This window comes from Nicotiana sylvestris, chromosome 2, assembly GCF_000393655.2.
Source record: "Nicotiana sylvestris chromosome 2, ASM39365v2, whole genome shotgun sequence".
NCBI classification, from domain to species: domain Eukaryota; kingdom Viridiplantae; phylum Streptophyta; class Magnoliopsida; order Solanales; family Solanaceae; genus Nicotiana; species Nicotiana sylvestris.
The window spans coordinates 209,188,581-209,246,286 of NC_091058.1; the positions used below are offsets into that span (position 1 = coordinate 209,188,581).

Sequence of the window (57,706 nt, forward strand, 5' to 3'; positions counted from 1 at the left end):
CATATGATGGCGTCAGCTGGACTTGCTCCGGAATTTTGAGGGTCCTCCTCAAAATTCTGCTCCAGTTTCTGGTTTTGGGGGAAAATGAAAATTTTATTATGATATGATCGAACCCACATGGCTGCCTATGTATCCCCTCTTAAACGGGAATAAGGTCAAGCATAGTTCAATTACATTGGATGGAGGAATGTAAACAATCTAAACATAGTATCTCTTGACTGCATCTGAATTGATTGGTTTTGGCTAGACTTCTCCATCCATTTCTACAAGTATGAGTGCTCCTTTTGTTAACACCCGGTGAACCATGTAGGGACCTTGCCAGTTGGGAGAGAATTTCCTTTTGGCTTTATCATGATGTGGGAAGATCTTCTTCAGCACCAGCTTTCCTGGTGCAAACTGTCTTGGTTTGACCCTTTTGTTGAAAGATCTAGACATTTTTTCTGATAAAGCTGACCGTGACATACTGCGTTCATTCTTTTTCTGTCTATAAGGGCCAATTGCTCATAGTGGCTCCTTATCTATCTACATCGCTGAGTTCAGCTTCCTATATAATTTTTAAAGAAGGAATCTCTACCTCGGCTGGGATAACAACTTCGATACCATAAACCAGTAAATAAGAGTTGCTCCAGTTGACGTGCGGACTGTAGTGCGGTACCCCAATAGGGAAAAGGGTAACTTCTGGTGCCATTGTTTGTGGTTTTCTACCATCTTCCTTAGTATCTTCTTGATGTTCTTGTTGGCGGATTCTACGACTCCGTTCATCTAAGGTCCGTATGTTGTACAGTTTTTATGCTTGATTTTGAAGGTTTCGCACATAGCTTTCACCAGGTCACTATTGAGATTGGCGGCATTATCAGTGATAATGGACTCGGGAACTCCGAATTGGCAAATAATATGATACTTGACAAAGTCTACGATAACTTTATTGGTTACAGCTTTGTAGGATGCAGCCTCTACCCATTTTATGAAGTAGTCAATGGACACTAAAATGAACTTGTGCCCGTTTGAAGCAGTAGGCTCGATTAGACCGATGACATCCATTCCCCAGGCAACAAAAGGCCAAGGTGCACTTGTTGCGTTGAGCTCATTAGGTGGTACCCTTATCATGTCTGCATGTACCTGACATTGGTGGCATTTTTGTACGTACCGGATGCAATCTGTCTCCATGGTCATCCAAATATATCTGCCTCTGAGTATCTTCCTGGCTAGAACAAAACTATTCATATGTGGTCCACAAGTTCTGACATGTATTTCTTCAAGCAATCTAGAAGCTTCATTTGCATCAACGCACCTTAACAACCCTAGATCAGGGGTTCTTCTATATAGGGTCCCTCCACTTTGGAAGATGTGATTGGATAGCCTCCGAAACGTGCATTTCTGAGTGTGGTTTGACTGTTCCGGGTATTCTCCTTTCGCCAAATATTCCTTGATGTCATGGAACCAAGGTTTTTCATCTATCTCCTCCTCAACATGAGCATAGTAAGCCTGTTGATTATGGATTTTCAACAGGACGGGATCAATGAAATTCTTGTCTGGATGTTGTATCATTGATGACAAAGTGGCCAGTGCATCTGCGAACTCATTTTGAATTCTGGGCACATGTTTGAACTCTATCTTTGTGAATCTTTTCATCAATTCCTGTACGTTATGCAAGTATGGTAGTATTTTGGTGTTCTTTGTAGCTCATTCTCCTTGAACCTGATATACCAAAAGATCCGAATCTCCAATCACCAGTAACTTCTATATATTCATATCGATGGCCAGATTGAGACCCATGATGCAAGCCTCATATTCTGCCATGTTGTTGGTGCATGGAAACCTAAGCTTCGCAGATACAAGATAGTGTTGACCTGTTTCTGATACCAAAACCGCTCCAATGCCCACTTTTTTGAAGTTTGCAACTCCATCGAAGACCATCCTCCAACCGTCGTATGCCTCAATAATGTCTTCTCCCACAAATGATACTTCTTCATCAGGAAAATACGTTTTCAACGGTTCATATTCTCCTCCCACAGGATTTTTAGCAAGATGGTCTGCCAATGCTTATCCTTTGACCGCCTTATGAGTTACATAGACGATGTCTAACTCACTTAATAGTATCTGCCACTTGGCTAACTTCCCAGTCGGCATGGGCTTCTGAAATATGTACTTTAGAGGGTCCATCCTGGATATAAGGTATGTGGTATAGGCACAGAAGTAATGCCTCAATTTCTGAGCCGTCCAAGTCAAAGCATAGCAAGTGCGTTCCAACAGAGAGTATCGTGCTTCGTAAGGTGTGAACTTCTTACTCAGGTAGTATATGGCTTGCTCCTTTATCCCTGTCTTGTCATATTGTCCCAAAACATATCCGAAAACTCCATCTAATACAGATAGATAGAGTAGCAAAGGTCTCCCAGGTTTTGGCGGGACTAGGACTGGTGGTGTGGACAGGTGTTTCTTGATTTTGTCGAAAGCTTTCTGACAATCTTCAGTCTAACTTGTTCCAACATCTTTCCTCAACATCTTGAAGAAGGGTTCACATATGATTGTGGACTGTGCTATGAAGTGACTGATATAGTTGAGACATCCTAGGAAGCTCATCACGTCCTTCTTGCTCTTTGGTGGCGATAATTCTTGAATAGCCTTAACTTTGGACGGGTCCAACTCGATTCCCCGATGGCTGACAATAAATCCCAATAACTTTACTACGGGAACCCCGAATGCATATTTTGCGGGGTTCAGTTTTAAGTTGTACCTTCTTAACCTGTCAAAGAAATTTCTCAAGTCTGCTATGTGATCTGCGGCCCTCTTGGATTTGATAATGACATCGTCAACATATACCTCTGGTTGTAATGGCTCTCATGTAAGTAGCCCCAACATTCTTTAGACCAAACAACATCATCTTATAGTAGTATACTCCCCACGGTGTAATGAAAGTTGTTTTCTCTGTGTCCTCTTCATCCATCCAGATCTGGTGATAACCCGCGAAGCAATCTACAAAGGATTGGAGCTCATGCTTAGCGCAATTTTCGATCAATATATGTATGTTTGGCAGTGAAAAGTCATCCTTGGGACTTGCTCTGTTTAAGTCTTGATAGTCAACACATACTCTGACTTTCCCATCTTTCTTCGGAACTGGTACAATATTGGCTAACCAGGTTGGGTACTCAACTACCCTGAGAAATTTGGCCTTGATCTGCTTAGTGACCTCCTCCTTGATTTTCAGGCTCATGTCTGGTTTGAATTTTCTGAGTTTCTGCTTCACTGGCGGACACATTGGATTGGTAGGTAATTTGTGAGCAACTATGGATGTGCTCAAACCGATCATGTCAACATATGACCATGCAAAGATATCCTTATATTCCCTCAAGAAACGGATGTACTCCTCCTTCTCTATCTGTGATAAGTGAATGATTATGCGAGTCTCCTTGACAGTTTTGGCGTCTCCCAAATTTACTGCTTTGATTTCGTCTAGGTTAGACTTAGGCTTATTCTCAAAGTTCTCCAACTCTCGCACAATTTCCTCAGGTATTTCATCTTCTTCCTCTGAGTCACTATCCTTATATTGCGTTGTCTCATTACATGTCACAGTCATCGGTTCATCAGAAAAAGTAATAATAACGTTATAGAAAGAAAAGTGTGAAAAATAATAATTAATAATAAATAGCAATGCATTTGATTAAATTTAGAAAGTATCCAAAACAAGTACGGCTCGATGAATCGAGCAATTATTTTAAAACAAGTGCGTCTTTAAAACAAAATTACTGAAAATATTTGAAATGCCTAGCATGGCTATAGAAGTAAATTAGTCTAAATGCCAAGCTACCCAGGGACTCGACGGGCCCAGGATGGTGTGGCGGTCCAATTCCTAAGAATGGCACCCTTTTCCACAGTCTGAATGGTGAGACCTTCTTCCCCCTCCTCCTCAATTATCGCACTGCAATCCATGTCTTCGTCCTCTAGGAACAAATTCCTCAGCCCATCTAAAGCTTCCTCCTCTGCCGTTCCCCATATTGTATTAGCATGGTAAAAAGTTTAACCCAAATGTGGCACTGGTTGCTCGAGAGGGTAATAAGGTCCACTCCATGGAGGCGACCAATCATCATACTCTTGCCATGTATACTGGTATCCGAGCCCAAAGGTTGTACCATGGTCCATGGCGTTTCAGTTGTATAGTTTTAGCAATGCCTTGGAGATTCTTCCCAAGCCCTTTGTCGGGTTAATACCCAGACCATGCTAGTATGCTTTCTATTTTGTTACTCCACCATTTGTCTTTCTAAACTGCATTGACATGTTCGATGTGGTGATAAGTTTCCCCTCTTAACCTTCTTCTGTTCTCGATAAACGGGATAGTTTGACTAGTGTAAATGGGGTTACTCCTATCTCCGTGGATGATCACCTCCTGATAGTTCCATTCGAACTTCACGGCCTGGTGTAGTGTGGAAGCCACAGGCCCAGCGGTATGTATCCAAGGTCGACTCAACAGAAGATTGTATGTAGCTGATATGTCAAGCACTTGGAATTTAACATCAAACCAGGTTGGCCCCATCTATAGACATAGATTATCTCCCCAATTGTGGCCCTTTGAGACCCATAAAAAACTTTCATTTTCATGCTTCCCGCCCCTATTTCATGGAAACCTTTGTCCAATCTTTTCAGAGTATCCAACGGACAAATGATGAGGCTTGAACCTCCATCGATCAGGACTCTGGCAATGAATTTGTCTTCAAATTATACCATGATATGCAATGCTCGGTTATGATTCAACCCTTTAGGCGGTAATTCATCCTCGTGAAAGGTGATTTTATGGCTTTCCAGCACTTGCCCCACCATGTTGACTATTTCTCCGCAGGTGATATTGTTGGGCACGTAAGCTTCATTTAACACCTTCACCAAAGCATTCTTGTGCGCCTCTGAATTTCGTAATAGAGATAGGATGGATATCTAAGCAGGGGTTTTGTTCAAATGATCATGACGGAGTATTCCCTTGCATGTACTTTCCTCCAAAGATTATCCGGTCCAGTTTCGATGACAGGTTGTTTAGTAGCGGCCTCCTTACTCGTCCCTCCCAAGTGTTCAGGTGTATATACCCTTCCTATTCTAGTTATTCCTTGTGTAGCATTAGATTCTTCCATCTTTGCCTTTCCCTTTCGCCTAGCTTCAGCAACGTAATCCCAAGGTATGGCTTTGGAATTGAAAGGAGGTGTAGTTGATACTGTCACTGTGAAAGGTGTGGCCACTTATACCTCAAATGGAGAAGGTGTAGTTATAGGTGGAGCTACCTCTACCTCAAATGGAACTGATGCGGCTACCTCAACCTCGACTGGCGACTATGTCTGCACCACGATAGGAGTGAGTGTGACGGCGGGTTTAAAATAATAGCCTTCCCGAATAAGCCCGATTGACCCCTCAGGATCCTATTCTTCATCTGTCTCTATCACATGTACCCCATCACCCCTATGATCTGGGAGAGGATTGTTGCGGAAGTTGGGCGCAACTTCTTTTACCTGTATGACCTTGTTGTCAATCAATGTCTGGATTTTATCTTTCAATATTCGGTACTTGTCAATGGTGTGCCCCTTCATACCGGAATATTATGCACATGTTTGTTTGGGTTGACCCATTGAGAGGAGTTCTCCACTGCCACAACAGGAATAAGAGTGACATAACCAACAACCTTCAACCTTTTGTACAGCTGGTCGATGGGTTCAGCAATAGCGGTGTATTATCTGGGTGGTTTGCGATCAAAGTTAGGTCGGGGTTTTTGGTAATTTGGACGAGTTAGAGGTGAATGATAGTAGGCTGGCTGGGTGTTATAAGTATGATAGGCAGTGGCGAGTTGAGAATATCTCGGAGATGAGGGTTGGTATTAGGTGGAGGTGTTTGGTATGTAGGTGGAGGTGTTTGGTATGTGAGTGGAGATTTTGGGCCTTGAGCCACCATTACTGCCCCCATGTCTTTCTTCGTTGATATGCTGCCTGATTGCAATGCTTTGTTCGTGGCCTGTAGTGCCTCAAAATTTATTACCATCCCGTTTTTGATACATTCCTCAATCCTTTCTCCGATTTTGATGATATCAGAGAACTTGTGATTCTCAATGACCATTAGCCTTTCAGAATACTGCGGGTCCTATGCCCTGACAAAGAACTTGTTCATTTGTTCTTCTTCTAGTGTTGTTCTGACCTTGGCTGCTTCTAACCTCCACCGAGTAGCATACTCGCGGAAGGTCTCGGTTGTTTTTTTCTTTAAATTCTAGATGTAGAAAACATTTGGTGCATTCTCTATGGTGAACCTGAACAGGTCCATGAATTCTGATGCCATGCTCACCAAGTTGGCCCACTTCTTAGGGTTCTGGCTTATGTACCAGGACAGGGCATCTCCGGTAAGACTTCTCATGAAGAACTTCATTCAGATTCTTTCATTTTTTCCTACCCCCACAAGCTTGTCATAGTAAGTTCTCAAATAAACCTTGGGATAACTTGTTCCGTCAAATATTTTGAACTTGGGAGGTTTGTAACCCTCCGAAAATTCCATGTACGGTTGTAAGCACAGATCCTCGTAATTCAAACCTTTTACCCCTTGCTTCCTTCGACACCATAAACTCGACTTGTCAATTTCTTGAGTTCCTCGGCCATGTTCTTGATGAGCAGGTCCTTCTTAGCAGATTCTGGTGTATAGGTTGTGGTGTGTTCTGAGGAACGTGATAGGTAGTGGCTTGTGGGTACTGGATTGGTTGATTATGGTATTGTGGTGGAGTTGGTATCGGTAAGGGATTGAGATTTGAGGTGGAGTTGCATATTGATATGGTGCGTAGGGCTGCTTATCGAGCGGATTGGGCGGTTATTTACTCTTAATGGTTTGGTTTATCAGTTATCGGCTTTTAAATGTATTAATCTATTAGCCACCCGATAAGATATTGGGCGGATTGGTATCGGTTTAGCTCTTATTGGGTGGTTATTGGGCGGTTTATCGGCCTAGCATACATATTCACAAATCGAAATTACACTAGACATACATGTCTGTTAAAAAGAAGTAATGATCCCCATTCAATGTTTATCCAGTGATTATCCCACATATTCCAGTGATGGAGATGGCTGCACTTCTAGCAATTTCTTTTATGATTGGGCCCTATTGAGCCATGATATAAGTGCAACACCAGCTCCTCACTTTGTTGGTGCCTCCGTTTACCCTCAATCTACTGATCCTTCTGCTGTAGCGACTCTCAAGTCAGAAGAACCAACATATCTAGGAAAAAAGTTCGTATTCCCAGCTGCTAAACTAAATGAACTCAAACTCAGAGTTTCTCAAAACTCCATGATCCCACATTTAGAATTGCCTCAGGGCACAAGAGAAGTTTACTTTACAGTTTACACAAGAAGTAGCAAACAACACACAAGATTACAAGTTTCTCTGCTCTCCTAAAGTTACTGCAACTTTTAGAATGAAAAAGTTCCTGCTCAACAAGACCAAATTGCTATTTCTTCTCCTGCTCTCCAGCTGCTGCTCAACAAAACCAAAAAGCTGCTGCTCAATAAGACCAAAGCTGCTCTCCAGTCTCTACTTCATATATAAAAATTAACATTTCAATAATTTTTACATGGGCAAAATTAACATCTCCAATTAATGTATTTTAGACAAGAATCTTCTCATATTCTCATTATATATATTTTAAATATAACTAGTAGTAGTAAATATTTTTCATGACAAAGCAATGAAAAATATCTTAAAACGGTTAGTACGCCTGCCATATATACTAGGACTACATTCTATCACATGTATTTACAACAAACAAACTCCAAAACTTTAAAAACATGTTCAAGACAAGGAGTTAAAAAAAAGACTTTTCATCAGCTCACATCTGTTGAGGTAAACTTCAGCAATCTGAATACCACAAAAGTCAAAAGGTGTCGTTAAAAACCTTAGAGGAAAGGTAGAAAGTAATAAGCTCTTCATCAGTAGGATTAACACTGTTAAGAACTGTAATAAGTTCTGATAGTTAATCCTATCAGTAAAGCAGGATTACCATTGTTATGCAACAAGCAGGATTAATATTGTTAGTTCAATTAACAGTAAATACACACTTATATACAACAAATACTTGAAGCCTTGATGGGTTAAATTCGAATTCTTACCAAATATATTAATATTACACGTCAATTACGGAAGGGTCTTTTCCATTGCTGGCTAAATCTGAAGAAAACAAATTAAAATAATGAGTCGTGCGATAAATATAAGCATATCAACAACACTTATATACAACAAAAACAGTATGAGTCACTGCAACAAGAAAAGAAAAGGAATGAGAATAAAGATATCAAGTTGTAATGGACCGCAAAACATTCCATATTGTCAGAAAAACTATAATTAGTACACAGTATGTGATTCATTTGCAATATAAGTATCATCACTTGAATAAACAAACATCAGTCCAAGTGTTGGAATAAAAATTATTGCTTTATCACCAATGGTTGAGTCTAACACCCTTAAAAATCCAGCACTAACACCACCAGAAGCATATCTTTGTAATTTACTTGTGTAATTGTGTTGCTATATTTCATGGTCAGTATTACAAGGTATTCACTTCATCCTAGAGGACTTAAGTTCCGAGATGAAGTAACATATGTTGCATAAAAAGAAAAAAGAACAAGGGATTCATTGGTATATTTGTTGATACAAAACTACAGAATACTCATGTAACACCAAGATCAGCCAATTATTCCTACATTCAAAAAGACATGTCACTCTAATATTTCCAAAAACTTAGCCTAAGAATATATATGATTGGCATGTATGAAACAAGAGTAACTCCTCTATTTCAAGAGTAGTGATCAGAAACTTCTACGCTATCTGAAGAGGCTCTGATTCTAGAGATGATTCACCATCATTAACCAAACAAAATAATTTTTTAAAATTTAATAAATATAAAAAATCATTCAGGAATTGCAATATTAAGTTAATGGTTCGATTCTGCCAGCAACTTCCTCACAGATATCAGAAAAAGGAGCTTGGTTATCCTCATTATGACCGCAATTTTAGAAAATCAATAAAAAAACAACAATAAGGCTGGTTGAAAATATTTAGCTAATCAAATTCGATCGACCATTGAAACTTACCATATGCTGACTGCTGCTCTAGCTATGGCGAGAGGGAGAGGCGAGACGACGAGAGGGAGACCGATGGCTGGTGGAAGTCGACGAAGACTAGTGTGGTGGCTGCTAGTTTAGGCGTTAGGGTTTCTAGGAATTAGGTTTAGCCGTTTGGGAATTGGGACCTTAGGTGTGTAACGTTAGTCTTAGACAAACAGAGTACTCGAAACTAAAGTCAAGGGTTTTTGACTTTTTTATATTTAATATATATAAATAAAAATATATTCTTAACGGCTTAACGGATTATCCGTTAAGAAAATTGAAAAATCCGCCCCCAAATCAATAAGTCGTTAATAAAAAAATCTCAAATTGTTCCCCGTCCATTAAGTTGTTAACCCGTTACCAGTTAGCCATTAAGCTTCGGTTCGGTTCAGTTTTCGATTTCGGAACGGTTTTGAACACCCTTAATGGTGCGGGAGGATTTTGTGGATGCTGGTTTGATGGATTTTGGGGAGGAGCTAGATTTTTGGTATTTTGTTAGTTGATATCAGGGACGTTGAGGGTGAGGGAGAGGTTTGCTAAATTGCGTACCTGTTCAAGTTCCCCATGTAACTCCAGTATCTTTTGTTCCAACCCTAAAACCAAGTCATTTGGTGTCGGAGTACTCCGACTATCTGAAGTTTCCACATTCTCTGCATTTTTCTTTCGAATGCCACTTAAGTCATCCATCTTAGCTTTCTCTCTACTTCTCGTATTACTTGGAGGAAGAGGAGGAGGAGGAGGGTCTCTAGATCTGGTGTGATTTGCTGATGATGCCAGTATGTGTGAACCAACCTTAGGGGATAGGAAAAATAATTAAATAAATAATAAAAGGTAAACAAGTTACTAAGGATTCTGAAAAGTTTGCGGTATTTAAACACATACTGAGGGAATGTAAATTCACATCCTAATTTGGGAGCCTCGTTGTGTCCGAGGTAGGCCTAGCAACAAATATATTTGGAGAAATTTAGTGTCAATAATTGCCTCATTTCATTAATGTAAAAATAGACGACCCAAAACGACACTAGATAAGATAATGTTGCTAATGGCACTTGGCCTTATTACATTTTCTAAAAAAAGCAAGTAAACCTAATCTACTTGGTCCCAGAAGGACCCTCTCCAAACTGGATGCTTTTGTCGATCAGTTCCCCCAGTTCACGCAGGTTCGATAGTAAGAATGCCCTTGCCAAATGCCCTTGCCCCAGTGACTCTCTTTCTCATTCCCCCCTCCAATTCCATTAGACTGTACTCCAGATATTCCAGCCTTTCGATGGATTTAATAGCTCTCTCTTTCCACTCATTGATCATTTCCATGTCGGCCTTATGCTGCTCCATATGCTCAGCTTCAGACTCACAAATTCTTTTGTACAGCTTGTTATACTTCACATGTGCTTCGGAAACTTTGTCTATGACCCTGTTTCCTGTACCAACCCTTGGCTCGAAGATTCCTGCTATGTTATCATCCAACCATGAGATGTAGAAGTATGAGTGACCCGCATGATATCGGTCCAGCTCAATGGTAACCTTTTCCATGATAATTTTCAAGTTCCACATGTGTTGTGCTTCATTTTTTTTATGGGATGGCATCACCCTGAAAATCAGCTATGAAGTGACTCATTTTGGTGACTCGCGGTATGACCTATCTCCTGCCTGCCTATCTCATAACCTTGATGGGAGCATAAGGGTATATTCGCCTTAAGCCAATCAACACCAAGTGGGAAACATCCCTGGATCTGATGATGAACTCGTCGGTGGGGAACCACTCGAACATCCATTGAACCTGGTCCTCAGCTAGCTTGTTAAAAAACTGCACCCATCCTATGGCATCCTTAGGTTGGGCAAACATGTCTGGAATATAGGTCATTATCTTGGGATGATGAAATGCTATGTGATCATTCCATGGCCTTTGCGAAAATTCCTAACGGTATTGACCCTTTTGGAGATGTTCTAGTAGCCAAACTTGCAGCAGCAAATTGCAACCCTCGAAGAATCTGAACCCCTTCTGACAGCGTTCCAAGGCCCGATACATATCTGCAATGATCATGGGGACAATGGTATATGTCTGCCCCTCGATCCCGTCCATCAAAGTTGTGGCCGCCATGGCTAGCCTGGTATGGATTCTGTCCCCTTGGATCTGGAACACCAGCATGCCCAAGAAACACACAATGAACAAGAAGACCCCACGATGAATCCAACCCAAGGAGGTGATTGAGAACTCATCATCAAAAATATGGTAAGAGCTACTGTGACCGTATCGTTCATAGAGTAAGTCGAAAGGGATATAGGAGTTTTTCATGCACTCCAAGTCATCATTTTTCTTCAGCCCCATCATCTTAAAAATCCTCTAGTGGTGCAATTTTCATGCGCTAATAAACTAGGTCTATCCCAAGGCAACCCAGCAAATTCCCCTATTTCTTCCAGAAGAGGGGTCATTTCTTTGTCCCTAAAGTGGAACACAACCCTCTCTTTGTCCCAAAATATGGTGGCAGCCTCGATCAACATTTTGTTTGGCTGAAGATCCAACAAAGAAGGCAAATTTCCTAAGACTTGCTTCACATGATTTTGGTCACTTGAAGGAAGATCCCTCTACCAGTCTAGCAGAAGTGAAGGTATGCTACCGACCATGCCGAACCTGGAGACTTCGTGCCTCATTTTCTGCAAAATAAAGTATAGGTTAGGCCTATTCCCCTTCTAGGTTCGTCTATTTATACAACAATGATTAGCATATTGGCACGTATTCCTCCAAAATTAATGCACACAATCGTGGTTGCGTCCGTTGGGAATATGGAAAACCCGATGGAATTTTGGGTGAGGCTTGCCTTAAAGAGGTTATTATGTGGACAACATATTAACCCGGCTAGGTTTGACCATGATGCATGTACGATTAATTAGAGTAAGGTTGCTATAGAGGTCTAAACTGGGACCCTCAAGCGGACAACTTGAGGGGAAAATGCACGGAACCGTCGAACGCACCGCTGATCGACTAGTTTTACCGCAGATACGTCTTTCCGAATTTAAAAGGGTGATATATATGAAGGGCTCAAACACTCATCAAACGTTGCTATAAGGTTGATTACGCACGAATGGAATATGATGTTGAGCATGATTTATGCAACAATAAATAACATGTTGTCAAGTATTTGCACGTTTAAATAATAAATGCGATATTTAAATAATTGAAAGACAGTTACGAAAAAAAAACAAAGAGACGAGTCAGTTTCAGGAAATAAATGAAATCATAAATACTTGAAAATAAGTAGTTAAATCCAAATAAGGGGGAGGGTGCACAGGATAAAGCATGCTTAAGACTAATTCACAAAAACAAGTTCGTCATGGTAAGATCCTAAAAATCCCCAGCAAAGTCCCAATGCTGTCGCACCCCCTTTTTCATCGCGGAGTCCGGGTTTCGACATTCATTGGGAACAACTCATTTCATTTTGGGAATTGGGTATTTGAAGAGTCTCCACCTAACAGATTTAAGGTGCGTTTGGGCACCTAGAGAAAATAACTCATGAAACCGATTTGCATTACCAGAGACTTGGGTAAGGGCTTGAAATAACCTTGAGGGGAAGGTGTTAGGCACCCCTCGCAGTCCACAATGGTGGGTTCCGGCCGAACTCAATTATGTGAATTAGTCATTTAACATATAGGCAGTCTAAGCACACATATGCAAATACAGGAAATTTAACAGATAGGCAGTCTAAGCACACATATGTAAATAAGGTGAGGGAAGTCCTAGGTTTGTTAGCATATAGGATCACATCTGTACAATACTCGGTAAGCCTTCTTCAACTAGAGGGGTTATGCGTGGCATCAACGCATAGGACATCATATACTTTACTGCCCAATTACCCTCCCCTTGGTCATAGCCTAAAGCGTTTTAGCAACCTTAAGATGTATCCTATGTGTGCACTACACGTCTCAAACAACAGATTTCAGGTATTTCAGAAAGGTCCTAGAATAGGATATCAGTGAGCATGGCAAGCAGAGAATATGCAGCATTGTGTTAAGGTGAAGTGATAGAGACATAATCAGTTTGACTACTGATTTTTAGAACCTATTGAATCTGGGCAGTCACAAATAAGCAAAGTAGTTTTACAGTTTTTATTAGACCTTGATTACCTATAGGCTTGCCTAGGCATGAATCTGTAATACCCTATACACATGTTGTCTAAATGCAATCAGAATTCTGAGAACCATTTTAAAACAGTTTGAGTTTATTGAGTCCTATAGACATGCTGGTCTAGGCGCTGAATAACTGATTTTAGACTTATAGATGCTGGCAGCTAAATGCAGAAACTGGTTTTAGAATCCTATAGGCATGACATCTAAATGCAGCGATTAGTTTTAAAACATGCCGAAGACTGATTTAAACATTGTTTGTGTGCAGAAACTGATCTTTTTCAGGCAAGACTGATTAATTTCAAAACCCCTATAGACATGGTATCTAAGCAAACATCGCAGCAAACTTACAGACATGCTATCTAGAATGCAGGATCGATTTTTGAATCCTATTGGCATGATGTCTAAGTGAACAAACATTGTAACAACTTATAGGCATGGTATCTAGATATACAAGATATCGTAACAACCTATAGACATGGTATCTAGATAAGCAAGATATTGTAACAACCTATAGGCATGATATCTACCCTTTCCCAACAGGATCAGTATAAGCAACCCTCCCTTTTACGAATTTCCCCAATATCTATTTACAAGAAATTATTATTACTGACCAACATAATAATAAATTACAGAATTGAAATTGCTACAACTATAGGGAGCCTGAATATAGGCCCAAAAGATAAACCTGGCAGACCAGGCATTCAAAAATGCCAAAAGTGCTATAACCTCATAGTGCATCCAACAGTATCCTGGTGTGTCAAAGTTCTCAAGGGCCTCAGGGACTCCGGGCAATGCTCACACCCTGAAACCTTCAAAGTAACCCTTTGTGAGCACATTTTGGAAAGCCAACTCCAGTGTGTCAAAGTTCAGAGGAGCCTCAGGGACTCCTAAGTAATGCTTACACTAAAGGGGCAAGACCCTAGGTTTTCTAAGAATAGGAGTAGTGCTTGAAAAGAGTTTTAAGAAAATAGTTTAGAAGTGAACATAGCCATTGCAACATTCTGAGGCAAAGGTTTCAGCAACCAAACAACAAACAAAAACATGGTCACAAAGTTTCAAAGCAAAGATTCCCATTGCCCAGATTTAACTTAGTTTATTAGTTAATACTAGGTGGCATATAGCATGTTGAGAACAAACAACTACACAAAGAAGGGAGCAGGGGTTAGGAACATAGGAATCCTGAATCAGGATAACAAAAACAAAAAGGTGAGAAGCATGTTGATTAACACCAAGCAAATTGGCATATCATAACAACCAGATTCCATAGCACTCAATAGGACCTAATGGTGCTGATTAGAAGCGATAGACAACAAACACATAAGTTTAAAAGGCCAGATTACATAGCACTGGGTAGGGCATAGTAACAGGAGTAATCATGCTGATTTAAAGCAGTAGATAAGAAAGACATAGAACTAATTGCAGGATTAGCTAGGCTGATTAAAAGTAGTAAGACCTAAATACAAAAGTAATCATGCTAATTGCAGCAATAAACAGGAAAACAGAAGTTTAAATATAGAAGTAAACATATTAATCGAGATCAACAAACAAGAGAAGACATGGATTTGGCTTAACAGAAATAGTCAAGGCAATGAACAGGAAAACACATAGGTATAGCGTCAATGCATGTGAACGAATATTGAGAGGGGAGACATACCAGTTAAAGGCAGCAAACAGAAGATGAGAATGTGCAGAACTCAGTGGTATAGCCTTGGCTTTCAGCCGGCTGGACAATGTAGAAAATACAAGTAGCAGCAAGATGAGAGCAAAGTATGTGTGTGAGTGAGAGTTTCTTTATGAATTGTGTTCGTGTCCTTAAGACAGAATGAGAGTGTGTGTATATATAGGAGTAGAATAATGTAAGTAAATAAGGCAAGGCAAATTAACATTACAGAATAAGGTAAGGAAATAATCAAATAATCAGTCAAGCTTGACAAGGGACAGAAAATCAGGGAATTATTCTCATAAATGACTCAGATAGAGTTTCAAATAATGCAAGAAGTGGGTTTAACAACCAATTAGGGTTAGAGCCCCTAAATCAAGCAATCAATCACACGAATAAGGCAATCACAGGTAATTAGAGACCAAAAATATAACCATGTGAGAAAGCTTAAACAAAACATAAGGATCTCAGAAAAACGTTTTTGCAAAATAGAAGCGGAAACCCTAAATTTTTTTAGAATAACTTAAGGTTGATTAATAGTAGGAAGATCAGGAGAATCTTAAAGAACAGTCATTGAAACAGTCATGGAAACTCGAAAATACTTCAATCACAGAGATTCGAATAACAAATAATGAGAAAACCAAACCCTAATATAACAAAGTGCTTAAAAATCGGTTAATTAGTAAAGAAATAAGGTAACCTTAAGGAAAAATCAACGACGAACTCAAAATCGCTCCAAATCTACAAGGATATGGACAGACTCAAGTCCAAACATTAGGGTTTTTGAAGAAAAGAAAGGGTAAAGAGAGTCTGGTCCTGAATCAGAGAGTTGAGCCGTAAAACATCGACATAAAGCACTCACAGACCATAGACAGACTCTTGGAAAGTTCTGAACAAGATCTGGGTTAGATCTCTTTGAGATCCTTCCATGAAATCACAAAATTGAGTAACCAGGGGAAGTAAGAGGCATGTAGGAGTCTCAAACAGCCATAGAAATCCATAGAACGGGTAGGAATCGAAGCTATTAGGGTTGGTTTTAGGTGGCGGCGATTGGGGTTAGAGTTTGGTCTTAGAGAGAATCAGATAAGAGAGAGTTCCAGGGTAGCGGAAATGAAAGAAAATGAGGGGGTTAGGGGGGTCGCTTGGGACTAATATGGAAAGTTTAATCGTGGATCGTTGATCTAAAAAATCAACGGCCACAATTAAACGGAGTGGCTAGGTCGGGTAGGTTTAATTGGGTTAGGGTCATGTAAAAATTGGGCCTAGGTAGGTTTGGGCTAATTTTAATTGAATTGGGATTAAAATTGGGCTGTTTTAATTAGGCTAGGTCCGAAAATAAAAAGGGCCATTTATTAAATACTCATTTAATTGATAAAAATAATTTTTAAAAATAATTAACAGATTATAAATATGATGTTCATGCCTAGAAATGTTTTAAAATAATTAACTAATATTTAAAAAAATATAAAAGGCTATAATCTGGTAAAGTAATGTAATAATGCATGCATGGGACATAATTGTAAAGCAATTGCAATTGTAACCGTAAAAATGCAAATGCAGCTATTTGTGCAATAATTAAACTTAGTGCAAATGTAAATTATAAAATTAAACCACAAAATTATTATAAAAATTATTTGTGGTGTAATTAGTAACTGTTTGCATAGATAAAATACTGGAGCAATTAATTAAAACCCTTAAAAATGCAGAAATTATGAAAAATAATTGATTGATGCTAATGCACGGTTTTGGTGGTATATATGCATTTTTAAAAATATTATAGGAAAAATTGGGTATTAACAACCGTCATCTCTCTCCCCCCTCGGTTCAGCGGCTCCACCTCCATCGTCACCCTCTCCATCGGAATGTTCATTGTCAAAGGTAAGCCCGTCCTCGGCCTCATCAACTCCATAGGCCTCCGCGTCGCGGGGTCATAATCGCAGGCAAGCTGACCCTCACACGCTTTAACACGAGCTTCCTCGAAAGCGGCTTCAGGAACATTTCCCGCTGCCAACAAGCCCTTATATATATATATATATATATCTCGTTGAGCCTCAGCATGGACCCACATCTCGTACAAAGGGCGAGGAACGTCAACAGAGGCGGGCGCAGGAGGAGTCAAAGCCAACAATTGCGCCCTCTCAGCCTCGAGAGCAGTAATTTGATCACCCAGGCTCGAGACGTATATCTCAAACTCGCCAAGTCACGCCTCCTTCAGAGTGGCAGTTTCCATCTCACTTGCGCGTTCAGAGTTGAGAACGCGGATAGAATCTTCCAGTGCAGCAGCCTTCGTCAAGGCCGCTACTTGGGCCCCCTTAGCCCTCTCCAGATCGGTCGCCTTCCCTTCCAATTCGGTCGCCTTCTCCGCCAATTCAACACTTAGACCGGTGACCCTAGTGTCACTCTGCTCAAGCTCCGACCGCAGGGCCATCACCTTCGCATAAGATCAACATACTCAGCTGCAACACCCTTGCCAACCTCGAGCTCTTCTTTTTTATCCCTAAGCAGCACCTCGAGTTCGATACATCTGCCCATAGACCGCATCAGGTCCTCGTCCTTCTGCTCCAACTCTTCCCTAAGGGAGTGAGGATTGCGGCTGCCCTGAGTCGTGCATGCATCTCGCGGCACTTATCACGATATCAGTGGTATTTTGAAACTATTTTCTGAAAAAACGGCAGAGTGGAAGACGTAAAATGAAGAAAGCAATAGACTCACCCTTAAAGACATTCCGGCAATGCCCCGTGATAGGTTAGAATCGCTGATCTCCTGAAGGGCCCTACTTTCAGTAGCAGAACAAAGAAGGGCAAATTGGGGCACCTAGCTCACTGTTTCCTCCAACAGATCGCACTCCGGAGCAATCTCGATCACGCGGGAGGAATCATCCGTTCCTGCCTCCACCCGAGTAAACCCTACCTCAAACATGCTTATGTCCTCGGGGTCAATATCTGAACCGGATTTGTAGTTATCTACAATTACGCCCTTTGCCCTCTTGGTGGCCGAAAAGGGAGCATGACACTATTGTGAAGTCGATGGACAACTCGGAATGACCGCAACAGCCTCCGAACTCTGTTCCCTTTTCCAAAGGAGCCATCTCCACGACTGACGGAGGCACGATTTCCACACCCAAACTAGTGTCGTCGCCCGGTTCGAACACCCCCTCGAAGGCCCCTGGTCCTAATCACTCCGTCAGCCATTGTCCTCCGCATCTTTAAAGGAGACTCTTCATCTTCTCCCTCTAATGATTCGTCCACCAAATGAACTGCGGGGGGAGAAATCCCCGCCAGGAGAGCAACATTTGAGCGGCCAAGCTCGCACAAAGCAGGCGTAGGAGCCCTCGCCTTCCTTGAGGCCCTCCGACCTATAAACAAAGAGATAAGAAGATAGAAACGACGATATAAAGGTCACTGATTAAAGCCAAAGGTGACTCATCGGCCGCAGGTCTATGCCCAAACCTCTCATTGAAGTGCGACCACTCGCGAATCCCCACTGTGTGGGGCAAAACCCGACTCACCCAGTCGCGAATGTCAGCAACTGGTGACGGAGGCTCCCGCTCGGCTACAAAAGTAGAAAAAGAACGTTAAGATTACCCCAAAATGGGCCGTGCATTTTAGAAGGGAAACACTTATGAGCAAAGTTCCACAGCTCGGTGAATCCGCTGGGGTTAGATACCACGTGCGTTGTCTTCACGTAGAAGAAATTTCCCAGAAACGACGATTGGTTTTATCGACCATATTCACCACCAGCCCCTTGGTCCCCCAATGGTGCATATGAATCGTCGTGCCCCTATGAAAACTTGGGGCGAAGAGATGAAGCACATGACATAGAGAAATACCACGGCTGGAGAGCTACGCGTATTTGATAAGCATGAGGAAATGCTTGTATATGTACGAAGAGAGGGCATATGTTGTAAAAACGGAAAAAATCCTCTGCCAAGGAAGGAAGAGGAAGCATGTAGCTGACGACAAATGGGTATGTGTAAAATGCGCAGTACCCCGGGCGATGTACTTGTACTACATCACTATCAGCGGGAACGATTTCAACATGGTCCAAGATTCGCCACTTAGTCCTAAATGCAGTAATCGCCGTCACATCCATCGTAGAAATGACAGGTTTAGGCTAATCCTTAGGTAGGTTTTTGAAGTCCGACCTAGCCTTTCCGGAGCGTGGGATTATCTTGTCCATAGTGGGGAAGTTTTCATCTTCCACCATGGCGGCCTCTTCCTTATAGAGGTGCATCCGCAGTCAACGTCATAGGGTCAGATGAAGCACTAGCCATTTTTTCTTATTGTGTGCGAAAAAGAAATATAAAGATAAAGGATATGACAGTAGCAAAATATACTAAAGGTAAAAAGAAAGCACAGAAGCTGAAAACTCGAAGAAGAAAAGAACTCGGGCTTCAAAAGCTCTAAAAATACAACAATTCAAATGAGTAGTGCCTATCCCTATTTATAAGGTTATAGGCACCCCAATCGAGAAAGCCCAAACGTTGCCTCATTAATTTTAAAACTGAAGAAGCGAGGGAAACGATGTAATGTATGGGGGACGTGCGCCATAATGACACATGATGTAACAATGTCATTTCAAACTGACGTAACAATCAGGTGCGGCTCTTGAAGCGTCACGTCGCCGTCTTGCCCAAAAAAAAGGGAGAATCACTCTTCGGCTAATGTGCTCAGATTTCTCAAAAAGTGCGACTGGCGAAGTCCGCCCATCGTGCTTGTCCAAAGGCAACCCCGACGAGCGGAAGGACTAACTGTATAGGTCAAAATCTGTATAAAAGAATTCTGCTTAAGGAAGAACAACCAAGAGTCAATCAATCCGGGGTCACGTATAGGAAGCAATATACCGGAGAGTGATTCAGTCACGGTCGAGGCCGAACACTTGATTCGGCCTGAACGGCTAGCTCAACACTTAGACATTTTAGAGGAATATTCTACGGGATATTCCAAGAACTTAGGTACTTCGGTTAAGGACCGCTGGGTAAGGAAAGTGTTTGGTATAAATATCATGAGAGAGTGTGGCATACAGGGGGCTGAGAGGAACATACACACATAAAACATATACATATCTCTAAAAGTGAAGATATTCCTAAGATCTCATGCTCCTCGCCAAAAAAGGATTGTAAGAGCTTAGAATCTCAGTACCCATCTGTAATTCAACTTTATCAAATGTACGGAAGTCGATCTTGTTCAAGAATGTTGACTTCTTTCATTTATGTACTCTTCATATCATTTGATATTGTTGGAGTAATCATCTATTTCTTACATTATGATATTCAATCGCAACTGTAACAAATTTTACGTTCAGTCGTGCTTGTTTATTCCTATCTTCTATCTCAGATCTAGAATAAATTATTTTTGACTAGGATTTGTCCCAAATCTTCTTATTTAATTAGTTTAACAAAAAAAGGCCTAATACTTTTTAGTCAAACACACACACGAGAGAAGTTTTATTTTGTGTCTCATACAATTTATACTAGTTGTATGAAGCTCTTTTTTATCTCACAAATTGACCTCAATCTTATACTTCTGGGTCCACAGAAATCTGGGTCCACAAAACTGTGAGACAAAAAAATTGTCTCGTACAACTAGTGTCAGTTGTACGAGACACAAAATAAAATTTTCCCACACACGAGGTTAATGGAGTAACTGAGTACACCAACTCGTTACTTCGTCGATTTGGACTACGCGGCGGAGTTCGAGATCGCGAGGCCGACGAACTGCTACGAGCGGTTATCTCAGTCGCTGCCGAAGGTTTTCGTCGGAAAAAACGAGGAATTGAAGCATATACTGAGGACAATGAGCGACGCCGCGAGGCGATCGTTGAAGAGCAGAGGATTACATCTTCCGCCGTGGAGAAAACACCGTTTCATGCAGAACAAATGGCTCGGTCCGTACAAACGGACGGCGAATCTAATCCCGTCGGCGAACACTCCGTGGCTGTTGCCTCCATTGAAACAGGCGTACGCCGTGAAGTGCCGGTCTGTCGGCTTCGACTCCGGCTCCGTCTTCGTCAACGACGGTCTCTGGTTTCCGGCGATAACTCAGACTAGATGATAACAAATTTAATTAATTTAATAAGTATATTTAGCATTTCTTTTTTAGAGTTGTCGTTTATTGTTGAACAAAACGCTGTCGTTTTGTTACCATGTGATGATGTGAAAGAGATAAAATGATTATCCACACTGTGTAACGCGGCAAATGCCCATTGTGTGCTCTGGTTTTGTTTATTTCGCAAATGTTCCACGTGCTAACAGCTCATGATCTAAGCACCGTCAGATTGGTGGAGTAAGATTGATCAAAGGTCATAATGTTTTTGACTTTTGTAATAACTACTTATGATGGTGGAATATTATTTAATGGATTAATGGTCCCAAGCAATAAATTAATTTATCAAAGGATATTAGATATCCCCCCACACAAAAGAAGATATTTGATGTGGTTGACGTGGCAGTATTATTTGAGCATATTATTAGTTGGAGTAGTTTTTTAATGCATGACTAATGATATTAAAATCGAGATTAAGAGCTAGCTTACTTTGATGAATTTTTTATCTTTCATAATTGATGTTAAGATTTCAAATCCTATCAGTAGTGTAATATTTTTATTTATTTTTTCCATTTTCCCTCCCTCTCCCCTCTCATGTAATTATAAAAATGATCTTAGAACCGTTAGATTGTGAAGTAGGACAGATCTAATGGTCATTTTTGTTGTTGTAACGACTATGATGGTGAAATATATTTTCTAATGGATTGATGGACTAATGGATAACTTATTTTATCTAGGGGCTTAGATATACCCCGACTAAAAGAAGATATTGATGAGGTTGACGTAGCAATATTATTTGAACTTTTTTTTTTTTTTTAAAACATGACTAACCATATTAAAATCGAGGTTGAAGGGTAGTTTATTTGGTCAGCTCCTGTCTAATTCTTTTACATTAAGGTGAAGGTACTAGTATATCATTTCCTTTTCCTCTCGATCTCCCCTTCATTGATGTGATAAATAAACGATCTTAGGCCGTTAGATGGTGAAGTAGGATAGATCCAATGGTCATCTTTTGTTGTAGTAACTTTGATGGTGAAATATATTGGATTATCTAATGGAATGATGGGTAAATGGATAAAATTATTTTATCTAGGAGGTTAGATGTACCCTACTTAAAGAAGATATTGATGAGGTTAACGTGGAGGTATTATTTTGAGCACCTTTGTTTGTTAATACACGAATTTTAAATGTGATTCTTGTTTTTCAAAAATTCAAAATAAAGACAGATTATTTTGTGCAAGTTACACATTTGGTTAAGGGTAGGCATAATTTGGACAGACTCGAAATCCAAACTTTTGAATTTTTAGTTTGGAATTCGAATTTAATTTTTGAAATTTTTGAATATTCGAATTTTTTTTTTTTTATATTTAATCAATTATTCATAAGCCAATAGTAATAAGTCAAATACTCTACCAATTTTATATTATCTCATATATTTATAATTAATTACGAAGTTACTGTCAGAATACTTTCTATTTGGATATGATTTTACTATTGCTATTTCTTTTCGGCCTTTATTAATGTCTCTGTTGCATTTCTTTGATGATGATTTCATTATTTGAAAGCTTTATTTGGATGGGTGTGATGAAAATGAGAAAGTTTTAGGCAAGTTAACAGGAATACTTTATTTGGATGTTCATTTTTGTTAGAAGAAGAAACATCTCAACTTATAAGCTCAAAACTAGAGGTGATAAAATGGTTAAAAGAAAACAGTTATCCACCCATATTATCTATCAAAAAATAGATTGGATAATGAACAATTTAAAAGCAGGTCCAATATGGATAAAAATCATATTATCCACTTAGAAAATAGTTAACCAAATGGATAACAATGGATAACTAATGTGTTTAACTTTTACATTTGTAAGCCTCAAATTGGGGTTCCTCAAGTTTGGAAGACTAGAAATTCTCCCATAAGTGATCATATTCAAGAAGTTATGGATAATACGGATATCCATATTATCCGTCGGAGAATCCGTTTTTTATCTGTCTCAAATACGGGTCGAGTCGGATAATTTATCCATTTTGACTCTGCTCATATCCGACCCGCCCCGCCCGTTTGCCACCCCTACTCAAAAACGAAATTTCAAAATACCCAGAATAATTAATCTGAAATCGAACTTACGATCCTATCTGAGCTTATTTGGATTGGGATTTAGTTGTCTATTCTTCCATTCGAAAATTAAAAATCCAAATTAAATTTTCATATTCCAATCTGCACTGTCCGATCGTTCACCTGTACATTTGGCCCCTCAGCCAAATATAACTACATGTGCTAGTAAAAATATATATATATATATATAATTTGAACCTATTTGACTGACCACGTAGTTTAAAAAAACAAAAAGAGGCTTGGTCTAAATACTCCATAAATATTTGTGTGACAATAAATCATCTCATTAAGAGTAAAAGAAAATTTTAAAATTAAATTATTTTCAACTTTAGAAATGGTTCATTCTTTATTAAACTGACTGAAAAAAATAAGTTTATTCTTTTTTAAATGGAGGAAGCATATTTTAGGTATATTATATATTAACATATAAAAATATATATCTTTCTGACAATTAATTTTATAAACGATTACTCTGTATTTTTTTTTGGTCAGAAAGGAGTTATATTAAATATTAAAACATTACATTAGTATAGGGAGCTAGATGCCTTAGAGGCATGTTAGATTGTAATTACTCTGTATAGTTTTCTCTTATGCTCTTTTGCCAAATAAGTAAGGACATATTGGACGAGTTGTTTAACCAAAAAGATGATTCTTTAGTCAAAGCTAAAGATAAATAGAAATTCGGGCTACTAATAATCAGGAGACGAAAAAGGAATAATAGACTTTTTGAGAATGACAAATAAGCAGTAGATAAGTTTGTATTTTAATGTAATGTTGATGGTATCCTCTGTGTTTACAAATGACCTGACCTCCTCCTTTTATAGTTGATCCTAAATAAAGGAGTAATACCTTAGCCTTAATGAGACAATTATGAGTAATAAATGACATTAAATAAGACGTTACACAATCATTCCTATTTAATACCAATTCTCTAACGTATTGGGTATTTAATATTAAATTTGGATTCCTTTTTGTCATCATATCCATGTCTTCAATGCCTTTTGATCTCTTGGCTTTAAATGGCCTAAATAGGTACGAAGCTTGTACTATTCGAATTGCCTTCTCGTGCCTATTCAGCTTTCCTTTTAACGTATCTGTTGTCACTCGTGCCTCTTAACTGATCATCATGCTTTGACCATTTGACCAGTCCTCGTGTCATGCCACGTCACCTTCAATGTAAATTCAGTTTTCTCAATACAGATAGTCTCCCCACTTTCCATTTATTTATCGATTAAATATTTGGGAAGTGGATCTTCATAAAAGGGAACTTTTGCTGTAATTAATACTATGACAGTACTGACGCTTCAATTGTCCCTTCTAATTAATGCTTTACATACGTGTCATCTTTTGATTGGTTCTGCAATTCTGCGTCCTTTTTTCAAGGCTTCTTCATTCCCACTATTCACGAAGTGTTAGTTGCCTTTATTGTAGGCTTTCATCATTACACTTCTAATTTTGACGATTGTCATTATAAACCTATTTAACCCTCTTTCTTTTGTTTTCTTCTTCGTAGATCTTCAACAAGCAATTTATTATTCACTTTTGGTTTTTTCTCCCCTTTAATTCATCCTTCTTCAACAATGTCATCTCCAAACGCTAACCGTAGAAAAGTTCCAATTCTAGATCACTTCCCTAATGCCCCCGTAAAAAATATGAGAGGCAGAGGAGGTAGGCTTCAGAGCTTGAGCCTAGGATCCACTCATGGTGGTTCATCTAGTTCTGCTTCTTCTTCTTCTGGTATTAGGAGTTCTATCCCAAAGACCCCCTCTTCTAAAGGAAAAGAACTTTCTGAACCTACTCAAGAGCCTTTAGTTGAAGAAATCGTACCCAATTATTTATCTTTTGGGAATGATAGAAGATCTCTCCAAGAACAAGTTAAAAATTTAGAAAAAGTTGACACCTATCCTTCTTTAATAACTGAACTTGTGATTCCCACTGTTAGGAAAGATTGTAATTGGAGAGACAATCTCCGTATGATGATTCCTGCCCCAAACCAGAGAATTTCTTCTTTCAGAATCAGATTCTCTTTCGTTTATACTTATCCCTTTACTTTGGGATTTAATCCTGCCATTGACCTAGTTATTCTTGAATTTTGTCGCTTTTTCAAAATTTGCTTAGCTCAAGTAGGGCCTCTTGTTTGGAGAGCTGTGGCTTGCTTAAGGTATTTGTCTACCAAATCCAATGTTAATTTTACCTTTTCCCATCTTATTCACCTATATCACCCCAAATTATTCCGCCATGGAGTTTTTACCTTAACTACAAGAAGCAAGAAGGTTTTAGTAAACCCCGAAGATGACAAGGATCGAGGGTGGTATTGTCGTTACGTTGCTGTACGTACGGTGGATTTGTTGGGTGAAACAAACATTCCCTTCCCTGAGAAGTGGAATTTTGCACGTAAGTTTTTCTTTTTCCTACCGTATCTTAGTTTTTAAGAATTTTGGTTTCTTTTCTAATCTCGTCTCTTTTTGGCTTTTTGTAGCAACCATGGGAGATGTGGAACGCGTTCCTAACTTCCGTGGTTGGGTAGATTCAATTTTGAAGATTGCACCTATGGAGACGAGAACTTGGAAATCAATTTCTCTTTTGAATGGTTGGAAAGTGAAGACCCATGGTATGTAGTTCCTTATGCTTTGCCATATATTGAATTCTTTCTTATTTCAATTCCTTATCCCTCTTTTTATCAGGATTTGGTATCAGGGGTATGACAGCTGAGGTAGCTGTTGCCATTCGAGCGTCTTCTACCGCTTCACTTGATTTGGAAAAGACTCGTGCCACGCTACCAAAAAGAAAAGTTGTAGAAGAAAGTTCTGAGAATGAGGAAGAAGAGAATACCTCTTTGATAGCTAGGACAAGAACCAGGAGATGCGTCATTGATGGAGACGAAGTTGAAGATACTCCTGCTCAAGCCTCTATCTCCGAGCCTGTTCAAATCCTTTCGGATGAGGATACCACTCCAAGAGGCTCTAATGAATCAATTCGATGTCTCTTTGTTAGTGGTTTTGAGAGTGGAGAGTTTGGACCAGTTCTTGATGAAACTCCCCTTTCTTCTTCTACTCTCATTTCTTCTATTCCTTCTATTCCTTTGACAACCACGAGTATTTGTTTGCCTATTTTATCGACTCCTGTTTCTTTACCTGTTTTGGTTCCCATATCTACTCCTACCATCCCTGCTTTGACTCCCACAGCTCCCATTGTTTTTACCTCTTCTACTACTCCTCCTTCCATGTTCCCCCTCCCTCTGTTCAGCATACAGAGGCGGGTTCTAGCTGCAGAGGCATGGCTATGAGAAGTGTTACTCTTGAAGTTCCTGCCAATCATAGCCTTTTGAGAAAGACTGGTGGAGCTGATGTTTGGCTCGAGCCTTTAATCGGAGATATTGAGAAGAAAAAGATGGAGAGCCACAGTTGCTTGACTCTGATGAATGACATAGTTCATTCTACCTTGAAGGTACTTCTCTTTTAACTTACAAGTTTTTTTTATATATCTCTCTATATTCTCACATTCAATGCCTTTCCCTTGTAGGCTAATCTTATTGGTACTGAGTTAATGAGAAGAATCTCCACTCTAGAGAAGAAGGATCGAGAGTCTGTGAAGGCTATCTCTGAGGCTAGGAGAATAGCCAAGGATACCCAGCTTGAGGCAGCAAAACTGGAAGGAGCAGTTTGAGAACGCTCAGGGGACCATAGAGGAGTTGCAAGAAAGTAGAAATTTCCTGGAGCAGCAAAAGCGTGGTTTGACTTCTGAGCTAGCAATTGCCAAGGCTTCTTCAAGCCAACTTGAAAAAGATAAGGAGATTTTGGAGGACTCATTTTCAAAACAACTATCAAAGGCTAGTGAAGAAATTAGAGAGCTTAAGGCACTTGTGGAGAAAAAAGAAGAATATGCAGGGGAATTGGTGCAAAGCTTGACTCAAGCTCAGGCTGACTTAAGGATCTCCTATGACGAAATACGTGCTTTGAAGAGTTCTCATGCCTCCCTTGAAGCTTCCCTTGACTCCCACTTAACTGAACACCAGATATTGAAGAACGATCTTACTATGTGGGAGAGGGAATATGGGCTTCTTGAGGAGAACTTCAACATAGAGGTAAGTTGGGCTTTTCTAAAATCTCGACGTGATTCTTTGATGGAAGCTACTCAAGAAAACTTTGATTTGCAATCTGAATTAGCCAAAGTCTTAGACACTATTGAAAAAAGCCAACAACCAATTGATACTCCTTCTTCTGGACTTGGAACTCCTGGGGCAGAAGAGCTTTTAAATGAAGAAGTAGCTACATCGGCAATTGGAATTGCAATTCCAGCTCCTGAGGGTGAAACTTCTATGACACAGTCCATGGAAGCTGAAGTTCCCGTGACTCTTGCTTCCCTCGGTGATTTTAACATTCCAGGCCCAGTTGAAACCGCTCCTATTGCTGCTCCTTCAGAAGTTGTTACCGTGCCTGTGACTGCTCCTGAAAATGAGATTGCAACTTCTGATGTTCCAACCCCTTCAGTGACTAGTTGAATGTATTTCAAACTTTACTGTTTTTTTTATTAATTGGTGGTGTTATCCCTTGGCAACTTTAAGGGATCTTTTGATGAAGTCCCCAGTTATCATAATGGGGCATTTGTAAAAAATAAATATTTTGCTGACTAAGTTTGTACTTAGTCTTTTATATTAAGAAGTTTTATCGGTACTTCTGTATATTCTATTCTTGCCTATTTATCTAGGATTTATAGAATAGCTTAGCATTCTTATCCTTTGAAAATGCTTTATGATTCTTCTCATGGATTATCAACATGAGGCTTATAAAAGAGGGCCCTTTTATGATTCTCACGTACCGTGTGCTTGGTTCACCTATTTCAACTGGAATTAAGGCTTCCGCACCATAAACCATTGAAAATGGTGTTTCTCCAGTGCTTGTTTTTGTCGTTGTACGATAAGCCCGTAATACTCCAGGTAATACCTCAGGCCAATTACCTTTTGAATCCTGTAACCTCTTCTTCAAGTTGTTGATAATGACTTTGTTAGTGGATTCCGCTTGTTCATTACCCACTGGATGGTATGGCGTAGACATTATCCTTTTAATTTGCCAACTTTGAAGAAATTCTGTGATTTGAGCTCCTATGAATTGTGGTCCATTGTCACACACGATCTCCTTTGGTGCTCCAAAACGGCATATTATATTTCTCCATATGAAGTCTTTAACTTCCTTCTCTCGTACCTGTTTAAATGTCCTGCTTCTACCCATTTAGTGAAATAATCTGTGAGTACAAGTAGAAACTTTACCTGACCTTTTGCTTGTGGAAGTGGACCTACGATATCCATTCCCCATTTCATAAAGGGCCACGGGGCTATAACAGGGTGTAGTAACTCAGCTGGTCTGTGCATATTATTGTCGTATCTTTGACATTTATCACATTTGGACACGAAACTATTTGCCTCTTCTTCCATCTTAGGCCAATAATATCCTGCTCAAATCAATGTTCTTACCAGCGACCTTCCCCCTGCGTGATTTCCACAATGTCCTTCGTGCACTTCCCTCATCACATATTCTGTTTGAGAGGGTCCGAGACACCGTGCTAGTGGTCCACCGAACATCTTTCGATAAAGATTTTCTTGATAAAAACAATATCGAGCGGCTTTTTTGCGAAGCACGTGAGCCTTCCCTTTGTCAATAGGCACGGTTTCGTGCTATAAAAAAGCAATAATTTCGTTTCTCCAATCCCATGTTAGATGATTAAAATTTACCTCATTCTTATCAGGTTCGAGAACGGAATGAAATAAATGTATGACTGAAGCATTTGCGTCGTTTGCTACGTCAGCTGCAGATGCGAGATTAGCTAAAGCATCTGCCTCCACATTCTCATCTCTTGGGATCTGCATTACCTTCCAAGTTTGGAATTGCTTAATTAATTCCCGTACCTTTTCGAGATATTCTTGCATTCGAGTTTCCCTGACTGTATAAGTCCCCAGCATTTGATTGACCACGAGTTGAGAATCACTCTTGATTATAATTTGTGTTATGCCGAGTTCTCTTGTCAATTCCAAACCTGCAATTACAGCTTCGTACTCTGCTTCATTGTTAGTTATAGAATGACATTTTATAGCTTGCCTAATAATTTCACCCGTAGGTGGTATGAGAACTATACCCAGACCTGCTCCTTTTATATTGGATGATCCATCAGTGAATAAAACCCAAGTCCCTAGGTTTGCACCATTAAAAACTTGTAATTCTTTTTCTGCTTCTAAATGCATCCCCTGACTAAAATCAGCCACGAAATCAGCTAGTACTTGAGATTTTATAGTGGTCCTGGGTTGATAAATGATTTCGTATTCATTTAGTTCTATAGCCCATTTTGCTAATCTTCCTGATAGTTCGTGTTTATGCAAAATATTTCGAAGCGGAAAAGCAGTAACTACAATAATGTGATGACATTGAAAATAAGGTCTTAATTTTTTAGATGCCATGATCAAAGCTAATGCTAACTTTTCTAGCTGTGGGTATCGTGTCTCAGCATCTAATAAGGACTTACTTACATAATAAATAGGAGATTGTTTACGTTGGTCCTCACGGACTAAAACTGCACTTACCGCAACTTCAGATACAACCAGATAGATGAGAAGCTTTTCTCCCACCTTTGGTTTTGCCAATAACGGTGGTTTTGGCAAATAAGCTTTCAAATTTCTAAGGGCTTGTTGACAATCTTCATTCCATTTAAAATGATCTTGCTTTTTAAGTGCAGATAAAAACTTAAAACACTTTTCTGAGGATTTGGAAATAAATCTCCCAAAATCTGCAATTCTTCCCGTTAATCTTTGAACTTCCTTTTTATTAGTAAGGATATCAGGGATTTCTTCTATTGCTTTGATCTGAGAAGGATTTACCTCAATACCACGGTTAGAAACAAGAAAACCCAAAAACTTACCTGACGCAACTCCAAATGCACATTTTTCTGGGTTGAGTTTCATATTAAATTTTTGCAAAATTTCAAATGTAACAGATAGATGAGAAATATGATCATGAGACTGCTGGGTTTTGACGAGCATATCATCTATATATACCTCCATTGTCTTTCCTAAATGTTCTTGGAACATTTTGGTGACCAACCTTTGATAGGTTGCCCCAGCATTTTTTAGACCAAAGGGCATTACTTTATAACAGTAAGTCCCCCTGTCTGTGATGAAAGAAGTTTTTTCTTCATCACTAGGGTCCATTTTAATTTGGTTGTACCCTGAATATGCATCTAAAAAACTTAAAAGTTCATGTCCTGCAGTTGCATCAATTAATTGATCTATATGTGGTAAAGGAAAAGAATCTTTTGGACAAGCTTTATTAAGATCTGTATAATCTACACAGACTCGCCACTTACCATTTTTCTTAGGTACAACAACTGTGTTGGCTAACCAATTAGGGTACTTTACCTCGCGGATTGACCCAATTTTTAATAGCTTTTGGACCTCATCTTGAATCACCTGGTTTTTGAAAGCCCCTTGCTTTCTTTTCTTTTGCTTTATTGGTGTAAAGGATGGGTCTTCGTTTAATTTGTGAGTCATCACATCCGGTGGTATCCCTGTCATGTCAGCATGGGACCAAGCAAAACAGTCCACGTTAGATTTTAGAAATTCAATTAACATACCTCGCATGTTTGAGTTTAAATTAGCTCCAACATAAACTTTCCGTTCATGCCATTGCTCAAATAATATCACATCCTCGAGTTCTTCGATGGTTGTTTTGATATTTTCATTCTCCTCAGGTTCTTGAATTGTATCAGGTCTCGAGTCTAAATCTGTTTTCTCTCGCTCAGTTGAGGTTTGATTGCTGACACCTTCAACTGTTTCCTGTAATTGCTATTTTTCTTTGTTTACGGTGCTCGTATCTGTTACAATGTTGATACTCCTTGCTGTTTGCTGATCCCCTCGTATTTGACAAATCCCCCACGGTGATGAAAATTTAATAACTTGATGTAGAGTTGACGGAACAGCATCCATATCATGGATCCAAGGCCTCCCCATGATCATATTGTAGGCCATTTCCATATCAACTACCTGAAATTTAGTTTCTTTAACAACACCTGTAGCAAAAGTTGTTAGAATTACCTCTCCTTTTGTTACCACACTTGAATTGTCGAAGCCTGACAAGGTGTGCGCCTTGGGTATCACTTTGTCTTCAGCTTGCATTTCACGTAATACCCTTAGTAGTATAATATTTACGGAACTCCCTGGATCAATCAAAACTCGTCTTACATTAGTATCATGTACAAGTAAAGATATTACCAGAGCGTCATTATGTGGAGTGATCACTCCTTCAGTATCTGCATCATCGAATGAAATACTTTCATTTTCTAAAACCTGTCGTACCCGTTTCCCGTGTGTAATTGTTACTTTAGAAACCTTGTTGGAAGCTGTGTAGGTTATGCCGTGAATATCTTCTCCCCCACTTATCACATTCACTGTTCTCTTGGGTGAAGGAAGCTTTAGTGGCTCTTGCCTATTTTTCATATAGGCTTGTTTACCTTTTTCACTAAATAACTCAGTGAGGTACCCTTACTTCAATAGATGATCCACTTCACTCTACAAGAATCTACATTCTGAAGTTTTGTGCCCGTGATCATTGTGGAATTCGCACCAATGATCTGGATTGCGTCTATTTGGATTTGACCGCATCTCTTTTGGCCACCGCACCTTATCTCCCATACTTCTCAAAATAGCCATGAGCTCGGAGGTAGTGACATTAAAGTTATATCCACCAAACCGTGCCTTTAATCTTCTGTCATCATCTCGCGACTCTTGTCTGTTCCGATCATTTATGAATTTCGATGAAGAACCAGAGTCCCTATTCCTCGATTTGTGATCATATTGCTGGCTATCTTGTTTTGACCGTAGGTCTTTTCCTACAGGTCCCATATATGGATCGTACCTGTTTTTACCTGATCTTTTTTCGGTTTCTGATCTTCTGGAACCACCCCTTTCTTCATGATAAAACTTAGATACGGTATCTTCTTCAATTCGCAACTTCGTACTATACCTGTTGTAAACATCATTCCACGTGGTTGCAGGGAATTCTCGAAGGCTTTCTTTGAGTATTCTCGTGGCTTCAGAACTTTTGTCATTTAAATTACTTGCAAAAGCTATTGTAGCCCAGTTGTCAGGCACACGGGGTAGAGTTATTCTTTCACGCTGGAATCTATCAACAAAGTCTCTGAGCAACTCTGAACCTCCTTGTTTGATTTTGAAAATATCTTCCATTCTTTTCTCAACCTTTTGTGCTCCCGAATGTGCTTTAATAAAAGAATCTGCAAGCTCAACAAAAGAATTTATAGAATTTTCAGATAAAAGAGAATACCAGGTTAATGCACCATTGGTGAGTGTTTCTCCAAATTTCTTGACCAGTACTGATTCAATTTCTTGTTTGGTCAAGTCGTTGCCTTTTACGCCTGTTGTAAATACAGTCATGTGGTCACGTGGGTCAGTAGTACCATACTATTTCGGGATGTCAGGCATTTTGAACTTTTTCGGAATTGAAAGGGGAGCAGCACTTGGCTTCCAAGGTTGATGTGAGTATTTGTCCATGTCAACTCCTTTTATTACAGGCGGAACTCCAGGGATTTGCTCAATACGTTCATTTTGTTCCTTAATCTGTTTCTGCAAGGTTAGTACTAAATGTTGCAAATAGGAATTATTTGAATTACCTGGTTCCCCTTCCTGTGGTTCATTGGTGATTCCTCCATTTTCAGAATTAACAAGACCAGAACGGGAATTCTCCAATGTATTATTATTAGGAGTTGGTGTGAGTGGTGCACTAGGCAATCGACTAACTAGAGCCTGAAGAACTTTGTCGACCTGTGCATCAATTAGCTTTTGTAAAGCTTCATTTGTACCACCTTCAAAGTGTTCAGATTGTTCTTGTTGATCAGCACGAGATTCAGGAGTGCCTTCACGAGATTGACGTGGTGAATTTTGAGGGGAGGGAACCACTTCAATGTTATGTAAATCTCCTTGATTTTGATGGATTTGATTTTCAGGGTTTCCCAAAGTGTTTTCATTGTTATTGTTGGTGTTGTTGTTTGACATGGTGATAACAATGGACAAGATGTAGCTTAAAAGAAAAGATTATCAGATTTCCGGTAACGGAACCAATTTGTTTAACCAAAAAGATGATTCTTTGGTCAAAACTAAAGATAAATAGAAATTCGGGCTACTGATAATCAGGAGACGAAAAATGAATAATACACTTTTTGAGAATGACAAATAAGCAGTAGATAAGTTTGTATTTTAATGTAATGTTGATGGTATCCTCTGTGTTTACAAATGACCTGACCTCCTCCTTTTATAGTTGATCCTAAATAAAGGAGTAATACCTTAGCCTTAATGAGACAATTATGAGCAATAAATGACATTAAATAAGACGTTACACAATCATTCCTATTTAATATCAATTCTCTAACGTATTGGGTATTTAATATTGAATTTGGATTCCTTTTTGTCATCATATCCATGTCTTCAATGTTTTTTGATTTCTTGGCTTTAAATGACCTAAATAGGTACGAAACTTGTACTATTCGAATTGTCTCTCGTGCCTATTCAGCTTTCCTTTTACCGTATCTGTTGTCACTCGTGCCTCTTAACTGATCATCATGCTTTGACCATTTGATCAGTCCTCGTGTCATGCGATGTCACCTTCAATGTAAATTCAATTTTTTACCAATACACGAGTGGTTTTCTAAATTAAGACAGTAGAATACGACAATCCAGGCAGATGCAATGCAGCCCTGTGGAAACGAGATGTATTCTTTGTTTTCAATTGAACATTCATGCCCTTGTGTTGTCGTATTTTAACATGACGGTACTTTATAGATAAAATTAATTTAATTTTCGAATAATATTTTAAAGTAATAACTGGAGTATACTATAGAAATAAGCCACTTCAAAAATTAAATAAAATTTCAGATATTATGAAACTTGTGTAGAAATGAAACAGTATCTGATATTTTCAGAAATGTCAAAATAAAGAAAGCCAACAGAGTAGTAATCAACATTTTTAATAATGTATTTAATGTTTCAAGAGATATGATAAGGGGTCTGAAACCTAAATAATGGTATTTTGGACTCAAAATATATTTATACAGTTAAAAAAAATATTTTTCTAACTAAAACACAGTATTATATTGTGTTTTAGTTTAACGAAAATTTAACCATTAAAAGAAAACATAGTATAATACTGTATTTTAGGAAAACGTAGTATTATACTGCGTTTTCCTATTAAATTATAAATCCATCTTCTTCCCCACGACAGAAACCAGAAGGTTTCTTTAAAAAAATACCCCACCCCCCTTTCCAGCGCCCCCCGATTTAAAAAAAATTGATTGGGCCCCACCCATCACACAAAAAGTGAAGAGTGTAGGTCCCGCATACAACTCAAGCCTTCGATTGTTGTAATTTCCTTGTTTCGGGCTCAAAATTTCAAATTTCCGACATTTCTAAAAACATAAATCGAGGTATTTCGATTTAGTTTATGTCGAAGCTCTTATAATTATGCATATTTATTTTCTTGAATGTGTTTTCACGTTGATTTGTGTTTTGTTTGCGATTAAATTGTATGTTATTTTTACCCAGATTAAATTATTAGTGTTTAAAAAAATAGTTAAAAGTTGAGAAATAATTTTTATTGTTAATAAAAATGTTCATAAATTTCTTTTACTGTTTTATATGTAATTCGTGAATGTTATGTTCATATGTTTGTTGTTTTTATTTACTTTAGATTATTTATTTGCTTAAAGAATAGTGGCCTTTTAGCGTAGTAAAATATAGAGTCTTATAGCGTAGTATAATGTAGAGCCTTTTAGCATAGTAAAATATAGAGTCTTATAGTGTAGTAAAATATAGAGTCTTTTAGCGTAGTAAAATATAGAGCCTTTTAGCGTAGAGTCTCTGTAGTTTAAGTATCTACTAACTACAAATTCTATCTAATTACACTTTACAAAAATTAATTATTTAATTTATAAAACAAACACACAAAACTAACAAATTAATATATGTTGTCAAATTAAATATCGAGCGTGGAACTCATAGGTATATACCCTGCCCAATTAAATATTAATTACTTAATTTATAAAACTAACAAAATTTTAAAAATATTGAAATTGACACACATAAGAATTCAGGATAGCTTGGTGCTACTGGGCCTCAGATATCGAGCCTGGAACCCACAAATATTTAGCAAATACAGCAAACCTAACATGACATAAATTCAGTACAACTAATGAAAACACGTGACAAGGGAAACATAAAGATACACCACTACGCTCAACACGTACATGTCATTGTTTAGTCACGACCGCCTAGTATTCTCTGCTCCAACCACTTGAGTTGGTCTTCTAGCTTTTTTTTTTCTTCTTCCACCTCCTTGAGTTTCGCCTTCAACTCAACAACTTCTTGTTTGGATTGTCGCTCTCTTTCCCATTGCTTCAAACACAAACTATGAAAAGAATTCAACTGGTCTTTGTAGTATTCCTGCTGACGGGGTTCATCAATCCATACCTCAAAATTGTATGTAGGTTCGTCGGGTTGCCTATAAAACTTGTTCATACACGCCCAGTAGCGGCGTCCAGCTTCTTCCCAACAGTCGTGCATCATGCATCTTTTGCCGCACTCGCACCTTGGGACATAAAAGGGTTCTTGAGACATTTGTTAAAGTGTAAAGAGAAACCTTGGTTTTATGGAAATATTTGCTATTGGTTATTGTTAAGAGCAGAAAATAACTAGAATGCGCCCGTTATTTATAGACAAGATTTCACACAAAACGTAGTATTATACCGCGCTATACATATTAAATTTTTCTGAAATGAAAAAGCTTTTACGCAGTCGGTTTAGCTTTTTTCAGACCGACAAGACAACACGCAAAACGTAGTATTGTACCGCGCTATACATATTAAAATTTTCTGAGACAAAACAGCTTTTGCGCAGTCGGTTCAGCTTTTTTCAGACCGACAAGACAATACACAAAACATAGTATTGTATCGCGCTATACATATTAAATTTTTCTGAAATGAAACAGCTTTTGCGCAGTCGGTTCAGCTTTTTTCAGACCGATAAGAATACATGCAAAACGTAGTATTGTACCGCACTACACATATTAAATTTTTCTGAGACGAAACAGCTTTTGTACAGCCGGTTCAGCTTTTTTTAGACCGAACCTGTGGGCAAAACCAGCACCGGTGTCGTAGTCAAAGCTGTCTTGAGCTTCTGAAAGCTTGCCTCACACTCGTCCGACTATCTAAACTGGGCTCCCTTCTGGGTAAACCTGGTCATCGGGGCTGCGATAGATGAAAACCCCTCCACGAACCGACGATAGCAGCCTGCCAATCCCAAGAAACTCCGAATCTCCGTAGCTGATGCTGGTCTAGGCCAGTTCTTGACTGCCTCAATCTTCTTCGGATCAACCTGAATACTCTTTGCTGATACAATATGACCCAGGAATGTAACTAAACTCAACCAGAACTCACACTTCAAAAATTTAGCATACAACTGACTATCCCTCAAAGTCTGAAGAACCACTCTAAGGTGCTGCTCGTGTTCCTCCCAGCTGCGGGAATATATCAAGATATCATCAATGAAGACTATCACGAACGAATCCAAGTAAGGCCTGAACACCCGGTTCATCAAATTCATAAAAGCTGATGGGGCATTTGTCAACCCGAATGACATCACCAAGAATTCATAATGCCCATACCGAGTGCGGAAAGCTGTCTTAGGGACATCAGATGCCCTAATCCTCAACTGATGGTTGCCATATCTCAAGTCAATCTTCAAAAATACCTTGGTACCCTGAAGCTAATCAAACAAATCATCAATTCTCGACAATGGATACTTATTCTTGATTGTAACATTGTTTAACTGCCGGTAATCAATACACATTCTCATCGATCCATCCTTCTTCTTAACAAACAACATCGGTGCACCCCAAGGCGAAACACTGGGTCTAATGAAACCCTTCTCAAGAAAGTCTTGCTACTGCTCCTTCAACTCTTTTAACTCAGGCAGGGCCATACGATACGACGAAATAGAAATGGGTTGAGTTCCCGGAGCCAGATCAATGCAGAAGTTAATATCCTTGTCGGGTAGCATACCCGGCAGGTCTGAAAGAAATACCTCAGGGAACTCACGAACAACAGGCACAGAATCAATAGATGGAACCTCGGCACTAGAATCACGAACGTATGCCAAATAGGTCAAACACCCCTTCTCGACCATACACCGAGCCTTCACATAAGAGATGACACTACGGGTAAAATGACCAAGAGTCCCTCTCCACTCTAAACGAGGTAAACCCGGCAAGGCTAAGGTTACAGTCTTGGCATGACAGTCCAAGATAGTGTGGTAAGGTGATAACCAGTCCATCCCCAATATAACATCGAAATCAACCATGTCCAGAAGCAACAACTCTATATGAGTCTCAAGATCCCCAATCACAACTATACAAGAGTGAACGACTCGATCTACCATAATAGAATCACACACTGGTGTAGATACATATACAGGACACTCAAGGAATCACTAGGCATGACCAGATACGGTGCAAAATAAGATGACACATAGGAGTACATAGACCCTGGATCAAATAAAACGGAAGTATCTCGGCCACAAACCAGAACAGTACCTGTGATAACTGCATCGGACGCCTCAGCCTCAAGCCTGGCTGGAAAAGCATAACATTGAAACTGGGCCGCACCACCCTGGACTACATCTCTGGGACGACCTGCAGCTGACTGGCCTCCACCTCTAGCGGTCTGAGATCTACCTCTAGCACCTCTACCTCCACCTCTAGCACCTCTACCCCCACCCCTAGCTGGCTAGGCGGGCTGTGGAGCACCTGGTGCCTGAACCATAGCACGGGAACCCTGCTGCTGCGACTGAGTACCCACTAATCTCGGACAAGCCCTCCTGATATGACCATCCTCACCACACTCAAAACATCCACCAGAGTGTTGCAGCTGAGAAAACTGAGACTGACCCTGGCAACCTGAATGACCACCTTGAAAACTTTGGAGTGGCGGTGCACTGATAGGAGCTGGTGGTGCATTATAGGGCTGCTGATCATAATACTGCATCTAAGGACCACGACCACCTAAGGCACCGTGAGAAACCTGAAGTGCTGACTGAAAGGACCTAGGAGGATGGCCTCTACCATACAAATCGTTGCCTCCAGATGAGGCACCACTGAATATGCCTAAATGACGAGGCCTCTTGTCCGACCCATGACCACCTCCCTGCGATAGAACCATCTCAAGTCTCATGGCCACATTGGTTGTCTCCTAGAAAGAGATCTCACTCCCTGCCTCCCTAGCCATCTGAAGACGAATCGGCTGAATAAGTCCGTCAATGAACCTCCTCACCCTCTCTCTCTCTCTTGGTGGGAAGTATGATAAGAGCATGACGTTCCAAGTCGATGAATCTGGTCTCATACTGGGTAACAGTCATAGAACCCTGCTGGAGACGCTCAAACTGCCTCTGATAGGCCTCTCTCTGAGTGATAGGGAGAAACTTCTCCAGAAATAGCTGAGTAAACTGCTCCCAAGTCAAGGCTGGTGATCCGGTTGGTCTAGCCAAATAATAGTCTCTCCACCAAGTCTTGGCGGATCCCGACAAGCGAAAGGTAGCAAAATTGACCCCATTGGTCTCAACTATCCCCATGTTCTTGAGAACCTCATGATAACTTTCTAGATAATTCTGGGGATCCTCAGAAGATGCACCACTGAAAGTAGTAGTGAAGAGCTTGGTGAACCTATCCAACCTCCACAAAGCATTGGCAGACATAGCTGCTCCATCACCGGTCTGAGCTACCACAACTGGCTGAACTGCTGGAGTCTGAAACTGGGGAGCCATGTTCTCCGGAGTGCGAGTAGCATGAGTTTGAGCTCCTCCTACAGCCTGAGAGATGGCTGGTGCTACAGGAAGCAAGCCTGCTCGGGTGACACTTTCCGTAAGGCTCACTAGACAGACCAGAGCGTCTTGGAGTACTTGGGTAGCAATAAACACCGCTGGGACCTGAGCTGGGCCCACTAGAACTGTCTGGGCTGGAACCTCATCATCAAAGTCAACCTGAGGCTCCGCCGCTGGTACTGCTGCTCTAGACTTAGCTCTGCCCCTACCTCGGCCTCTAGCACAGCCTCGGCCTCGCCCTCTACCCCTCGTGAGAGCTGCTGCAGGGGGCTCGGGCTGTTGATCGGTGGATGAAGAAGCGCGTGTTCTCACCATCTGCGAAAGAACAGAGTAGAAATTCAATTAGGATTGAGAAACCAAACCGCACGACAAGAAAGCATAAATGTGAAGTTTTTCCTAACTTTGTAGCCTTTGGGGGATAAATACAGACGTCTCCGTACCGATCCCTCAGACTCTACTAAGCTTATCCGTGAAGTATGAGACCTATGTAACCTAGAGCTCTGATACCAACTTGTCATGACCCGGATTTCCCACCCTCGGGAGTCGTGATTGCGCCTACTCATGGAAGCTAGGCAAGCCGCGCAATAAAGAATCACTAACTATTTCATTTTAGCCCTTTTTAACAATTTAGATTAACAGGTAGTCAACATTGAATATTAACGATAATTAGAACAAGCGGAAGACATAAACTGATAAAAATAACCCAAGCCAGTACTACAATGCCAATATACGCCTCTACCCGGAGTCCGGTGTCACAATATCGCAGACTGTCTATGAGTACTACATACAAGAGTTTGAAAAGTAAATACAATCTGTCTCGAATACAAGTGAAAACAGAATACATAATGAGATAGAAGAGAATGTCGGGCCTGCGGACTCCTGCAGGACTACCTCGGGATCCCTTGCTGGATTGAAGGCAGCTACCCAAATGCTATGATCCAAGAGCTGCTCTGGGTTCTGCACATAGTGCAGAGTATAGTATCAGCACAATCCGAGCCCATGTGCTGGTAAGTGCCTAGCCTAACCTCGGCGAAGTAGTGACGAGGCTAGTACCAGACTACAAAATAAACCTGTGCAGTTATATAATATACAGCGGAAAATAAACAAAAATAAACAAGTAAAGATGGGAGGGGGTACATGCTGCGGGGTATACCAATATCAACAGTAAATCAAGAGTAACAGTATAAGAACAGCTTAGATTTTACAGCAAAACAATGAGAAACTTGTATCAAATCTATAAACACTTTGTATCAGCAATTGTTGCGGCGCGCAACCCGATCCCAATATATAACAACACTGTTGCGGTGCGCAACCCGATTCATATCATTTATCACTATTGTCGCGTGCAACCCGATCCACATATAATATTATTGCGGCGTGCAACCCGATCCACATAAAAATATTATTGCGGCGTGCAACCCGATCCAAATATATCATGTTTGCGGCGTGCAACCCGATCCAAATATATCATTGTTGCGGCGTGCAACCCGATCCACATATACAATCAACAACAATCATAGCAAGAGTACCGGCAAGGGATCAATAAGAACTACACTATCCTGGCAAGGAAAATCGACAGTATAAGTAACAACATCCCGGCGAGGGAGAAACAGCTATAACCAAACTTGTTCCAACATCTAACTACCTCAGCTAACACCAATACGCAGTCATAAGTAATTTCCATGAGAATGTTTATAATCCTTGCTCAATACAGATAATCATCAATTTAAGCATCCGTAGTATTATTTAAGAACACAATAAATTACAATTTAAGATTCACGGTCATGCTCGACACCAACGTATAGATACTCATCACCATGCCTATACATCGTACTCAACAAGAAGCAAACAACAAATAGGACACAACTCCTAATCCCTCAAACTAAGGTTAGACCAAACACTTACCTCGAACTTCCACGACCAACTCAAGCCTTAAACATCGCTTTTCCTTTTGAATTCGGCTCCAAATCAATCGTATCTAGACATAATCGACTTAATAACATCAATAAAAGCTAAACAATCCTGTTCCAATACTTAATTATAGCTTTCCTATCATTCTTCCCAAAAAGTCAAAAATTGACCCCGGGCCCGCTTGGTCAAAACACGAGGTTCGAACCAAAACCCGATAACCCATTCACCTACGAGCCTGAATATATAATTAGTTCCAAAATTCGACCCTAAAACGAGGTCTAAATCCCAAATATATAAAAAGCCATAACTCTACCCAAATCCCTAAATTTCTACCCTTAAGAACATGATCTAGGCCTAGAAATCTAATGGGTGTTAATGAAAATTGAAGAAAATAAGTCTAAGATTACATACCTATGGATTGGTGGTGAAATTCTCTTTCAAAAATCACCTAATTTGGAGTTGAGAAGAAGAAGTTATAAAATTTTGATTAAGTCCCGAATGTGCTGGTCTCAGTTTAAAAATCATTGGGCAGACCTTCATCGCGTTCGCGATGGGTCTACCGCATTCGCGAAGAGCAGCCTTCCTCAGGCTTATGCGTACGTGAGTCCTCATACACGTTCGCGAAGGGTTGGCCCCCCGATCTTCGCGGGCTTGTGCACGCGTTCGTGTAGAGGAATATTTACTTCCCAGACGAGCCCCCCCTTTACGCTATGCGTTAGCGGGACGTGGGTCGCATTCGCGTAGAACAACCCCCAGTGCTTCACGTTCGCGATCCTTTCCTCGCGTTCGCATTGAACAAAATCCACCCCTGCCCATTTTCCCTTTCGCGATCGCGAATGCAATCGCGAAGCACAGAAGGTCTGTGCACCAGAACAGCTGTTTCTGCAATTTTTCACAAGTTCTAAACCTTCCGAAACTCATCCAAACCTCACTCGAGCCCTCGGGTCTCCAAACCAAACATACGTACTAACTCAATAACATCATATGAACTTATCCGTGCGATCAAATCGCCAAAATAACCCCTTAAACAACGAATTAAACCTCAAAATCAATGAAATACTTCAAAACTTCTTAAAATATCAAATTTTGCATTTAAGGTCCAAATCACGTCAAATGACATCCGTTTCTTACCAAATTTCACAAACTTATCTTATTGCACATATAAGACCTGCACCGGGCTCCGGAACCAGAATACAGGCCCGATACCATCAATTTCTAAATGCATTTCATTTCCAAAACTCATAGAAATTTTCAGAAAATAATTTTCTTTAAAAATTCATTTCTCGGGCTCGAGACCTTGGAATTCGATTCCGGGCATACGCCCAAGTCTCATATTTTTTCACAGACCCTCCGGGACCGTCAAATTATGGGTTCAGGTTTGTTTGCCCAAAATGTTGACCGAAGTCAACTTAAATGCATTTTAAGTCAAAATATTAACATTTTCACAGATTTTCACATAATAGCTTTTCGGCTACGCGCCCATACTACACATGTAAATCGAGGTGATGTTGAAAGAGGTCTTTAAGGCCTCGGGACACAGAATTCATTTTAAAAACAAGTGGGTCATCACACAAACATGAAGTTTACTGTATTAAATTGCTCTTTGTTTGACTTGTAAAAGCTAGTAAAAAGGAGTAGTCTTGCGCACATGAAAAAGACATTTCATTTTGAGCAAGACACGACCAAAAAATAGGGGAATGGATGGATGTGCAACAAAAACTACATCCAACAACAACAAATATAGTGTAGTCCCGCAAGTGGAGACTGGAAAGGGTAGATAGTAAGTAGACTTTACCTAAGTTGCTCGGACACGGGTGCTGACTAGAGATCGGATTCTTCAAGATGTAAATTCTAAAATTGGGAGGTACAGATCCTAATACAGATATGGATGTGGGGATCCGACTAAAAATAATTAAAAATTATTTGTGGAATTTTTGCGTATAGCTTGTAAAGTGTGGATTTTTTTAATTCTTTATTTGTAGAAAAGTAATTTCCTAGTTAAGGTATGCTAATTTCTTCATATTTACCCTAGTTTTGGTTCTGATTTCGAGAATCAAATTGTATCTCGTCTCGAATTTTTCCGTCCGTCGCGGTCGAAGTACCCAAAATTGTTTGACCAGATCTGGTATGAATCCCATACCCACACACATACTAGTGTCGTGACGACACTGCTGCGACACCTCAACTGCCGTGTCGGAGCAATTTAGGACCTTGAGAAAACATTGAGGTATTTTTCTGAGTATTAAAGATTTAAAAAAAGACGGGTAATATAACATATGAATTGTGCAGTCAAGCTACCATCAGTATCAGTATTATATGTTCCCAATATAAATTTCTATAATAAGCCACACAATACTAAAAACATGCATATGGCTGCAAGTAATCCTGTTCATATGTTTCTATTTACAAATCATTTCCATCAAAAAGGAAAATCACTCCATTTATACAAAAATACTAAGCTATAGTAATCAAGTATTTTTCTTTCTAAAAAGCAGAATCTTGATTTTGAGTTTATTCTTTTCTTCTTTTGGCTCTCTAATTCAGACTCATTTGTCTCAATGCTGCTGAGATTGTTTGAACTTGTACACTAGAAGTTGTAGCAGCAGCAGCAGCAAGAGCAGCCCTGCCGAATCTTGATAGTCCGTGGTGGCCATGTACATTTGCCTCGCTAAAATTCCTGGCTCCGCCACTTTGTGAAGGCACTACTATCTTTGTGAAAATCAATTTTTTACTATATTTGACGCCATTTACGTGACGAGCTGATGATAAATCTAGAAAGAAAGAAAGAAAAAGGAAGAAAGCGCGTGAAAATACTAAAATAATTGAACGTTTCTTATCCTAACCCTTTTTCGTAGCAGAAGTATTTACCGATTCTCTTGTGAGATGTAGTAGTGGCGGTGGCGCGGTGAAGACGACACTTGAATGAGCCAGGGTGGGTGGTGGGTGCACATAGACAATGCTTCTTTGATGCTGCAGTACTAATAGTACTAGTATTAGCCTTAGACTTACTAACTCTTTCATTTTTCATGTTGTTGATCTTGCTCTTGTTTATTTCTTTAGTTGGTACGTAACTTGATTCAAATCCCTTTTCCATCGCATTATGACTGGATTATTCAAAAAAGAGAAACAAATCAACTAAACAGCAAAAAATATACAGAGTAAATCTTGAATTTGCCCATTAAGAAAACTTTAAATAAACAGAAATACAAGTAATTCGAAGGGGGAAAAAAAGATGAAGAGAAAATTACCAAGATTTTGAAGAGCTGGAAGAAGGAGAATGTGAGTTCTTGATCACAGTAACTGCTCCCATTTTGCATTAATCAACTAATTAAGAAACTTCAACACTTGAAATTTTTTGAAATTAAGAAACCCAAATCAGAGAGAGAGAGAGAGAGAGAAATTGATGGCTTGAAATGTGTATGAAAATGAGAGAAAAAGGGAGGAGAGGAATCGAGGTAGAAGAGGGAAAATAACTGTCAAATATATTGAGTTAGACGTACGGAATTTGGCGCGCTCCCTTCGGATCTTATATAACTAACTCCTATTCCACTGCATTTCTCTTTGCTGCACTATAATTTTATACCAAGGGTCTGTTTGTAAAATTACCCGGTAATTGAAATTGGTGTAATTATTAGGGTAGTAATTACACACCTAGTAATTACACAATATAGTAATTATGATGACATGTTTGTCATAACGTACTTATAGTGTAATTAAAAGCGTACTGTTTGGTTGCACAAGTGTAATTACACAGTTAGATTAAATTTTAAATGAAATAATTATCAAAATTTTAAAGTTAATATAATAAATATGCCTATGAATGATTTTTTATAAGTATAAATGATATTAGATTTGGTATTTAAGATGCATATTTTCTTCTTAGTAATCATATACTAGTATACATACCCGCGCGATGCGCGGATCAAGTCACATGAAAAAAGAGCAAAGAGAGATAATAGAAACATATGTATATTGCAGATTAAAAATTTAGGGACCGAATTCAAATGAATTAAAATAAAAAATAAATAGATGAATTTCGTTGGGGCTAATATTGGGGCCTAAGTATGATCAAGACCAAATAACAGTACTATTCTAAGAAATTTTCCTAGTAGTTGTGAAGATAGCTTAGACGTATGATGCTTTCCAAGACCTATAAATGATTTAAAAAAAATTAAACATCAAGTTTTGAGTACAATTTATAAGGAAAGAAGTCACATTGAATAATAGTTCATTATTCACCTTCTTTGTGTTCGCTGATAAAATGAAACAACTTGACAAATAGATGAAGTATTTATCTTTCTTAATTCATCTGCCAAAGTTAGCTGAATCTTTTTACTGATGTGCTATTGTATATGTAGTTTCATCACTTCGTAGTATGAATGACAGAGTATCAATGAAGAGCAGTATAGAAAAATAAAATGGTCGGAGCAGCAAAAAAAAATCAGATGGTCTTTTTAATATTCCTCGCCAATGTCGTTCTGTAAGATCATAATTGTATCTATATTGATTTCAACACTGAATTATAAGGTGCAGACCTTCCACATTGATGGAAAAAATGTTATTTCTATTGCAAAAAATGTGAATTCTACCACATGATATATAGTTTGCAAGAAGATATTCTCTGTAGTGACTCCATGAATCTATTTTTTTGAGTTGGAGATCAGTATGCATTTGCCATCAGGAAACTCTTCTAACTTATATGTTATAATCTTAGGAGTTCTTATAATTGGTGAGTGCTCAACTCTCCATATTGGTATTGTGTGATCTGGACTCTGAATAATATCTGCTCGTATTTTTTTATATTCTATTTTGTAGGTGATACCTTGCAAGTTTACTCACCAGCGAATTGTACATTTGGATAGCTGAGCTTTTGCAATATACTGGAATAATGCTAAAAAAGTACTTGGCTTAAAAGGATTAGTCCACCTGAAAAAGTAGAATTTTTTTTCTAAAGTTATGATTAATAAAGTATAGTTAAATATATGTGCAATTCATAGTAATTAAGACATCACCTTCTATTGTGTTGTACTTTGTTTTAATGAAACGCCTGTGCGGGAATGTTACTAATAGAACTTGCCTCTTCTTTGGCAGCCTCGACCAAAGAATCCTGCAAGTTGTTGATAGGATTCAGTTTGAATATTAGTAAAGAATATTGTATCGTTACCCTATGAATGCATCATTGAGTGTGCAATCAAGAATACCTGTGTAGCAATAAGACGTGCAACAGTTTTCTTGCTTGATTCTTAGAATTCACTAGCAATCACAAGTTCATCTAATATATAGTATGCCTGCCAAATCATTCATGTGGTTTAGAAATATTTAAACTATACCCTGTAAAGTTGTTTAATATGAAAAAATGCATTATAGATGGAAAGATAGAGAGCCAAGCAGTTGCTATTATTTACACCCTATTCTCAAGTTCAATCAACACATAATTTATCGCTAGCAAGTAGTAAGCTTTAGTGTATTAATACATGATAGGAGAGAAGATAACAAATCCACCCCAACAACATACAAAGTTGCATAAAGGATGGAAACACCCATTACAGACATTCCAACGACTACCAATGCTGAAAATCCACCAGCACGGACAACTATCTACATCAGAAAGGTCTCAACTCAATTTATACAACCAGGGGCGGATCCAGAGAAAAGGATACGGGTTCCCGTGAACTCAGTAACTTTTGCATAAATTCTGTATTTGTACTAAAAAATTTATTAAAAGTATAAGAATATTTAGCTTGGAACCCAGTTCGTTGATCCAATTATCATTTAGATAAACTTGAGATTGTTGTAGAAACCCATAAGCTTAAAATTCTGAATCCGCCTTTGTATACAACAAAGGACCTTAGTATTGTTGATGCTGACATTATTTTGAGAAGTGAAAAAAGAACCTGCAAAGCCTCTCGAGCAGACCACTTTGTTACACTTGATATTCGAACATTAGCATGTATTGACACCCATATGACAACGTAACCAGCAACACCAAAAAATTGAGCCCCGGAAAGAGGAGTAGAGACAATGATATAAGGTATACTGTCTATATTTCTATTTGTTGCAAGAAAATCAAGAAGAAGAAAATCCTTAAGATTTGTTCATACTACATCTAATACAGGGGAATTACTTATGTATGAATTATCATATATTAATTTTATAGACTATACTTTATCTATGAATACCTTCTTGAAAATCAACACCACTAAGAATTTATGTCTTCCACTTCCAATTAAATATCTCATCATAAACTAATAATAAGAAAAGGTGATGAATATTGCATATTAGAGTATTTTTTATACTTAGCAGAGGGGTGTCTGATAATTATGTGTCACTTAAAAGTTAAAAAACTATATACATTAAGAGCCGATTAAAAACTTTATATTATTTCAGTGAGAATAATTTGAGTTAACATAAAAATTAATAATTGCAAATCATTGGCTCAAATAAACTTTAAATTGCTATATAAAAGCTCAAACTTATTCAAACATTTGGCAGACTATGACAATTCGTAATTTTTTATTTGACAGTGAATGCTACTTTTACGACTCGACAATAATTCAAAATGGTTCAGCTAAATTTGGCAAAGAATATACCTTAAACATGAGAATGATACCGGTGTTAATTCTATTCCAAAGAAGAGGCAGATAAATCAGTTTTGGGTCATGACTCAATTTACTTCCCATTGTGGTAGAAGGATATTTCTGCATAAAAGATGTGTAACTAAGAAATCTTGCTTAATGATTAAACTATAAACTACCAAATTCCTTTGTCAAATATCTCATAACTCTATGATTCAAAAAAAATCTGAAGGAAAAGCATGTCACAAAATTACCACGTCTTTATTATTCTGTCAAACTATATGAGGCACGCCAAAATTTAATGTTTTCCATTTGGCATGTCATGCAATGCCAGTCATCATCTAAATAAGATGGGGCTTTTCCCTAGTTCATTAAATTATGAATGGCAGCCGAACACGGATGAAAAATATATGCCGTTAAACATGATAAGTACAAAACATAATATAATACCTCCATTATCAACCTCAGAACTTAATTCCCTTTCATATGTGCTTAGTTCAAAATTAGTGTTGGCCTCCATTTCGTTGCACTTTATAGCTGTCTGATCATACACCGTGGGCCAAAAATCAAGTTCTGTCAATGGTGAAAGTGTAAACGACATACCATAGAAGGGAAGGAGAGAGTCTAAGTTATGATTATTATACATTGCATCTTACATATTGTTGTCAATCAGTCCAAGATAGTTATACCGGCATGCATATATCCAATTACATAATATTTCTTCTTCTACTACTTTTTTATAAATCTATATAATTATATTATATTATACCAAGAAAACTCTTTAACAATTATGTCGTTGATATTATGACATTCCTAAGATATGGAGATATTGGTTAGTGACTTCTTTTCGAGAAACTACACCATGCGAGCTTTCCGTCGTCCACATTTGTGTATCCTGACTCCCCTTTATTTCGTACTTCTTTTTCAAAACCCACGGCTTGACACCGAAGTATGTCCACAAAGTCTCCTTTTATGAAATTAGACATCTACTTATCAAATCACAAGACAATAACTGTAAGCCAAAATCAATTTTTTCATTTAGAAAAAAATTGCAACGTAGATGGTTTAATAATTAGCCAAAATCCATCTTCCTGTAGTTGTACAATTCAAATGAAGTGAGTGCCTGCAAATATAAATAGATAATTTTAGCAAATAAAAGTATTAAATTGTGATGGAAAATTTATTTAAGCTCCATTAGAGATATAATCAAAGTAGATTAAATGTAGAAGAATGTTTACCTCAATCAACTTTATGTTTGTCTTCAAGATGCGCATCTATATTCTAAGTATGTACATGACACTTGTTATTGCTGCTCATTTGATACTTATTCATTACAAACTATTATCCTATAAAATATGAGAAACTTCTTTATACACTACATTTCTAGCATCGTTTGTTACTTTCTCATAAAATATAATACCAACATGAAGAAAAAAATATCTTTTGGAGTCCACTAACAATTTGAGTATAACTTCATTATTGAAATTTCATTTGGAGGACATATAAAACAAACCAAAATTCACAATTGTAAAATCGGCGATGACTGCTCTTTTGTTAAGTTTTTATCTATCTTCATGAAGAGTAAAAAAAGAATTCATGTATCACAGTCGTACATATGGCAAAAAATGGCATCGTCACTCCCTTTCTAGTTGCACGCCATATTAACGTGAAGTGTAATCTTGATATACTTGATTAATCGAACATAAGCCACCTTTATTCGATGAAATCATCCACATCAGAGGCAGTACTCCAGATCGTTAAAATACGCCAATTTCCATCAAGAAGATGATAAATAAAAATTTAGTCGAGAAATAGACATATCCCAATATATTATCTCATTTTTTCTATTCATTGATAGAAGATCCAGAGGATGCAGTAGCTTACAAAACAGAAAGAAAGAAGGAAAAGGTTATAGCAAGCAAAACTAACAAGCCATTTAAATAATTAAGGATCTAACAAAATCAAGAAATTCAACTTTATTCTAAAACTTAAGTTTTGATATAAGGTATTGTAATTGGGATTGTATTGAAAAATAAATAGATCCCAAGTATCTTATCTTATTTCTTCTTTATAAAGGATCCGGAGGATGGAATAACTTACAAAAAAAAAAAGATAATGCTACAGCAAACAAAACTAGTCGTCCAGCTAAATGCTTAAGGATCTAACAAAATCAAGTCATTCAACTTTAATCTAAAACTTAAGCTTTGATTTCTGACACTATAATTGGGATAGGTTTAGTTCTCAAAAGATAGAAAACAGATCATGAAAAATAAAATACAACTGGAAAATATGAGAAGATTTAATTACCTAATAATTCACTGTTGTCAAATTTTTATGAATTTGACAGCTGCTCATAGGTCTAACTTTGAAGATACACATGTTGAAACATGGATCCTTTATTTCCTCAACATTGATCTTCTGCGTGAATATCAACTTAAACTTGTGGTCTTTGGTCTTAAGCTTCATATTATTTGGACAAACCACGAATTCTTCATAACATACAAACCTATTTCCTTAATTTGTTGGTTGAACATTTGGATAAGAGATATGCCAACACTTGCGTAACTGCGATCTTCCTGCAAAAATACTCAATTAGTTAAATGACTATTTAACTGATGCATATGCAAACAACGAAAAACAGAAGTATAAAATTTAAAAGCATAATCTTTTCATCAATAACCTCAGAATATGAACCTTCAATTTCCAGTTCATTGACTTGCTGTTAATTTCGCTAATGAAGTCATTACTTGTTTTAAAACGAATTCTGTGCTCCGAGACCCTGAAAACCTCACTTATCATCACCTCGATTTGTGTGCGCAGTCCGGGCGCGTAGCCGGAAAGCTTAAATATGAAATTCTGTGAAAATGATAAAATTTGGTTATAAAATGAGTTAGTTTGACTTTGGTCGATATTTGGGTAAACGGACCAGGATTCATAATTTGACGGTCCCGGAGGGTCCGTAGGAAAATATGGGACTTGGGTGTATTCCCGGAATCGAATTCCGAGGTCCCAAGCCCGAGAAATAAAATTTTAAGTGAAATTTTTAAGGAAATTTGAAATGAAGTTTGATAGAAAGAGATGGTATCGGGCCCGTATTTTGGTTCCGGCGCCCGGTACAGGTCTTATATATGAGATGGTATCGGGCCCGTATTTTGGTTCTGGCGCCCGGTACAGGTCTTATATATGGTTTGAGTTATTTCTGTGAAGTTTGGTTGAAAACGGACGTCGTTTGACGTGATTCGGAACTAAATTGCTAAATTTGATACTTGATGAAGTTGGAGAAAAAGTTCTTGATTTTGAGGTTTGATTCATTGTTATTGAGGTTATCTTGGCGATTTGATCGCACGGATAAGTTCGTATGATATTATTGAGTTGGTACGTGTGTTTGGTTAGGAGCCCCGAGGGCTCGAGTGTGTTTCGGATGTGTTTCGGCAAGTTTTGAACTTAGGAAAAAGTTGCAGATTCATAGAAGTTGCATGTCTCTGAAGCCAGGTCCGCGGTAGAAACTTCACGACCACGGTGGGGACTCCGCGACCGCGGTGGGATTTATGCGGTCCGCGGTGAGCAAGGCCAAACCTCCGCGGCCGTGCTCGATTTCTTGCGGTCTGTGGTGGAGCTCCGCGGCCGCAGTCCTTTTTATGCTGTCCGCGGAGAGGGTCTGAGAGGAGTATATCTAAACGGACTTTTCAGTTATTTTTCACTTTTCAAAACCTTAAAAACATCATCATCATCATCAACAACAACAACAACAACAACAACCCAGTATAATCCCACAAGTGGGGTCTGGGGAGGGTAATATATACGCAGACCTTACCCCTACCCCGAAGGGTAGAGAGGCTGTTTCCAGGAGACCCTAAAAGGCGATTTTTCAAATAACCTTTCTTCTCCAAATCAATTGTAAGTCATTTTAAACTAGTTTTCTTCAATCATTAACATCTTTTAACATGATTTCAACTTAAAATCAATGATTTTCATGGGGGAAATTGGGTGTTTTGGGTAGAACCTAGGTTTTTCAAACATTGGGGATTTGGACCTCAATTTGAGGTTCGTTTCAAAATAAATTATATATTTGAGTTCGTGGGGGAATGGGTAATCGGGTTTTGGTTCGAATTTCGGGTTTAGACCAAGCGGGTCCGGGGTCGATTTTTGACTTTAGGGTAAAAACTTTGGAAAACTCATTTTCATGCATTCAAATTGATTCATTTAGTGTTTGTTGATGTAATTAACTAACTTGTGGCTAGATACGAGCGAATTGACGGTGGAATCAAGGGGTAAAGCTATAATTGAACCTTGAGTTGTGTTTGTGGCATCGAGGTAAGTGTTTGGTCTAACCTTAGCTTGAAGGATTAGGAGTTGTGTCCTTTTTGCTATTTGCTTCTTGTCGAGTACGACATATAGGCATGGTGACGAGTATCTATACGTTGGTATCAAGCATGACCGTGGGTTTTATGTTGTGATTTTCATGATTTCGTTGTATTATTCATGCCTTGGTGAAGATTTCTAATTGTTGCATAAAGTTTGTGGAAGGAATTGTGACCTATGAACATTGAGGAGCGTTGGCTCAGTTTGTATAGCGAAATTGTGAAAGTATAAGTGACAATTGAACCTTTAGAGCTTTGGCTCGAGTTGTGAAATGAGTTGTGAAAGTATAAGCGACAATTGAACCTCTAGAGTATTGGCTCAGGTTGTGAAGTGAATTGTGAAGTAAAATTGAGAAAGAGAAGATATCCTTATGTTGTCACCCTTACCGGGCTATGGTTGATTTATTTCTTGTTCCCTTGCCGGGATTTAATTATTGTTCTCTTGCCGGAATTTAATTGGTGACTTGTTGTTTCCTTGCTGGGATTCTTATTGCAAAATTTCCTTTATTTCCTTACCCTATTGTTTGTGATTATTGTTTGGGTGAGGAAGAGAGTTAAAGCACAAAGGGTGATGCCGTGCATTATTTGTTATCGTGAGGAAAAAGTGTAAAGCACGAAGGGAGGGTGATGCCATGCCGCACGATGTACCATTTTGTGACTATTATATTGATTTCATGGTGAGGATGAGAGTAAAAGCACGAAGGGTGATTCCGTGCAACTTATCTTGATTCTTATGGTGAGGACGAGAGTAAAAGAACGAAGGGTGATGTCGTGCACTTGTTTTTGACTTACCCGATTCTTACTGATAATTGAGTTATGCTGTTCTTTACATTTATTTACTAATTTTCTGTTGTTACTTGATTTTTAATTCGATCTTATAGATTCCCTTACTCTATTTGCCTTGTGATTGTTGCTTGTTGAGAGAGTGTTAAAGCACGAAGGGTGATGTTGTGCACTTGTCTTTGATTTCTTACTTTGTATTGATAATTGTGTTATGGTTTCTCTACACTAAATTGCTGATTTCCTATTAATACTGGTTGTACCCCGCGGTATGATTTCCTTCTCCTATTTTCAATTTAACTGTGGTGATCCTCATATTTATTTGTTGCTCTTCTGTTACTATTCGACGTTTCTCCATAACATGTTTCCCCCTCCCACATTAACTGGTTATTTTCTGTATTTCTTTTTTGTTGTATATGTTTATTTCTGTATTTCTTTCCCGTTGTATATAATTGAACTGCACAGGTTTATTTGGTAGTCTAGTCCTAGCCTCGTTACTACTTCGCCGAGGTTAGCCTAGACACTTACCAGCACATGGGGTCGGTTGTGCTGATACTACACTTTGCACTGTGTGCAGATCCAGGAGCATCTTTCGGACAGTAGTTGGAGGGCTTCCTTCAGTCTACTCGGAGACCCAAGGTAGACATGTAGGCGTCCGCAGGCCCTGACATCTCCTTCTATCTCTATTTCCTGTTTCATTTCCTTTTGTTCGAAAACAGTGTATTATATTTCTTCAGAGCTTGTATGTAGTAACTCTTAGACAGTCTGTGACAATGTGACACCAGGTTTTGGTGTATTTGAGGTTTTCAAAGTTGTAATAGATGTAGCCTTAAGATATATAATTGTTGACTTCCGCTTATTTATTTAAAATTTCGCTTTTATCATATTATCGACTTATGTTTGTTAAAAGAATAAAAAATGAAAGTGCAGCAAGTAGTTAAGGTTTGGCTTGCCTAGCTCCCATTAGTAGGCGCCATCACGATTCCCGAGGGTGGAAAATCCGGGTCGTGACAAGTTGGTATCAGAGCTCTAGGTTACACGGGTCTCACAGTTCACAGATAAGCTTTGTAGAGTCTGAGGGATCGGTACGAGACGTCTGTATTTATCCCTGAGAGGCTACAGAGTTAGCAAAAAACTTCACATATGTTCTTTCTTGTCATGCGGTTTGGCTTCCCAATGCTAATTGAATTTCTACTTTGTTCTTTCGCAGATGGCGAGAACACGCACTTCCTCATCCACCGCTCAACAACCCGAGCTCCTAACAACAACTCCCATGAGGGGTAGAGGGCGAGGGCGAGGCCATGCTAGAGGCCGAGGTAGGGGCAGAGCCTAGACCCGAGCAGCAGCGCCAGTGGCGGAGCCTCAGGTTGACTTTGATAAGGAGGTTCCAGCCCCAGTAGTCCCGGTGGGCCCAGCTCAGGTCCCAGAGGAGTTTATTGCTACCCCAGTTCTTCAGGATGCTTTGGTCCGACTAGTGGGCCTCATGGAGAGTATCACCCGAGCAGGCTTGCTTCCTGTAGCACCAGCCGTCTCTCAAGCTGGAGGAGGGGCCCAGACTCCTGCTACTCGCACTCCGGAGCAGGTAGATCCTCAGCTTCAGACTCCAGCGGTTAAGCCAGTTGGAGCGGTACAGCCGGGGGTGGTAGCACAGGCCGGTGATGGAGCAGCTATGTCTGCCGATGCTTTGTGGAGGCTGGATAGGTTTGCCAAGCTCTTCACTACTACTTTCAGCGGTGCATCTACTGGGGATCCCCAAGATTATCTAGACAGCTGCCACGAGGTTCTCAGGAATATGGGTATTGTTGAGACCAATGGGGTTGATTTTGCTACATTTCGCTTGTCTGGATCCGCCAAGACTTGGTAGAGGTATTATTGCTTAGATAGACCAGTCGGATCGCCAGCCTTGACTTGGAAGCAGTTTATAGTGTTGTTTCTGGAGAATTTGCTCCCCATTACTCAGATAGAGGCCTACTGGAGGCAGTTTAAGCGCCTCTAGCAGGGTTCCATGATGGTTACCTAGTATGAGACCAGGTTCATCGATTTGGCTCGCCATGCTCTCATCATACTCCCCACCGAGAGAGAGAGAGAGAGTGATGAGGTGTATTGACGGTCTTATCCAGCCGATTCATCTTTAGATGGCTAGGGAGGCCGGGAGTGAGATCACTTTTCAAGAGGTGGCCAATGTGGCCCGTAGAGTGGAGATGGTTCTATCGCAGGGAGGTGGTCATGGATCGGATAAGAGACCCCGTCATTCAGGCAGATTTAGTGGTACCTCAACTGGAGGTAGAGATTCATATGGTAGAGGCCATCCTCCTAGGCCCTTTCAGTCAGCTCTTCAGGTCTCTCATGGCACTTCAGGTGGTCGTGATTCTCAGACGCATTATTCGGTTCAGCAGCCTTACAGTTCACCACCAGCTCCCATCAGTGCATCGCCGCTTCAGAGTTTTTGAGGTGGTCATTCAGGTCAACAGGGCCACCAGTCTCAGTAGCTGAGGGATTGTTACACTTGTGGTGATATGGGTCACATTGCCAGGTTTTGCCCTCGAGCACCGAGTAGCTCTCAGCATCAGGGTTCTCGTGCTATACTACAGGCACTAGATGTTACACAGCACACCCAGCCAGCTAGAGGTGGCGGTAGAGGTTCTAGAGGTGGAGGTAGAGGTGCTAGAGGTGGAGCTCAGGCGGCCAGAGGCGGAGGCCAACTGCAGTCCATCCCAGAGATATAGTTTAGGGTGGTGGGGCCCAGCCCCGATGTTACGCCCTTCCAGCCAGGCTCGAGGTTGAGGCTTTAGATGCAGTTATTACAGGTACTATTCTGGTTTGTGATAGAGATGCTTCAGTGTTATTTGATCTAGGGTCTACCTACTCGTATGTGTCATCTTATTTTGCACCGTATCTGGTTATGCCTAGTGATTCATTGAGTATTCCTGTCTTTGTGTCTACACCGGTGGGTGATTCTATTGTGGTAGATCGAGTCCATTGTTCTTGTATTGTGGTGATTGGGGGTCTTGAGACTCGTGTGGATTTGTTGCTTCTAGACATGGTCGATTTCGATGTTATATTGGGGATGGACTGGTTATCACCTTACCACGCTATTTTGGACTATCATGCCAAGACCATGACCTTAGCTTTATCGGGTATGCCTCGTTTAGAGTGGAGAGGGACTCCTAGTCATTCTACCCGCAGTGTTATCGAGAAGGGGTGTTTGGCCTATTTGGCATATGTTCGTGATTCTAGTGCTGAGGTCCCTTCTATTGATTCGGTGCCCGTTGTTTGTGAGTTTCCTGATGTTTTCCCTTCAGACCTGCCGGGTATGCCACCCGATAGGGATATTGACTTTTGCATTGATTTTTCTATGGGCACTCCGTCCATTTCTATCTCGTCGTATCGTATGGCCCCGCCTGATTTGAAGGAGTTGAAGGAACAGTTACAAGACTTGCTTGAGAAGGGTTTCATTAAACCCAGTGTTTCGCTTTGGAGTATGCCGGTGTTGTTTGTTAAGAAAAAGGATGGTTCGATGAGAATGTGTATTGATTACCGGTAGTTGAACAAGGTTACAATCAAGAATAAGTACCCATTGTCGAGGATCGATGATTTGTTTGATCAGCTTCAGGGTGCCAAGGTGTTTTCAAAGATTGATTTGAGATCTGGCTACCATCAGTTGAATATTAGGGCATCCGATGTCCCTAAGACAGCTTTTCGCACTCGGTACGGGCATTATGAGTTCCTGGTCATGTCATTTGGGTTGACCAATGCCCCAGCAGCTTTTATAGATTTGATGAACCGAGTGTTTAGGCCTGATTTGGACTTGTTCGTGATAGTCTTCATTGATGATATTTTGATATATTCCCGCAGCAAGGAGGAGCACGAGCAGCATCTCCGAATGGTACTTCAAACCTTGAGGGATAGTCAGTTATATGCTAAGTTCTCGAAGTGTGAGTTCTGGTTGAGTTAAGTTGCATTTCTGGGTTATGTTATATCAGTAGAGGGTATTCAGGTTGATCTGAAGAAGATTGAAGCAGTCAAGAACTGGCCTAGACCAGCATCAGCTATAGAGATTTGGAGTTTCTTGGGATTGGCAGGCTACTACCGTTAGTTCGTAGAGGGGTTCTCAGCTATTGCAGCCCCGATGACCAGGTTGACCCAGAAGGGTGCCCATTTCAGATGGTCGGACGAGTGTGAGGCGAGCTTTCAGAAGCTCAAGACAGCTTTGACTATGGCACCGGTGTTGGTTTTGCCCACAGGTTCAAGGCCTTATACAGTCTATTGTGATGCTTCTCGCAGTGGGCTTAGTGCAGTGTTGATGCATAATGGCAAGGTCATTGCCTATGCCTCGCGGTAGTTGAAGATTCATGAGAAGAACTATCTGGTTCATGATTTGGAGTTAGACGCCATAGTTCACGCATTGAAGATTTAGAGGCATTATCTGTATGGCGTGGCATGTGAGGTGTTCACTGATCACAAGAGTTTTCAGTATTTGTTCAAGCAAAAGGAGTTGAATTTGAGGCAGAGAAGGTGGTTACAGTTGTTAAAGGATTATGATATCACTATTTTGTATCATCCGGGGAAGGCCAATGTGGTGGCCGATACGTTGAGTAGGAAGTCAGCCAGTATGGGCAGTTTTGCTTATATCTCGGTCGATGAGAGACCGCTTGCTTTGGATGTTCAGGCTTTGGCCAATCGGTTTGTGAAGTTGGATATTTCTGAGCCTAGTCGGGTATTAGCTTGCACGGTCGCTCGTTATTCATTATAGGAGCGTATCCGTGATCGGCAGTTTGATGATCCCTATTTGTGTGTCCTTAGAGACGCGGTGCAGCGTGGAGGTGCCAAGCAGGTTACCTTAGATGATGATGGAGTTTTGAGGTTGCAAGGTCGAGTTTGTGTGCCTAATGTGGATGGGCTCCAAGAGTTGATTTTAGAGGAGGCCCATAGTTCCCAGTACTCTATACATCCGGGCGCCGTGAAGATGTACCAGGATTTGCGGCAGCATTATTGGTGGCGTAGAATGAAGAAGGATATCGTTGCGTATGTGGCTCAATATTTGAATTGTCAGCAGGTTAAGTATGAGCATCAGAGGCCTGGTGGGTTGTTTGAGAGGATTGAGCTTCCCGACT

The 57,706-nt window shown here is 39.5% G+C and overlaps 2 protein-coding genes and 1 non-coding gene across 3 annotated transcripts; 1 reads left to right on the top strand and 2 right to left on the bottom strand.

Annotated features, from left to right (window-relative positions):
• Positions 1–8,356: 8,356 nt before the first annotated feature.
• Positions 8,357–8,444, bottom strand: LOC138886656 (small nucleolar RNA snoR31). Its single transcript, XR_011405705.1, has one exon. It is a non-coding gene; the product is annotated as a small nucleolar RNA snoR31 (small nucleolar RNA).
• Positions 8,445–26,436: 17,992 nt separating this feature from the next.
• On the top strand, positions 26,437–27,547 carry LOC104228162 (interactor of constitutive active ROPs 5-like). Its single transcript, XM_070167294.1, has 3 exons — positions 26,437–26,493; positions 26,569–26,706; positions 26,768–27,547. The coding sequence occupies exons 1-3, from the start codon at positions 26,437–26,439 to the stop codon at positions 27,545–27,547; spliced, it is 975 nt and encodes a 324-aa protein (XP_070023395.1).
• A 15,661-nt stretch (positions 27,548–43,208) lies between these two features.
• On the bottom strand, positions 43,209–44,307 carry LOC104220775 (uncharacterized). The gene is made up of 3 exons (XM_009771709.2): positions 44,125–44,307; positions 43,745–43,980; positions 43,209–43,647 (listed from the first exon to the last, which is right to left on the bottom strand). Exons 1-3 carry the CDS (start codon positions 44,184–44,186, stop codon positions 43,412–43,414), a joined length of 534 nt encoding a protein of 177 aa, XP_009770011.1. The 5' UTR covers positions 44,187–44,307; the 3' UTR covers positions 43,209–43,411.
• Between the last annotated feature and the right edge of the window lie 13,399 nt (positions 44,308–57,706).

Coding starts and splice junctions, on each gene's coding strand:
- LOC104228162 (XM_070167294.1), top strand. CDS start 26,437: ATGGAGAGCCACAGTTGCTTGACTCTGATGAATGACATAGTTCATTCT. Junction 26,494..26,568: donor TAGTTCATTCTACCTTGAAG/GTACTTCTCTTT, acceptor TTTCCCTTGTAG/GCTAATCTTATTGGTACTGA. Junction 26,707..26,767: donor CAGCAAAACTGGAAGGAGCA/GTTTGAGAACGC, acceptor TTCCTGGAGCAG/CAAAAGCGTGGTTTGACTTC.
- LOC104220775 (XM_009771709.2), bottom strand. CDS start 44,186: ATGGGAGCAGTTACTGTGATCAAGAACTCACATTCTCCTTCTTCCAGC. Junction 43,981..44,124: donor TCCAGCTCTTCAAAATCTTG/GTAATTTTCTCT, acceptor TGAATAATCCAG/TCATAATGCGATGGAAAAGG. Junction 43,648..43,744: donor TACATCTCACAAGAGAATCG/GTAAATACTTCT, acceptor CTTTCTTTCTAG/ATTTATCATCAGCTCGTCAC.